The 72089-nt window shown below is 37.7% G+C and overlaps 5 protein-coding genes, 1 long non-coding RNA gene and 1 other non-coding gene across 8 annotated transcripts in view; 1 reads left to right on the forward strand and 6 right to left on the reverse strand.

Annotated features, from left to right (window-relative positions):
* Positions 1-3177, forward strand: part of LOC115928820 — a 3911-nt gene extending 734 nt beyond the window's left edge. The window contains exons 2-5 of one of the 2 annotated variants that reach the window (XR_004066235.1): positions 435-587; positions 1294-1592; positions 2454-2612; positions 3040-3177. This is a non-coding gene — a long non-coding RNA (uncharacterized LOC115928820). The remainder of the gene's footprint in view (positions 1-434; positions 588-1293; positions 1593-2453; positions 2613-3039) is intronic. The other variant, XR_004066236.1, reaches the window with a different exon arrangement.
* Positions 3178-6435: 3258 nt separating this feature from the next.
* Positions 6436-9477, reverse strand: LOC115928520 (serpin B3-like). The gene is made up of 2 exons (XM_030995799.1): positions 8958-9477; positions 6436-6455 (listed from the first exon to the last, which is right to left on the reverse strand). Exons 1-2 carry the CDS (start codon positions 9475-9477, stop codon positions 6436-6438), a joined length of 540 nt encoding a protein of 179 aa, XP_030851659.1.
* Positions 9478-19874: 10397 nt separating this feature from the next.
* On the reverse strand, positions 19875-25471 carry LOC115928906. Its single transcript, XM_030996974.1, has 3 exons — positions 25298-25471; positions 22447-22611; positions 19875-20079 (listed from the first exon to the last, which is right to left on the reverse strand). Exons 1-3 carry the CDS (start codon positions 25469-25471, stop codon positions 19969-19971), a joined length of 450 nt encoding a protein of 149 aa, XP_030852834.1. The 3' UTR covers positions 19875-19968.
* Positions 25472-30383: 4912 nt separating this feature from the next.
* Positions 30384-31650, reverse strand: LOC115928521. The gene is made up of 2 exons (XM_030995800.1): positions 31249-31650; positions 30384-30566 (listed from the first exon to the last, which is right to left on the reverse strand). The coding sequence occupies exons 1-2, from the start codon at positions 31420-31422 to the stop codon at positions 30384-30386; spliced, it is 357 nt and encodes a 118-aa protein (XP_030851660.1). The 5' UTR covers positions 31423-31650.
* Positions 31651-35242: 3592 nt separating this feature from the next.
* LOC105442412 (NACHT, LRR and PYD domains-containing protein 6-like) lies at positions 35243-52126 on the reverse strand. The gene is made up of 5 exons (XM_030995802.1): positions 51963-52126; positions 45762-45927; positions 44312-44601; positions 41193-42862; positions 35243-35440 (listed from the first exon to the last, which is right to left on the reverse strand). The coding sequence occupies exons 1-5, from the start codon at positions 51970-51972 to the stop codon at positions 35243-35245; spliced, it is 2334 nt and encodes a 777-aa protein (XP_030851662.1). The 5' UTR covers positions 51973-52126.
* Positions 52127-54566: 2440 nt separating this feature from the next.
* Positions 54567-55761, reverse strand: LOC593986. The gene is made up of 2 exons (XR_004066078.1): positions 55374-55761; positions 54567-54628 (listed from the first exon to the last, which is right to left on the reverse strand). It is a non-coding gene; the product is annotated as a serpin B3 (transcript).
* An 11494-nt stretch (positions 55762-67255) lies between these two features.
* The window catches only part of LOC105442411, a 6098-nt gene continuing 1264 nt past the window's right edge, over positions 67256-72089 (reverse strand). Inside the window, exons 2-4 of the mRNA XM_030995803.1 lie at positions 70328-70492; positions 67862-67959; positions 67256-67400 (exon numbers count right to left, since the gene is read on the reverse strand). Of these exons, the coding sequence (XP_030851663.1) occupies positions 67256-67400; positions 67862-67959; positions 70328-70492 (408 nt within the window). The remainder of the gene's footprint in view (positions 67401-67861; positions 67960-70327; positions 70493-72089) is intronic.

The following is a 72089-nucleotide window of genomic DNA, read 5'->3' on the forward strand; positions in this document are numbered from 1 at the left end:
TCACTGACACTGGTACCTAAATAAATAGAAATTAAAATGGCATCAGCAATGCCAATGTTCCCCAAAATGAATCACACTGACAGGCATGGACCAAAAGCTTCAGTCTCTCTATATCGCCGGTTGTTCACTGAGACTACGCCTGGCTCCACTAGACCTCCGATTATAGAATGTCAACAAATGTCAGTTTTAATTATTTTTATTAAAGAAATGACCCATATCACTCAGACGGTTATTTCTGTCTATGACTAGATCTAGTATGAGTCGTGACAAGCAAAGCTTAGTTTTATTAAATTTAGATCTGGTTCTGATTGTCTTAATTAACTGGCTTAGTCTCCAGAGCAAGGATCACCCACAAAGTCACAAGCACAAGTAATAACATTTCTTTAATTTAAAAACATTGTTTAAACATTTGTTTAATTTTATCTTCACTCTAGTAAAGATGGTAGAAATGCAGCTGATTCAGCATAATGAGCTGGTGTACCTGGAGGAGGAGCTGGAGCAATATATAGCAGCACAACCGGGCAGAGGCCTCTGAGTCTGAGATTGGGAAAACCCGCTGGATGATGAGCCTTTTGTTTTAGATTGAGGTAGGCTACTTTGAATTCAAATTCTGTATTGGGAAAGTTGCTGAAAACATGGCCAAACTACTTGATGAATATTGTTAACATAGCTATACAAAAAAGGGCTTCTGTTGTAAAATCCAACCCTAGACTAGTGTCGTTATTAAAATGCAGAAATATTTCAATTCATGTTGACCGCCTAAATTCACTGTTCGTTTGCCCCGCTTCGCTGGTCTGCCTACGACCGTGCAAGCCCCCAATGCAATACACATGTGCATTTACATAAATTTATTCAATTTCTAAGCATTTTCTGTCATATTCGATACATTGATAGATTAGTTATGATATTTATTCTTTTACATGGTACTGTAGGTGATGGGAGCATTAATGTTCATAATTTGTGTGTGGGGCATTTCCCAATACTGTTATTTGGCTTTAATACATGAGGAAATTATTCAGATTATGTGTTGGAAACAGGTTTGTGATTTCTTGTTTTGTGTAAAACTACTTAACTACTTAAACTTATTTTTCAAAAGGTGAAGCCGTGAAGGAGATTAGAAAAGGCATAGACAATTTTGTCTTTTACGTTAAATTGATTCACACCACATCTAGAAATCAGGATTTTTTTTTTGTTTTAAAGTGACAGTGACAGTTGGGGATGTAAAAATATAATAGCATAAACCAGCAAAAAATGATTTATTTGAATGCTTGTTTTTTTAATTTTTTTAAAAAGGTAATTCGATCTAAAGGATGCACCGTAAGGAGGTGGCATGCCGTGTCATATTCATCTGTTTGCCGAATGGAGAGTAGTGAGGGATGTTTCTGAAGCTGTTGTCAGAAGAAAGGGACAAGTCATGAAGTTTCCTACAAGTTACAAGGCAAATAGTGACTACTATTCAGAAGCAGTTTTTCCAGTACTGCAGATTTCCAGGAGTTGCTGTTGATGGGACACATGTTTACATCAGGAGCCCTGGTGGGGCAAGAGCCAGGTACTACTTCAATAGGAAGAACAGGTACTCCATCGATGTTCAGGTGAGAATATCCAGCACGGCTTTCCCTTTAGACCTTTTTTTTGTACCTTGCAAAATTTTCACATTAGATATATACACTCTCCAGTCTTGTGTGTTGTACATCCATGCTAATTCATTGGTGACCAATGCAAGATTTCTAGTGGCCAAATGGATATTAAAGTAATATTCGCGTACAGGTACTCATTTCACTGCCTTTGTACACAGTTAAGAATATCCAATGGATAGTTAAACTTAAAAATCCTAACACTCGTTAATATCTTTTTAACGAAAGGGAAATTTGAAAAATCAAAACTTGTTCCATCCTTCTATTGGCAATACGGATATGACCTCTAGATTTCTGATATTTTGTTGATGGCCATGGCAATTGGGCCACTGTTTTTGCCATAGATCAATGAAAGAAAAAACAACAAAGAGAAGCATGTAAATTGATCAATGGCAATTACCACTATATATTTTAAACTATAGAAAAACAAACAGGTTCATTTCCAATAAAAAGATGCGAGAGTGGGTACCCCCTCCCCCCCCCCCCCACACACACACAAAGCATTTGTTGTTTTAGGCTCGAAATGTTTTGTTAAAAGTGAGATTATTTTTGTTTACATTGTTACAAGATAAACAATGAAAACATGAGTTAAAAATGAAGAAATACTTCATCAGTCAATAAATATAGGGTAATTAGAATTTTCTTCCAATTTTTGTTGTATGAATAGATATTGAAAAGCAATTATCACATATTCAACTGCATTTGCATTAATTACCATAAATAACAAGTGAAATTTATACATTTCGCGGCCTATCTGAAGTGTGAAATGAGTGAGTTTTCATAACTAATGAATGCCAACATGTTATTTCATATTGACAGGTTGTCTGTGATTATGCTGGGAAAATAACTAGTATCGTTGCAAGGTGGCCTGGACTGGTAGCAGCCACGATGCCAGGATCTTTTCTGAGTGTACACTGAATTGACAGCTTGATGCTAGGGCATATGAATAACAGTTGATTCTTGGAGATAGACTATAGGGTAGGTACTGTAGATTATTTCTTTATATGAAAACATTTGTTTATTCTTTTTCTTAATCAATCTTGTTTCCTTTTTTGTATTTGGCCAACATGTGACATGTTAGGAATGTTCATTTGTTAATATAGTAACAACTCGCATTAAGTAATTAATTCAAACGAGCTCATGTGCTTTTAAATTTCAGTTCACAAATCACAATTAATGTTTTTGATATCTGGATGCAACTTGATTAGTTTGTTGTCAAGTGGAACCTCATAGTTTTTGTATTAGTGACACAGGATTGAATAATTCCTGATTATGTGTACAATACATTGTATCCTTTCTATAGTATTACCCCCCCCCCCCACCCCCCTCCAAGAAAAAAAATGAACAAGTCGAAATTAAAAATATTGTTTATGATATTGTTTATTTTGTTCATTCAATTTTGCAGGTATCCATGCCTTCTCTGCCTCATCAGAAGCCATTTCTTCATTCAGAGGGTCGACCACAGATGTGCTTTAAAGGCCATCTGTACTAGTTCAGCCAAAGAGGATTAGACAACCCAGCAAGGTCACTGACGGGAGGCTATCTCATAAATTCAGTTCTCAATTAACATAAGAAAAAGAGGATCATGGGGGATTAACAGGCACAGATTGGGGAAGTTTTCTATATAGAGGGAGCAAGTAGCTAGAAGTAGTACAGTGGGGCTTTAACACTTCACACACAAAAAGGGAGATGTGTGATTGAGCGCATATTTATTAAATGCAAGGATGAGGACGTTCCATGCCTCATCAATACTAAGAGTATTTCAAAATACGGCCCCTCCCTGGTGTTCCCACAATACTTCGTAGTTATGCAGCATTACATCAAGTACCTGGGTGTTGAATATTTTTGATGTTATGTTTAGTTGATAAGTATTTGTTGTCACTCTGACGGTATTTGTAATTAAGTGTTCTCTATAGATTAAATGCACCCGATTTAACTATAATTAGCATTTTACTGCTGAGTTGAGGGGTGGGTCAATATAAATTATTTGGTTGGCAGCTAGGGGAGAGTATTCGAACAAATATTATTTACTGTACTAAGCGAAGTCAGAATTAAAGAACTTTTATGTGCAAATTTGAATTTTCGTCACCCATTTTGTTGTATTTCTGATTTTCTTTCTGCTAATAGCGCTACAGTGAGACTTTTAATTGGCCTTCCAGAGCCTCTCTTAACCTCTAGTGGGCTATATTTCATATAAGCATGCTACAAAATTTACAAATGTGAACTGCATTGTTTGAACAAACGGTAGATTACTATTGTGTTGTATCCTCAATTATTTATGTAAAACATGAAAATACAAATACAATATTCTTGCTTTCATATATTTACAAAGATAACTGAAATAGATATGTGTCAGATTATCTCTCTCTCTCTTTCTCCCTTTTTTTTTGGGGGGGGGGTGCAGATGTGTGTGTTTGCAGTTTGCATGGTTTTGCATTATGTGTTTCATTGCAAAAAAGAAGAAGAAGAGAGAGAGAAAGTTGAATAGAGAGAGAGAGGGGACAAAGAAAAAAATTAATAGAGAGAGAAAGGGAGGGAGAGAGAGAGAGAGAGAGAGAGAGGGCGAAAGAAAAAGAATTAATAGAGAGAGAAAAGGAGAGAGAGAGAACAAAAATGGGTATAGAAAGAGAGGAGGGACGGGGACAGAGAAAGAGACAGGGAGGGAGAGAGAGAAAGATGAATAGAGAAAGAGGGGAGAAAGAAAAAGAATTAATAGAGAAAGGGAGGGAGAGAGAACAAAAATGGGTAGAAAGAGAGAGGGACGGGGACAGAGAAAGAGACAGGGAGGGAGAGAGAGAAAGAAAAGATGGCCATAGAGGAATTTTTAAAAATTAATATTATATGGAAACAAATCATTTACCAGTTACAATTTTGATGTGAAAAAAATAGCCAGTTGGGGAAACAAACGGGGAACTAGTTAAAATAATAATTGATTGACCATTCTAACAAAATAACTATATAGATGTATAGTAATTAACAATTGCAATCAAATGAATTAATATATTAATCACAATAAAAACTTAATTCATATTAAATCATTATTATTATTATTATTATTAGGTGATTTTATTGATAAGAATTTGTAACCCCCAAAACAATAAGACTCTTACAGTTAATTTAAAAGAGCCCTTGACAACCTTAGATGTATTTATCTAACGAAGGTTTTCAGGTGCCGATGTCAATTTGTTCTGGGTCAGATTGAGTGCTTCACCAGCACCACACAAATGTGAGTACGTGGGGCACTTTCTGCATCGGCGCGCCAGTTTGGTTCGATTAATTCATGAAAATGCAATTCAAAAGTTTATTTCAGAGATGTTCTAACCATCATCTTTTCAAGATTGCTCATTAAGATGTCCGGATCGTACTAAGAATGCTTAGTTTAACAGTTTTTTCAATTCTTAACATTTAAACCCTAGCCCATAAAAATTATGTTAGAAACCCTATGGCTGAGACTAGTTTTACAAACCTTGGTCGGAGGTTTGGGAATTACAGACCAAGGTTTATACAAACCTTCCTTTGTGGAATGGGTTTGAAAATAAACCAGGTTTGAGCTCAGACCGAGGTTTGTACAAACCTTGGTCTGATCAAACCGGGTTTGTCCTCAGACCTCCGTTGTGAATTCGGGCCATTATGTTTATTACCTGTTTCGTGTCAATTTTCTTGTTTAATATTTTTTGAGTATTTTTCGGAAAACATTGATATTAGCATACACTTTTTCACAGGTTTCACGACAAGCACTACACCATACATACCCATGGTGGGTTGTGGACCGGGCGGGCGCGGGCCGGGCGGGCACGCGCCTGTGTGAAGTTATCTACCATAATGAGGATCTGAGACATATCACGGTAGATAACTTCACACAGGCTAGGCACACGCGCGCCTGCCCGCAACCCACCATCGGTATGCACTTGTAAGTATTGTGAAACCTGTGAAAAAGTGTAAAGGTCTAGTCTAGATCTACTATTTTTTTTTTATTGCATGCATTTTTTTATATCCAAAGGCAAAAGTGGTGGCTTCTTCATGTTTGTAAGTGTCCGACACCCAATTAACCCATACCCCATCCATATCCATAAGCAATTTAGCATTAACCACTAGACTATAGTATAGATCTAGTAGCTATCTGACTATGTGTTGCTGGTGTGCATCATTCACACAAGTTTCAACTATCACCCAATACGCATTAGCATTAACTCTCTATGCTTGCCTTTGCTGGAGTGCTATCACAGTGACTCAGTAATAACAACAAGGTCAAGGAACAAGGTTGTTTGAAAATTGAAATAGACTAACCTTGTTTCATTTCAGTCTGATCAAGTTTACAAAGACAGCATGTCGTCGACAGATTTAAATCTAAACCTACTGCAACTGAAGAAAGGTAAATTTAGTAAGATCAATCACTGAATCGAACTCGGAAGCAAGGTGGCGTGGCAGTACGTGCACATTTTTTGAAGAAAAATGGCGAATGTACAAAGGGGAATCCCCGGCGCGGCTGTGCGCGTGCGCGTTTTTTGTCTTCTAGTCATTTCAGTATCTCTAGTGTGGTTTGTGGTTGTTGTTTGTATTTTGGGCGTTCAGTCAAATTTGACTATATGCTTAAGTTTAATCAGTCGGGTACAGGGGCGTCTCCAAAGGGGGGGGGGGGGGTGGGGGTGCGCAGGCGCGCCGGAAGCAGTTTAGGATTGGGGGGGGGGCAAACATTCCAGGGCCGGGGCTCACCTTCCTGGGGCAGTACGTGAAGTACGTAATGAGAAAAAACGTTCGGGAGGGGAAGGGGGCAGACGAAAAATCTGCATCACCACCAGTCTTACACGTTACATGTAGGTCCTGCGGAACGTTTTTCAAAGTGGAGTATTATAACGATCAGGAAAGGCGTAAATTGGCGTGGGGTCCAGGGCGTGAGCCTCAGCAGGGGGTCAAGGGGCTGAGCCCTCGGAAGCTCAGGGGTTTTAGGTATTTAATAACGGTTAGATGAGCATCCATGTGCCCTCTTTAAGCCATTGACGTGTTCCAGGGGGGGGGGGGAGAGCCCTCCGAAGCTCGAGGTTTTAATATTTAACTACGCGGTCAGATGAGCATCCAGGGGCCGCCTACGGATGACATATCGTGTGATCGAATCTCTTTGTAAGTTGGGTACAGGGGCGCCTCCAAAGGGGGAGGGGGTGGGGGTGCCGGGTGCGACACCCCCCCCCCCACCTATCAGGTATTAATTGTCGGTAAAATTGCGCTGCCGTCGGAAAAAAAGAGAAAATGGGGAGGGGAAAAGCTAGAGAGCGAAAGAGAAAGAAAAGAAAAAAGGAAAAGGAAAAGAAAGAGAAAAAAAAAAAGAGGGAGGAGAGAAAAGAAAGAAAAAGAAAGAAAAGAAAGAAAGGAAGAAAAAAAGTTAAAGGGAAACAAAAGAAACGGGGGATGAAAGAGAGGAGAGAGAGAGGGAAGGTAATATAGCCTGAGAGAGGAGGAGTGGGAATAAAAGAGAGAAGGGGTTGTTGGGTGGAGTCGTCTCGTCGAGGGAGCAAGAAAGACACGGGTAAATATGTTGCTGTGTCGGCCAGGGGCGTACGCAGAATTTTTTCAAGGGGGGGTTTTAAAATCTGGCCCAAAATATTTTGCTCCCGAAAATTTGAAAATCGCGGGGGGAAGCGGACACTTTTTTTTTTTTTTTTGGTCTCGAAATTTGAAAATTTGACATTTTTTTTCGTAGGGGGGGGGGTAAGGTCACTTTACGTTAGCCGTGGGCATAATTTTTTTTTTTTTTTTAATTTAAAAAAAAAAAAAAAAAAAAAAAAATAACAAAGGGGGGGGTTTTTTAAAGTTTTTTTTAGGGGGGTTTACACACATAAAAATACCAAGGGGGGGGGTTTGAACCCCCAAACCCCCCCCCCCCCCCTGCGTACGCCCCTGGTGTCGGCTGTGTCGGTATTCTTGCTCGATCCTCGTGTACTTTACTGATGCAGAAGTTTGAAGTCGAAAGACCTGATGCATGGCTGATCTTCAACGAAACGGAGTTAAGTCTTTTTTCAACTCTGTTTGTTGCTACGGCAGGTAGCCAGTGAAAACGAACTCGTTTGATCAAATTATGGAAATGCAAGCATTACTTTAACAAAACAGAACTTTGTTATGTAAAATGTGATTTTCTTTTTGAAATTCAGATACCGCCCGCCAAAAGACTTTTTGGTTTCCTCTCTTCAAATAGCTTTTAATCACTCATGCGTAAAATATGAATCATATGAGTTGCATCAAATGAAAGTGGAGGATCTAAGCTTTTCAAATACGTGTCATTTATTAATTATAATTGTGATTAAGTTATGATAAAACATCGATAGTTCTCGGTTTCGTTTTTTCTGGGACGCACTGTATAAATGCAGAAGTTTGAAGTCGGTGAGATGTATATTGTCGGTCGGCCGACAAGCTTTTTTCCCTACGAACTGTGACTTTTTATCAGCTGTGACGACTTCGGGAGTGACTACAACCAGTGGCGGATCCAGGGGGGGGGGGGGGCCCGGGGGGCCCGGGCCCCCCCCCCCCCCTTGAGAAAAAAATCATGTAAAATCACGTGATTTTTACCTTTTTTGGGGGTTGGGCCCCCCCCCTGGCGCTCAAGGGGGGGGGGGGTGCAAATCGAAATTTTTTTGAGGATCAAAAAAAAAAAATGTGCTCACTACCCCCCCCCCCCCCCCCCCCCCCCCCCCCCACTGAACGAATTTTTGGCCGGCGCGTTTTTCAAATTTTCGGGAGCAAAAAAAAAAAAAAAAAAATTGTGCTCTTTCCCCCCCCCCCCCCCCCCACTGAGCGACTTTTCGGCCGGCGCGATTTTCAAATTTACGGGAGCAAAAAAAAAAAAAGTTGGGCCCCCTCCCCTAAGAAATCCTGGATCCGCGCCTGACTACAACTACAATACTACAGTATTTTCTCAAAGTTTCACTTTCCTATAATATCAGCTGAAGAAATCAGAGGTTTAAAATTGCCGGGGAAACTAAATTCAAACAAGGTTTAAGAGTCAACAACGGTACGACGAATCGTCTTCCTTTTTCTATATTGTGTTGAAACGCCAAAAATTCCGCGCTTTGCGCGAAAGGGGAAAATTTCATTTAGACGAGTCGAAATCGGTACAACGATTCGTCTTCTTTCTCTAATAATTTAAGGAAACGTCGAAGCTTCCGCGCTTCGCGCGAGAGGGGGAAACTGAATTCAGATGAATAGGAATTAATAAGAGTCAAAAATGGTACGACGAATCGTCTTCCTTTCTATATAATGTGATGAAGCACCAAAAATTCCGCGCTTCGCGCGGAAAAGGAAAACTGAATTTAGACGAGTCGAGAACGGTACAACGAATCGTCTTCTTTCTCTTGTCTGCTCGAAACAGAATCGGCTTTTCACGTTCGCTTGGTGGAGCGCATCCCCATCTTCTCCTCATCTCAACAGCCGTTGCAGCAGCTGCCTCACTCCCTTCCTCATTGACATCAACAAAGGCCTTGTGGATGACGGCAGAGATGTGCAACTCTCTATCACCTGAGATGCCTTCGAAGTTAGCCCTATCCTCATCAAAAGCGTCGGGCATTCCCATTCGTTTCAGAACCTCCTTCAGTTGGAATGTTGTTTCTAGTTTGAACTTTGGTAATAGTACGATCACTTCTCTTGATTTGAGCCCTGTGTCCCAGGATTGCAGGATGTCTGCAGAGAGCTTCGTCTCAAGTTGACCAAGGCCATCATCTTTGGTGGGAAGAGCAATCAATAGACTCAGATAATTGCGGCCTTGATAAGGCATCTCTAGCACAAGACAGTCATTGGTTTTGTCAACAGCCAAAGAAAATTTACCCTTTTGATTTGTCACCCCCAAGCCCACCCCCATCAGTATGTCAATGCCCCCCCCCCTCCGATCTATACATCTTGTTGGCGGGAAATATCGTAACTGATCTTCCCTACCTTTCTACTTTCTCTTTTTTTCTTTCCCTTGCTTTCCTCTTTTCCTTTCCTTTCCCATAATTCCTTCTCTTTGTTTTTAGGTTTGCTGGGGGTGGCAAGGCCCCCCGATCCACACGTTGTTGGTGGGATTAATTAGCAACTGTTATCCCCTTCTTTTCACCCTTTTCTTTTCTTCTTCCTCCCTTTTGTTCCCTTTTAGCTCTCTTCTTTCCCTTTCCCTTCCTTCCTCCCCCTTTTTTTTGGGGGGGGGGGCGGAGGCAAGGGCCTTTTGGCCCCCCAACTACAACTTGTTGGCGGGAAAATTGCAACTGATATCCCCCTTCTTTTCTTTTCTTCTCCCTCTATTTTCCTTCCCTCTCCTCTTTTTCTTTTTTCTTTCCCTTTCCATCCTTCTCTCTAATTTGTTATTGGGGGGGGGGGGGACAGCTGGGAGGCATGGCCCTTTCGCCCCCCGATCTCTTTCTTTTCCCCTCTTTTCTCTTCTTCTCCCTCTTCTTTCTTTTCCTTTCTCTCCTCTTTCCCTTCTTTTCCTTCTCTCTCTCTCTTTTTTTTTGCGGGGGGGGGGGGGGGGGGGGGCGAAGGCTCGCTCGGCCCCTGGATCCGCGCCTGTCTTATTAAAGCTGTTGTCAGTCTTTTATGATTAGGTTGTGCTTAAAAGTGAGGAAAACAAACATCACTCATCAGGATTGTTTTCTCCTCTTCATAAGATTTAATATTTTGCACTGCGTCGACCTCACAGTTAAAAAGAATTGTATTCATCCCCAAGAGTGGACGGAGTGGACTAGTCCAGAATCTGCACGGTCCTTCTGGATTTCCCTACACTTGATTCAAGCCGTCGAAGGTGGCGTTATCAACAAACTCATAATTATGCTCACCACCAGAGCATATAACACTGAGTTCCCATGGGCAATCTTTTTATTCAGATGGTCATATGTCAGCCAATACTTAACATATATATTCAATTGGTTTTCCACATTCGGACATTATTTTTGATGCTCTTTCGGAAAATGAAGAAAAAATTGAGAAATTCTAAAAAAATAGATTTTTTGATGATGTCACCCTTCACCACTCAGGTCATGACGTCATAATATAAATGTTCTTGCGTTTTGATACCCATTGTCTCTTTTTCTTCAGACGAGAATCATGTAATCGTTGATGGGTAAAGGTCACTGCTATTGTAAGCTGATCACCACAGACTGGTTATACTGGTTTTAATTATTGCTATACAACACACTAAACATAGAACCCACAAATTGAAATTATTCAACAGTATTAACAAGGGCAAATGCATAGGATTAACAAATATTGAAAACAAATATATACAACAATGTATTGAAATTTAACAACTACGGGGTTACATAACAAGCGCATAGCGAACTTCATTCCTGACATATGTTATCGTTGGTAAAAAGATTACTAATATACGATACTCACTTTCTTCCACATTAGCCAGCCCATGTGGAATTTTTAAGTAATATTATTGCCTGAATATCCCACGTACATATTAAGTAGCTTAGTTGAATTTGATACTTGATTGCTCATTATACAGAGTATATTATATGTGTAAATATATGAACGGTGTGATTGGAACTCATTTTTCCCTCGGACAGTAACTGCGTGGAATGCACTTTCAAAGATCACCCTTGACGCTACTTCACTGGAGGGCTTCAAGGGAGCGCTTCCACCAAGCATCTAGACCAAGAACTAGATAGTTTATTCCTCAGCACTACATCCTGACTTATGGATCCTGCTGAGTATCGTCGTAGAAGTAGAAGTAGAAGTATAGTGGTAAGCTGTAAAAATTGGGAATATATGGGGCAAATAGAACTGCATATAGATAATACAGTTATTATGCTGCAGTGTTCAACGTAATATGAGCTGATATTAATTGACAATTTCTCCAAGTGTAATTTACCGATGCCGCAGCCTCATTGTTTGTGTGTTTCACACGGCAGACAAGACAGAAGTGACAAATATCGCCACAGTATTTGTATTTTCAATAATATGAGAGGATACATTGCAGTTTTTGGTATACCTGGTCATGATCATTTTTCATTCTACGTGTATAGTTAAATACAACTATATAGCGAAATGCATTAGCATGCACGAGCATAAGGCCTACAAAAAAGATGGTGTACTGCCCTTTAGGTGCCAAAAACATGGGTCGGTCGGTCGGTCGGAAATGTTTTTTTTAAATACTTTTATTTCTTTTCCCCTCTTGGGGCAGATATTTTTCAGTTTTGAATGCTTTAAAACATATTTTTGGTATTCATTAAACATTTTTTCCTAAAAAACGGTAAAAAAAAAAGTTCCTTAATGTACATATAATTATGCTTTGTTGTTCTTTCGGCTGTTGGCCTCGTAAACATAAACGTAAACGTACTCCACTCGTTATCTAATGCCCATATAATCTACACTAACCCACATTAAAAATATCGCTCTCGAAAATGGGAAATATTACAGACATTATGTAGGCGTATACCGCAAAATACATATATATGTTTATCATACAAAACGGAAATTTCGTATACATATTGTAAATCAGCACTTAGAAGAAAAACAGAAATAACAAATACTTAAAAATGATTATATATCATGCGAAAAATTACTGCTTAATCTCTTGCTTTAGCCTATCGAAAAGATTTGTTTAGTTTGGTTGGGGGGGGGGGCGGAGGGGGGAGGGGGAGTGAGAACAATCTTACAAATTCAAATTCAAATTCAAATTCAAACTTTATTGATTTCGATCCAAACAGATTATACAATAATGTTGTGTCATTAAACTTTTGATAGAAAGGAACATAATGTGGATGAAAACGTGTCGTTATGGTGCAATTTCAGTAGGAACCTAGCTGACGTGATGATGGTACGCTGAGAGGGGAAAAGAAAATATAATACGACTGATGTGACACAAAGAGGATGGCATAAGAGAGAAAGGAATGACGAATATGTCATGAAAAGATATGGTGGTGACAGAAAGCAGTAATGAAGAGGATGCTCGAGACAAGAAGAAGAAAAAGTAGAGGGAGGAAGTGTCATCATGGCGCGAAAGTCATTAACTCCTCATACGAGGGAAAACGCTGACTTGAATAAATGATGATGATGATAATGAAGACGATAGGAGTAAACAAACTACACAAAGAAGGCACAGTTCACGAAAACGAAACAAATGGGGATGTAACTATTATTATAAATGTACATTACAATAAATGATCGAAACGTGAGACATTAAAAGCGAATCGTGCTAGAAAATAAGTCTCAGTGAGGCTAAGACATACATATGAACAATTTAAATGTATATGTATTATACATTGTTATTGGCGTGGGTGTCAATCCCATGGGGATGGGGGGATATATTCCCCCCCCCCCCCCCAATATTTCAGGTGTGGGGATGGCCTGTACAATCACCCCCCCCCCCCCCAAAAAAAAAAAGAAAAAAGAGAAAATTAATGATGAGATCCCGATGAGAGTAGTTAATGGTTATTACTTGCAAGATGACCATCAATATACACATTTTGCTATCTCATTTTCATAATACATACATATATAAATAGAAAACGAAGTAAATGAGACAACCGTATATGAGACAAGAATAAATTGAATTCTCGCTCATACGGCTTCATCAGGAATTGATGAATTTATTTAATTTATTCAATCAACAGCATCATGCAAAGGCACCGCTAAAAAGCAACGAGCTAAATGTTAAGCGCGAAGCGCAAAAGTGCAAAAGAGAAGTAGAGAGTGGGGGAGAGATATAATGAGAGACAGAGAGGATAATAACACAGGTAGTAAGCCCATGTGGGACCCACATGGGTCTCATATTCTCTGAAACATAGGCCCCATATGGAAAACCATCTAGGGCCCTAAGCAGGGGCGGCGATCCCCGGAAAATTTGAAAAAGTGCAAAAAATAATGTACAGCAAATACTGACCAAAGACTGCAACACACTATTAGACTGTGGAGGGCCCAAGAGTGCAGCGTTTAGACAAATAAAAATGCAAAAATCTTTTGGCTCGGGAGCTATGCTCCCTCGCATAATATCCTTCAAAATGTACAAGTAAATATTGTAGAAAAGTGAAGTGTGAAAAAAGTATATTGTTTGTTTTCATACTATAGTTTTGTAAAGGAACATAATTTTGTAATACAATAAAACTTCAAAACCTGTGAGGGGGTATAGTCACTTTCGTCACTTTTACCCCTCTCGTTCACTATGCTCACTCATTCGGGCTTGGGGCAGTCCCCCCCCCCCCCCGATAAAATTCAAACGTGGTTTATTTCTAATTCGATACCAGTGACTAATTCACAAATCTTGCTGAAATGGCATGATTTCCCCTGAGCTTCCGGGGGCTCTGCCCCCTGTACCCCAACAAGGGCCCTAAGGCGGGCCCCCTGGTTGCTTAGCTGACCATAATTAAATGCCTAAAACACGTGAGTTTCCGGGGGCTCCGCCCCCTAGACCCCACCAGGGCCCTAAGCAGACCACTGGATGCTCATCTGACCATATTCAAAAGCCTAAAACCCTGAGGTTCCGGGGGCTCCGTCCCCTAGACCCCACCAAGGGCCCTAAGGCGGCCCCTGGATGCTCATCTGATCGTAATTTAATGCCGCTGAGCTTCTAGGGGCTTCGTCCCCTGGACCCCACTCTGATTAGTGACCTGCATGCAGGTGTCACAAATAAGGTATCAAAATATTCTCATCTGATCCTTATTAAATGCCTAAAAACTCCGAGCTTCTTGGGGCTGCGCCCCTTGAGCCCCGCCGGGGCTTGCCCCTGGACCCCGCGCCAATTTACGCGCCACTTGCCTTGCTCTATCTGAACGCAAATACTTTAGCCCCCCTCCCACTTTGAAAAAACGTTCCGTGGGGCCTGCATGTAACATGTAAGAGCGGTGATGATGCAGATTTTTTTTCTTCCCCATCCCCCCCCCCCCAAAAAAATGTTTTGCTCATTACGTCACTCCTCCCTCGTTCCTCGCATTCCCTCCCCCCCCCCCCCCCCCCCCACCCGGTCATGAAAAGAAGTCGCCGCCCCTTGCCCTTAGGCATCTGCACCCAAAAAGCATATGGGACCCAATCCGACCCATAAGACAGATGGGACCCATACCAAACTTGGCCCAAATGGGTATGCCCAACTTAATCCCATCTGGTACCCATATAGGTTAACCCAGATATATTCCATGTTGGTTAACCCAGATTTTCCCCATGTGTAACTATGTTTTTTTGAGATCTCCTTAATATTGGAATGGATTTTTCATGATGAATGTTGTTTGGAGACATCAAAAAGCCTATTCATAAAATGTATGTTTCTATCACCAGGAAATAAAGAGTTTCTGTCTACATGAACCTTTCCTGGTTGCTTATTAATGTATTTGCCCACTGGTAACATAATACTTTCACAAGTTGATATCCCTCACCATTGGATTTTTTTTTGGTAATGTCTAAATTTCGTTTAAAAATAGATGATATCAGTCTGGTAGGCCTACATGACTGCAGGCAAGAATCAGGACTAACATTTAGCATGTGATTAATTTTATTACCACTATTATATTCTCTGAAATGTTATCTTTATTGAGGGCGACTTGAGAAAAGGAAGGGAGGGGGTGCAACCTGCCACACGCTTCTACCTCTTGGTTGTTTTGATCTATTGCCAATATGGCAATCCAATATGTTGGCACCTATAATCCCCCCAACCGCGGATACAAATCGACACCCATGCCAGCGAGCGTAGATCAGAGGGCGAGCTTTTAATTTTGAATTATAGAAAATATTGCTCTTGGTTAAAGATGAAAGAAGAGGTATAACGCTCATTCATTAGATAATGCTATTGACTGCATCTGTCTCCTTTTTTGTTTTCTCTCTCTCTCTCTCTTTCTCTTTCACTCTAACCCCCCCCCCCCCCCCCCCCTTTCTGTCGTTCTCTTCCTATCCATCTTCTCCGTCTCTATAATCGTCTCTCTTATATATCCTCCTCTTGCTTTCTCTCTCTTCCTTTCTCTTTCACTATCTTTCACTCTCCCTCGTTCTCTTCCTATCTATCTTCTCGGTCTCTATAATATTCTCTCTTTCCCTCCCCCCTCTCTCTCTCTCTCTCTCTCTTCGTCTTCCCATGTCTCTCCTAGATTTTAAATCAGACAAAGAGATTAGAGATTCAGAAGTTTTATTTAAATCTTTCTTTTCAGTTCAATTTAGAATCATGACTGCTTATGACATGCACATCAATAAGCCATTTCTGTCATGTAACCAAATTTATGCATATACCTTACCTGTTTATACAAATAAATGTATTTCAATAGTCAGGATTCAAATTGCTTACATTAGTTGTTGCTAAATGGGACACACATTATGGCTCGCACAGTTTTGCAAATATAACAAAATATTGAGTGTCACATGACACCATTTCAGCTAAAAGGATAGCAAATACACTATCATCAAACTACAATCAGCACATTCTTGTGTCTCCTTTATAAATCATAGTGTTGAAATATCTAAGGCACTGCAAACTTCATTTCAGTATTTCATGATCATCCGAGGTACATAGAAAGACCTAGCTGTTTAGTACATCATTTTGCATGACACAATTCAGAATAAAGTCACAGATCTGAGCGATTTGCATTGCATATCATGAAAATCAGAGTGGATTATAAAAAATGATGTAAGAGTTAAAATTAGACCGATTCCCTACTTTTATTTGTCACAATTACTATTTGTTTCTCTAGTCTCTTCTACCCTATACATATTCATTTCACATCATTTGCATATTCATTTCATCCATTCATCTCCACCATGACATCACTTAATCAGGAGAGGATGCATGGTGATCAAAAGGCAAGGTAACGGAATGCTCATAAGAGTACTACCTACATTTGTATCTTATAAGTCACTCAAGGATGCAAACTTACTAAAATATACAATTTATTTACAAGGCAAGTATGGAAACACACACATGTATCATACCATTGCATAATCATAATCATAATGATGCGAAGAAAAGCATAGAATATGTATCGTAAAAATTATTGAAATCCAATACTGAATACAATTAGAATAAACATGTATCGTGCAATTATAGTAGCATATTTACATGTACACTGGAATGATGTAACGAAAATCCTGGAAAAAATTTCCTCAAACAGATTTTTGTTATAGTACTGGTGAATGTAGTTAAACATGTACAAACAATAATCCATGTCAAATTAAATATACCACTGATATCTCAGGCATGTTAGATTGACAAAAGAGACATGTATCTGAAAATTATAGCAGCACATTTACATATATATACACTGGAATGATGTAAAGAAAATCCTGGAAAATATTTTTTTCAAGCAGATTTTTAAATCTAGAACTGGATGTAGCTCTAAATATATAAACAATAATCCACATCAGACAAAATGTTACACCGATAACTCAGGCCTATACCCCAACCAGACAAAGTTAGTTTTCAACTAACCTATTGAATTATATGAAGTTTGTTGACATGATAACTAGAGCCGGCAAACTTTCAGTGTAAATTATAAACTTTATATGGGGATTGTATTGGGAATAGTGCATCAAACAATTTTTTCAAATTTAGTACTCCGCCCTTCCTATAATTTGTGTGCCAGCGTTGGTAAAAGAAAAATTAGATCCTGACAAAAATTCAATATTTCAGGATAATCTGATTATTTTCGCATGTTTTAATACCCCGTCACATAATACATAATTTACAATCTTTGATAACTTTAAGTTTGCTAATGCGTGCTTTTGCATGATTTTTGTATTGTTGCAGTTGGAAAAAAAGTATGAAATTACAAAAGTTTGTGTTCGCTTGTTCAACTCATTACACATTCAACAATTGATGAGAAATCATTGAAAGGGACAGCAAATATTTGCTGAGATACCATTTTCTGATGTAGGAATTCTAAATTCTGATATTGCATGCGCTCTTTGAAATCACCACCTGGTCAACAGTTGCAGATTAGGGCATAGCTATGTTGGCGGCTTTGAGCATGGGGTCAAAGGAGAGCGGCTTGATTCCACTCCTTCTATATCACCTCCCTGCTTTAACTCATAACTTCTATACACAGGCATTATGCATGATCATAGCCGAGTAAAAAATGAAGCCCTGTTCAGATTTTTTTCAAAAACGTTTTCCACACAACATGACCCTCTCTGCATAAAACAAGTACACAATGGGATCTCGATGCAACTCTGGGTTTAAAGGTAATACAAAGTTTTGGTATGGGGTCATGAATTTTGTTCAAATGAACATATTGGAAGCATATACGATCCTACAATATTCAGTGATCGTTGTCGAGGTCGAAATCGACTCAAAAGTTATGAAATTGTAAATAATAAACATGTTATGTTGAATAGCTCCCTCTCAAGGTCAAGATATTAATTAAGCTATAAAACAATGTTTATTGACTAAAATAGATCGATTAGCTATTCTCGTTCAATATATATACCACAGCTACACACTCTGAGATTTTCATGGTCGCAGCTACCATTGTACGGCCGTAGGAGCTATTTTAAATTTATCAAAATTTACCGGGAGCACCGGTAAATCACTATATATAATAATAATAATAATAATAATAATAATAATATTCAAATAGTCCACTCCAAATTTTATTAAACCGAAACAGAAATTCTTTTTGCCCAATTTGATCGTGAGCCCGGCAGCCACTGAGCAGTGCTAGATCGACGTTGCTCTATCCCTTATTGTTGAACGCCAAACAAGGTAGCAACAACTCCCATCTTTTCAATTTTTCTTGAAAGCAGAAGTGTTTTAGGGGCTAACACTTCTGGTGTTTTTAATACATCCACAGGGGCATCTAAATATATCAAAATTGTAAAGAATCAGTATCCACCCATTTTTCAAAATTTCCCAAAACTTTGTAATACCTTTAATAAGTACACATTCACAAAACATATCCTGTTTTCGCATCACTTTCTACATACGGTAGGCCTACTCCTTTCACAAGTTTTCAAACATTGTGACAATATTATGATCTCTTTCTTGTAAAATGTATACACTAACACCTTGGACTGTACTCATCCAAGGTGAAAAAGAAGAAAACAGCCTTATTATAAATATTCAAACATTTACAAACATCCGCCGAAAATTATCCCTTTAACCCCAAATTTGTTGATATCAGTCCAGGGCTTGAAACCAGCAAGTGGACGCGTAAATCTAGGTCCGGACCCCCAGAATTTGGAAGCTTTTACTTAGGCTCATGCATACAGACTAAAAAGTTAAATCTGAACCTCTTTCCCCCAAAATAGTTAGTGTAGCCCTGAATCATACATACAAAAAGTCAAGATGAAGTGTTACCAGTGGGTAGGACACTGTCTTACACTCTTACTCTACCGATACCATATCAACCAGATTTCATACTTTGATTGCTTCTCTTGAATTTCAGGAGGTTGCCTCTTGCAGGGCCTGCTCCGACTGCTGCTACCTTCTCTGTATATCTGAGAGAATTGATATACAGTAGTATCTGACATATTGCCAACATAAAGTTTTGATATCAACCGGTATTGCTTGTATTTTGGATTGGAGATGGAAGAAAAGCTGGCTGAATGTGATACATGACTGAAAGAACCTAGCCTACTTGAAGAATTTGTTCTTTTCTATATAACTGGTCGATAATTGGAAGCTGAATGGAGTCTGTAGTGGAGTGGTCCTGACTAAGCTGAGGCCAGCTAGATCTGCCCGCTCTACAATCATCAGTTGAATGGTGCATCTGAAACGTGCCATCTCGACATGGCAGGTTGATGATATCCAGAGACTGGAGTTACGCAACAGAGCAGAGCTGGATGTCATGGGAGTTGCCTGAGTCAGCCTAACCATCTGAGTCATTTGAGTTGCCTGAGTTGGCCGAGAAATACGAGTCATTTGAGCTGCCAAAGTCGGCTGAGTTGTCTGAGTCATTTGAGTTGCCTGAGTTGGTAGAGCCATCCCAGTCACTTGAGCAGTCTAAGTCCGAGCTGTAGAGGAAACAGATTTCTCTTTGTTATTATCTGAATGAAAGATGAGAAATAAAATATCAACTACTATCAGTATTACTGAAAGTACCTGTCTCAAGAAACATTTTGATCAGTGAATGAAGAAGAAACAAAATAGAAGAGACTACAGTGTAACAAAAATATCAAGAACACCAACAAAAAATTATCAAGTACACACATTACAATTTTTTTTTTTAAATCTACAAATTTAAGGTTTAAAGTACTATACAGTGGGGAATTTTGTTCAAAATAGCTGTTACTGAATATTTAGTTTTGTCAGACAAACTTTTTAGGAACCACAATATCCCTTTACCGCATGCTCCCTGCCGGGGTTTATATCATTTCTTAGTATTACATCAGAGGTTCGTTATATTGTTTCTGTATTGCACTACCCATAAACAGGCTACATGCTGTTATCTGACATATAGGCCTACTGTACTAACCTTTGCAAACATGTGAGGGTGTTGAGAAATGAGTTTAAGTCATCTTGGGCAACTCCATTGACCCTGAACTTTCCCTTCTTGATCTGAGGAAAACAACCCTGTAACATATAAAAGCAACATTGCTTGTAAAACTTGTATCAGTTTCAAGTAGGTAAGTGGATCTATTTCATTATGGCATATAATCTATTTTCTTGGGAATATACACCCAAGAGCTACAGTAACATCCCATAAGCTAAAGATGTATGGAGAATTAAAAAAAGCTAGAATAAGAAAAATTATGCACAATAGAATTACAAATATTTATTAAATAAATGGATCCAATACATATTGCGACTTCATGACAACATGTAATAATATCAATAATAGTGGTAGTTTTACTGTAGTAGTACTGGTAGTAGTATCCACTATAAGCAGTAGCAATTGGAATATGGTAGCAACATCAAGTAAAAAGAAAACAATAACAAATTACCTGTTAGACAAATCGTTATACTTTCTCATACTATAAGGGGATCAGAGAACAACAGAGAAGAGGAGGGCATTACTTTTACCCAACCCTAAATGGGTAGGGTAGGTGGAAGCTGCCTCCTTTTCTGTTAGCAATGTGTTTGAGAATAATTTATTTCCAAGATCTTTCTCGACTTAGTAGCCTATAGTCTAGAGCATCTTTGATATTAAATTTATAGAATTTAAACATTCATTACTGTGTAAAAGGGCAACCTACAGAAGGTGAAAACATGGTTGAAAATACCATCCTAAGACCTTAGTATGTCCCTACTATAATGTTCTTAAATAGCAGCCCGCAATTTAATGCATGCTCCCATGAATATCATGTTAAAAACAAGAGGTCGGCGGACCTTACGCTCACCTGAGCGGATGAAAGTAGGGGTCTCGCAAGAACGGAACTAGCTTCCATCCCCTTTAGAAACAGTACAAATTGTCTAATTATTACCATAGGGGCACTTTGAGGGATGCTGCCCTCAAGCCCCCTTGGTGGCATATATCCCATTTGAACAACTTTAGATCTCCCTTTTCTGCAGGTGATTCCTACAAACTTTGGTTAGAATCCAGCCATGGGTTTTCGACAAGAAGAAGAGCATGTGCAATTACCAGTACTTCCACTGAGGAACTTTGGGGGCGCTGCATATATTTATTTACTAGTACTAATTTCTCATTGCATTCATATATTTATCCCCAACTGTATGCATAACAGAGCTGTATTCATATGGACATTCTTAAAACTAAATAGACTTTTTTAAAATTTAATTCTTATCTAACACTATAGTTTCCATCAGAAGGGTGATTACATTATTTTCTGTTGTTGAATGTCCTACATGTATTCTCAAAAAGGCTTAAAACCAGTTTAAATTAATAATTCCTACTCCTAACACCACTGAAATAAATAATACCTCAGAAATGTGCATCTGCCATCTGCTATTAATATACTGGAGGTATTCATGAATCTGATTTCATGTGCACAAGAACCTTAAGTCAGCAAGTTTGTGGATATGGAACAGCTTTGGACAATTCAAGCCTTTATTAAAATTGGTTAAAATTGGTTTTAAAAAATACATGACACATTTTTCATATCAATCAAACTAGGAAAAGGTTGGATATTGATTGATCAAAACAATGTAAATCTTATAGTATTATACACACTTAAATTTCAACTGAATCAGCTTAGGTGTAGTTTGCTTTCTTTTCATGTTTCATGACTATTCCAATTTACCAAGTGAATGGCCTTTTAAAAATTGTGTTTGGGGGAAAAAAACATATATATATAATATATTTATATCCCTTCTATAAATATTCATGAGTTCTTTAAGTACATGATTGGTCAATTGGTGGTCACGTGATAAAATATAATTTCACTATTAGAAACAAATCTCTGCCAGAGCTCCGAATATTTTCCACTATTTTTTCATGGGCAGAACTGCGCATGCTCTATGAGATTTTCAGGTAGAAAAGCATTGTGACATCACATCATGTTCAGTCAAAAATAATGCGCAATTAGCGCGTCTCATTAAATGCGCGTTAATATAATTGTGCGCAGGTTAAATTGGCAAATTCAAACTGATTGTAAACTTCTCCAATGCCCAGCCCAATGTGGGTAACATAAGAATAAAGTTAAAAACCATATGCCATTCATTCATTAAGTCAGACGTTCGGATCGTAACAAAGTGATATAAAACAAATATACCAAGCTTTTAGTTCGTAAGAATAGTGGAAGTTATATATCTTCGGAGGGACTGGCAATAGTTAATTTTTTTTCCTCGGGGCTTCGACCCTCGGAAAAAATAGTACTAAGCCAGTCCCTCCTCAGATAAATAATTTCCACTATTCTTTCTCACAGCTTCGAATATTTGTATAATATATATATATATATATACACGTGTGCACCATTTAACTATTACTGCTGTCTTGTTGATCAATGACCCTCCATGACATTTACATTAGGACACACATACCTGTATGGATGATGCCTTTGCTTTCAATGTAGAGTAGAACTCCTCATCGAAATTCCATCCATGCATTGTCAGGTCAGTCAGGTTTGGAATACAGCATATTGCTTCTACAAGGTGATGTGAGGTTGGTGTTGGACACTGCATATCCTGAAGCTTGAGAGTCTGGACCTGTATTGTTTGTCAATTTAGTTAAGCATTTTACCTATACACGCATATATTGGATTAAATATTTTCTCATTGTCTTCTTACTTTTAACAGAACTTATATTATGAAGCTTTAGAGTCTGGACCTGCATTGTTTGTCAATATAGTTAAGAATTCTACCTATACATCCATATATTGAATTAAATATTTAGGTGGTCTGTTGTCAACAGACCACCTATTGATTTCGTCAGAATTTTCTTTCTTTATTTATTATCATTATTTATTTATTATTTATTTTTATTTATTTCTCCACTTTTTTGTGCAACCGATTTCTCAATATCCATCCACCCAATTTCTCTCAATTTTGATACAGTCATAGGTAATCATCATAAGACGTGACAGGAACATTTTCAAGGTCATCAAATTATCGTGACGTCATCCAGGCGCCATTTTGTGAAATCACATTATCCATCATATCTTCATGATGCGTACTCAAAGTTCATTCATATTCATATCACATATACTTCAGGTTAAGGGTCAACAGGTCGTGTCATCAAAGGTCAAATAAAGGTCATGACGCACGCAAACGCGGCGTCAAAATTTAAAATTGCTCAAAATCACTTAACGAGAGTACGAATCAGGTCATTTCAAGCATTTCAAAATTTTCCATCCGTACGTGTCCCCGCGCGCGTTGTGTGCGCTCACAGCGCGCAGAACAAGTCAAATTCAAAATGTTTACATGATTTGGATTTCTCTTAACGTAATTGACAATTTACATTAATTTCAGTCCCTCTTCTTATTTCATAAGGCCGTGAGCGTGCGTCAAAGTTCAAAATCTGCGCGTGCTGCTATGGGCAATATAATGCAAATTTGATCAAAAACATGCCATTTTAAAAATCGAAATAGCTCTTCAGATAGTCCATCGACCCCCAATTTTTATATCATGGTTAGAGAAAGCATGAGTTGGAGATATGATTTCATACCACCCTGACTCGTACAAAGTGAAACAAAGTCATCATATTGGCATCTAAACTCAAACAAATGTATTTTGTTGATGACGTCATTTTTGTCTTTGTTTAATTGAGATTATCTCACTTATCGGTGATCAATTTTCTCCCAGATTTTGATATATTGTAGCTGAGATAATTCTCTATCAGAAATCTGTCATTTATTTTTCATTTGGATGAGGTCATCATAGTTAAATATTCGACAATGCATAATTTGTCATATTTGCGTGTTATGTCTATGGAAGGTCACTTTTCAAAACATGAATCTGCATGACAATGTGTTTTGACCATTATCTCGGTTGTTATTCAATAGTTTTCTCCCAAATTTTAGTATGTTGTAGCTGAGACTATATGCTATCTAAATATTTCCTCATTTTTTCAATCAGATGTCAGGATCATGCTCATGCTTATCATTATCATTAACATTATCGTTTTTATCATCATATAACATTATCATTATCATCATCACCACCTTTACTATCATGATCATCATCATGGTCATCATGAGCATCATTGTTTACATGTCTATATAACTTCTCCCATTCTCAAATCTATCATAAGTGAAGACAGACCACCTAATTCGTCCCCATGACGAATTCAATTTTCTAGTTACTTATTGTCTTCTTACTTTTGACAGAAATTCTATTTTTGATATAGTTATATTCATAATAAAATACACACCAGAACTAATTGAATAGATTTTATTTTCAAATTCAAATTTGTCTATTACTGAAAATTACACACAAAAGTTTCTATGGAGAGGATGACTAGTAAGAGAAATTGTTAAAATAGTACTATCCTAGTATGTATAATTTATAGGGCTTCCAACCTGTTTGCATTGATAATTCCTACTACCATAATAACACTGAAATCAATAATACCCATAAATATACATTTGCTATTAATGTATTAAAAGATTCAGAACCCTGGGTTTCATGTGCACAAGTCCCCTAAGTCAGAGGGTTTGTTGCTATGGTCCAGTTTGGTAAATTCAAGAGAGTCTGGATCTGCATTGTTTGTGAAGATAGCTAAGCAGAACGTATATACATGCATACATTATATTTACTAATTTCTGACTGTATTCTTACACTTCACACAAATTACATTACCGGTAGTTAAATAGTTGTATTCACAATAACCTTCTCAAGAAAACTGATTGAATAGATTTTGTTTTCAAATTCAATTCTTGTCTATTCAGAAAAAGAACAAAATAAAGTTTCCATGGAGAGAATTATTTAGTAAAAATTGATTTTTCTTAAATTCTATATGTATTCTTTATAGGGCTTCCAACCTGTTTGCATTGATAAGTCCTCATCCTACTAACACTGAAATTAATAATACCAGGAATACATTTAATATTAATGTATTAAAGTTATTCATAACTCTTGATTTCATGTGCACAAGAATCTTAAGTCAGGATGTTTGGTGCTATGGTGCAGTTTGGAAAATTCAAGCCTTTATTAAAAATTGGCTCTTTACAATCTTTATTACATATTTTTCATATCAATCAAACTTGGAAAAAAGTTGAATAATAATTATTGATCAAAACAATGTTAATCTTCTACACAAATAAAATTCAACTGAATCTTCACATGCTTAGTTTTAAATTCGATTCAACTCAATTTATTTGGCATGAAAAGAAAATTCTGCTCTTTCTTTCTATCGATGACCCTATCTGTGAAATTTACATCAGGACATACATACCTGCATGGATGATGCCTTTGCTTTCAATGTAGAGCAGAACTCCTCATTTAGATCCATTGTGATCAGTGACAGGTCAGTCAGGTTTGGCATAGAACAAAGTGCTTCTGCTAGGTGATGTGATGAGGCTGATGTGGGACACCGGAGAAATTGAAGCTTGAGAGTCTGGACCTGCATTGTTTGTCAATATAGTTAAGAATTTTACTTGAAGATGTTTTTTTAATTGGATGAGAGATTTGTCATTTGAAATATCTTAACAGATGTTGTCTAATGAGTGGGGATATAAGATTTACTTTTGTCATGGAAAGTCTAACAGCGCGAAGTATGTGGTATCACAGTTCATTCTGTACATAGAGATTAAGACGGTCGCATTTTGGTATTAATTGTTTCCTATGAAAATATGAAGTTTACTATTGCGAATATATATGGTCCGAATAAAGATGGAAGTGAACTTTTTGAAGGTTTGCATGCAAATCAGTTTGGTGAAGAACCATATATTCTTGGAGGTGATATGACCACTGTCCAAGATCCTCACGTGGACCGCTGTCCCAACAACAATCAGTATCATCCTAATTGTTTCACACGTATATAGAAACCTTGAAAGAGGATTTTGATTTAGTAGATATCTGGCCTTTTATGAATCAATGTAAACTTCAATACACTTGGCGTTCAAATACTTTCCAAAGTAGAATAGATTATTTTCTGATTTCAAATACTTTCAAAAGAATTCTATTGTTCATACAGATATACATTATGGTTACAGAAGTGACCATTCTGCAATTAGTTTATCAATTGAACAATCAGTCCCTAGAAGGTGTCCAGGATTCTGGAAGCTAAATACTTCTTTATTATTGTCACTGCCTAATAGGAGTGAGATACACAAAAGTATACGCTCTGTTATTGAGGAAATATAAATATGGAAGTGAATATATTATGGGAATATCTGAAGTTAAAAGAGAAAAATGTGTTTCATTATCCTCTTCACAAAAAAGAAAAGAAACTTGAAGTAAATGTTTTGTTGAAAGATATTGAGAAGCTCCAAGGAGTTTTGGTAGAAAATCAAGATGACGACATGTTGAAAGAAACTTTGATTTGTAAAGAGGCAGAGTTACAAAAGATACATGAAGAATATCTTCGCAGAATAATGGGCCGTTCAAGAGCAACTTGGATATCATAGGGAGAAAAGAATTCACGTTATTTTCTAAACTTAGAAAAGAAGAATTTCGATGAGAAACATATACAACAGTTGGAAAAAGGTGATGTCATTATAACGGAGCCATCTGATATATTGAGTGAAGAAAAACAATTTTATGAAAACTTGTATAACGGTACTTCAAATAATATTGATTATGTTATCTCGAGAGCACATTAACAAATCTGAATATACCTTGTATTAATAATGATTTAGCTTTGCTTTGTGAAGGATCTGTATTAGTAAAAGAATGTTACGATGCAATTATGCCAATGTCTTGTGATAAAACAACAGACTCTGATGGCTTACCTGTTAATGTTTATAAGATATTTTGGGAAGATATAAAAACATTCCTTTGTGAAGTTTTTAATATTCGCTATAAAAATGGAGAACTGTGTCCTTCAATGAAACGGGGGATAACTTTGTTACCCCCAAAAATAAAGATATCTGCCATCTGAAGAACTGGCGTCAAATATCACTTTTAAATACAGATTATAAGATTTTAGCGAAGATTTTAGCAACCAGACTTCAAAAGGTTCTTCCTCTTATTATTCATGAGGACTGGATTTCTTAAAGGTAGATATATAGGTGAAAATATTTGGTTGTTTATAGACTCAATTGATTTTGGCAAAAAATATCGAATAGGGGGTATAGTTTTCTCGATTGATTTTGAGAAAGCTTTTTACTTTACAAAGGGGGGTTAGACAAGGATGTTCTCTTTCTCCCTACTTGTTTTTAATCGGAGCTGAAATTCTAGGTATCATGTTTAGACAGAGTACTCAGATAGAAGGTATTAAATTTAAAGGCAATGAAGTGAGGATAAGTCAATACGCAGATGATACCCTTATTTATCTTGCAGCCACGGAACTTAATCTCTCGAATTGCTTCGATATTTTATCGGTGTACTCAAATATTTCTGGTTTGAAAATCAATGTTAATATGAGTAAAATTGTGAGATTGGGAAAGTTTACAGGTATGTTATGTAATCATTTGACTGTCGAATGGGTTGATAATGTTATCAATTACTTAGGTATAAACATTCCAGTTGATTTTTTATCAGATATCTATTCAATCAATTTTGAGGCTAAGATAAAAGAAGCTAAAACACTTTTAAAGGTATGAAACTGTCAAAACTTGACCCTACTTGGGAAAATTACAGTAATTAAATCACTAGGTATACCTAAATTTGTTTATTTATTTAGTAATTTGCCAGATCCACCAGATAGTTTTTTTGTCACAATGCAAAGGATGTGCTTTAATTTTTTATGGAGTGGAAAAACAGATAGGATCAAAAGACATATTATGTTTAATACATATGAAGATGTGGGGTTGCAAATGACCCATCTTAAGAGCTTTTGTAGTGCACTCGAAGTTGCATGGGTAAAGAGAGTTTTGGATAAACAAAACAAGGGTATTTGGAAAACATTTTTTTTCAATGCCAAATGAAACATTATGTGGAAGAAATTGTTTTTAGTTTTACTTTCAGGTGGGAGATATACATTCCTTTTCAATAAATCAATTCTGGTCGAATGTCTTAACGGCATGGTCTTCTTATAAGTACTACAATCCGGTTAAATTCAAGGATATTGTGTCACAACTTTTATGGAATAACTCTGCCATCAAAGTAGACGGTAGAATTTTATTTTTATAGAAAATGGTATGATTCAGGAGTTAAATATGTTCACGATATTTTGAAAGAAGATGGTAGCTTCAAAACATTTTCTGAAATTCAACATGATTTTCCACTGAATTTAACTCAATTTATGAATTATAGTGCTATTGTTTATGCAATCAGGTCAACTTGGAAGAAAGTTTTTACCCAAAGAATTTGTAATCCTAGCCTTGAAGATAACAAACTTAGTACATTTTTGTCAAAAAAGAAATCTTCTAAATTTTGTTATTTGTTATATATGGAAAAAAATATCATTGAGTTTGGAAAAGACAAACCAATTGAGAAAATGAGAAGATGATTTTAATTTAAGTCTAGAGAATTTAATGCAATGGCAAGACCGTTTTGTTAAAGTATTCAAGACAACTTTAGATACAAAAATTTGAACATTCAAATTTAAATTCATTCACCAGAAAATTGCGACCAACGAATTTCTCTTTCGTATTGGTATAAAGACCTCACCAAATGTAATTTTTGCCAAAAGGATAACCAGAATTTGATGCATATGTTTTTCTCCTGCCTAATTGTAGCTAAATTTTGGACCTATGTTTACAAGTGGTTATGTGAGTTAAAAGTAATTACTTTACCACTTTCTCAACTAGATATCTGTTTTGGCGTACACCCAGGAGACATTTTTGTAAACACAGTTATATTTTACAGTAAATACTTTAAATAAATACAAAGAAACAAATATTTTGACAAAACGTTGATTTTCAGTCAGTTTCAGGCAGATATGCTTTACCTTGGGAAAATTGAACAAATCATTGCTTTACGTAAAGGGAAACTACATGTTCATCTTAAAAAATGGAAACCCTTAGTGTAATTTAAAAGGTCTTACTCATTTTCATTTGCCTTCATCCATTTATGTTCACACTTATGATTCTGACTAATGTACTATTATACGATGGAAGTTATTAATTTGTAAAACGCCTATGAATGTATGTTTTATTATTCCTTGTTAACATGAAGAAGCAATAAAAAGTTTAAATATTAAAAAAAAAATTGTTTACCTATACATCCATATATTGAATTAAATATTTTCTCATTGTCTTCTTACTTTCCCAGAGATGCCAACCTTCATCAACAACAACAAATATTCTTAAGAGCAAAAAACAGTATGTTTGAAAAAATCCCTCACCTTAACATAACGGCAGTACCACGTAACATCGTTTTTTTTGTTTTTTGTTACCGACTCTGTCGGCAGCAAGCCAGGTCCGTGCTAAAAAACCCACGCGGGAAGGACTGCAAGGTGCAGTTGAAGGCGCTGATTTGTGCTTGTGAACTTGTAACAAATAATATTAACAATGTCGTTTTAGAAGAATGTGTATTAGATCATTAATGCAAATTAAAAACCGTAGAGGACATAGGATAGAATCTTGTGGTACACCGGTACAACGTGTGTAATAGAAGAAAAATTGGAGGAATTATTATTATAAACTACATGTTGAGATGACAGACAAATTTAAGTGTTGTTCTAGTTTCCGAGTGGTGAGTCAACACACCGATTACTGAGCTGGGAGACATTGCAAGGCATAAATCGAAACTTTACAAAAATGTTTATAAAAAATTCCTTTAATTTTTTTTTTTAAACATTAAAAAAACGTAACAAAACATACATAAAACGTACTGCTGTATTCATAGCAAAAATTAAAATTCAACTGAATCTCCACATGCTTAGTTTTAAATTCAATTCAACTCAATTTATTTGGCATGAAAAGAAAATTCTGCTCTTTCTTTCTATCAATGACCCTATCCGTGAAATTTACATCAGGACACACATACCTGCATGGATGATGCCTTTGCTTTCAATGTTGAGCAGAACTCCTCATTGAGATCCATTAGATCATTGATTTCATGTGCACAAGAACCTTAAGTCAGCAAAATTGTGGATATGGAACAGCTTTGGACAATTCAAGCCTTTATTAAAATTGGTTGTAAAAAAAAAATACACGACACATTTTTCATATCAATCAAACTAGGAAAAGGTTGGATATTGATTGATCAAAACAATGTAAATCTTATAGTCTTATACACACTTAAATTTCAACTGAATCAGCTTAGGTGTAGTTTGCTTTCTTTTCATGTTTCATGACTATTCTAATTTACCAAGTGAATGGCCTTTTAAAAAATGTGTTTGGGGGAAAAAAACATATATATATATATATACGTGTGCACCATTTAACTATTACTGCTGTCTTGTTGATCAATGACCCTCCATGACATTTACATTAGGACACACATACCTGTATGGATGATGCCTTTGCTTTCAATGTAGAGTAGAACTCCTCATCAAAGTTCCATCCATTCATGGTCAGGTCAGTCAGGTTTGGCATACAGCACAGTGCTTCTCCTAGGTGATGTGATGAGGCTGATGTGGGACACTGGAGACGATGAAGATTGAGAGTCTGGACCTGTATTGTTTGTGAATAGAGTCAAGCAGTTTACCTATACATGCATATATTAAATTTAATATTTTATCATCGTCTTCTTACTTTTAACAGAAATTCTATGTTTTACATAGTTATATTCACAATAAAATACACTACAAAACTGATTGAATACACTTTGTTTTCAAATTCAAATTTGCCTATTACAAATAAAGAACACACACACGTTTCTCTGGAGAGGATGATTAGTAAGGGCGATTTTTAAAATAATTCTATATGTATTCTTTATAGGGCTTCCAAACGGTTCGCATTGATAAGTTCTCATCCTAATAACACTGAAAATTAATAATACCCAGAAATATGCATTTGCTATTAATGTATTAAAGGTATTCTTTACTCTTGATATCATGTGCACAAGAATCCTAAGTCAGGAGGTTTGCTGATATGGTTCAGTTTTGTAAATTCAAGCCTTTATCAAAATTTGCTCTTAAAATACTTAATGAAACATTTTTTCCTATCAGCCAAACTTTTAAAAGGTTGGATATTAATTATTGATTAAGACAATATTAATCTCCTACACACTTAAAATTTAACTAAATCTCTACATGCATAGTTTTGAATTCAATTGAATTCAATTTATTTGGCGTGAAATGAAAATTCTGCTCTTTCTTTCTATCAATGAACTTCTCCATTAGGACACACATACCTGTATGGATGATGCTTTTGCTTTCAATGTGGAGTAGAACTCCTCCTTTGGCTCTATTCCATGCAGTGTCAGGTCAGTCAGGTTTGGCATAGAACTAAGTGTTTCTGCAAGGTGATGTGATGAGGCTGGTGTGGTACATTGGATATTATGAAGCTTGAGAGTCTGGACCTGCATTGTTTGTCAATATAGTTAATAATTTTACCTGAAGATGTTTTTTTAATTGGATGAGAGATTTGTCATTTGAAATATCTTTTCTTCAGGAAACCCATAGTACAAGAAAATCTCAACAGATGTGGTCTAATAAGTGGGGTTATAAGATTTACTTTTGTCATGGAAAGTCTAACAGCGCGAGAGTATGTATTTTGTTTAAACCTAGCTGTGGTATCACAGTTCATTCCGTGCATAGAGATAAAGACGGTCGCATTTTGGTATCAATTGTTTCCTATGAAAATATGAAGTGAAAAAAAAATCAAGATGATGACATGTTGAAAGAAAATTTGATTGGTAAAGAGGCAGAGTTACAAAAGATACATGAAGAATATGTTCGCGGAATAATGGTCCGTACAAGAGCTACTTGGATACCAGAGGGAGAAAAGAATTCATGTTATTTTCTGAACTTAGAAAAGAGGAATTTTGATAAGAAACATATACAACAGTTAGTAAAAGGTGATGTCATTATAACGGAGCCATCTGATATATTGACTGAAGAAAAACAATTTGATGAAAACTTGTATAACGGTACTTCAAATAATATTGATTATGTTATCTCGAGAGCACATTGACAAATCTGAATATACCTTGTATCAATAATGATTTAGCTTTGCTTTGTGAAGGATCTGTATTAGTAAAAGAATGTTACAATGCAATTATGCCAATGTCTTGTGATAAAACAACAGACTCCGATGGCTTACCTGTTAGTTTATAAGATATTTTGGGAAGATATAAAAACATTGCTTTGTGAAGTTTTTAATATTCGCTATAAAAATGAAGAACTGAGTCCTTCAATGAACCGTGGATAATAACTTTGTTACCCCAAAAAATAAAGATATCCGCCATCTGAAGAACTGGCATCCAATATCACTTTTAAGTACACTGAGATTATAAGATATTAGCAAAGATTTTAGCAACCAGACTTCAAAAGGTTCTCCCTTTAATATTATTCATGAGGACCAGACTGGATTTTTTAAAGGTAGATATATAGGTAAAAATATTTGGTTGTTTATAGACTTAATTGATTTTGATAAAAAATATTCAATAGGGGGTATAGTTTTCTCGATTGATTTTGAGAAAGCTTTTGATTCGATAGAATTTTTTTAGATATATGTTTAACCAAATTTGGATTTGGATGTATTTTCAAATCTATGATTAAAATGATGTATAACGATATTGAAAGTTGTGTCATAAACAATGGATACTCGTCATCAGTTTTTACTTTACAAAGGGGATTAGACAAGGATGTCCTCTTTCTCCCTACTTGTTTTTAATCGGAGCTGAAATTCTAGGTATCATGTTTAGACAGAGTACTTAGAGGGTATTAAATTTAAAGGCAATGAAGTGAGGAAAGTAAATACGCAGATGATACCCTTATTTATCTTGCAGCCACTGAACTTAATCTCTTGAATTGCTTCGATAATTTATCAGTGTACCGGTACTAAAATATTTCTGGTTTGAAAATCAATGTTGATATGAGTAAAATTGTGAGATTGGGAAATTTTGCAGGTATGTTATGTAATCATTTGACTGTCGAATGAGTTGATAATGTTATCAATTACTTAGGTATAAACATTCCAGTTGATTTTTTATCAGATATCTATTCAATCAATTTTAAGGCTAAGATAAAAGAAGCTAAAACACTTTTAAAGGTATGAAACTGTCAAAACTTGACCCTACTTGGGAAAATTACAGTAACTAAATCACTAGGTATACCTAAATTTGTTTATTTATTTAGTAATTTGCCAGATCCACCAGATAGTTTTTTTGTTACATTGCAAAGGATGTGCTTTAATTTTTTATGAAGTGGAAAAACAGATAGGATCAAAAGATATATTATGTTTAATACATATGATGATGGGGGTTGCCAGTCAGTTTTACTCACTTTGCCTGAAAAGAAGTCAGAACATATTAAAGCCCCATATGTGCTGTACAATATAAAGCCTGAAAAAGCCTGAAATGGGAAGTTGTCAGGGCCTGAAAGTTGCATGGGTAAAGAGAGTTTTGGATAAACAAAACAAGGGTATTTGGAAAACATTTTTTTTCAATGCCAAATGAAATATTATGGGGAAGAAAATGTTTTTAGTTGCAACTTTCAGGCGGAAGATATACATTCCTTTACAATAAATCAATTCTGGTCGGATGTTTTAATGGCATGGTCTTCTTATAAGTACTACAATCTTGATATATTCAAGGATATTGTGTCACAACTTTTATGCAAAGAACACAGTAATTCTGTTAGGTGATGTGATGAGGCTGGTGGGCGACACTGGAGAAGTTCAAGCTTGATAGTCCGGACCTGCATTATTTGTGAATATAGTTAAGCAGTTTATCTATACATGCATATATTTAATTAAATATTTTCTCATCTCCTTCCTTTTAACAGGATTTATATTTATTACATTGTTATACTCATAATAACATTCACAACAAAATTGAATAGGTTTTATTTTCAAATTCAAATTTGTCTATTTAAAAAAAAAAAAAAAAAAAGTTTCTATTGATTTAAAAAATGATACTATAATAATGTAACTTATATCGCGCCAAATCCACTCTGTGGAGTGCTCAAGGCGCGTGTAAACAGGAAAAACGATCAAGACTTGAAAAGGAATGTTTTGAGATGAGTTTTGAAAGAATCAGAAGATAAACATTTTTTGATGTCTTCAGGAAGGCCATTCCATAATTTAGGACTAGAGTATGCAAATGATCTTTCCCCCCACGTTTTGGTAATTTTGGGGGTCACAAGAAAATTGGAAGTGGATGAGCGTAGAGGTCTTGCAGGAGTGTAGTTTTGGATTAGAAAGATGAGGTATTGAGGAGCAGAGCCGTGAACGCAATGAAAGGTAAGCAACAAAATTTTGAAAACAATGCGATCTTTTACTGGGAGCCAATGTAGCGACTGCAAAACTGGGGAAATGTGGGTACGCTTGGTGGTCAGAGAAACAATACGAGCTGCAGCGTTTTGAAGCTTCTGGAGTTTGGACAGTAGATTCTGGGGTAGATTGATTAGGAGGGCATTGCCAAAATCAAGACGGGAGGAAATCAGAGCATGTACTAATTTTTCGGTGGCAGACTTGGACAAATTTTTACAAATAAAACCGATATTACGCAATTGGTACCTTACTGATCTGCAAATATTAGAAACTTGGTCAGACATTGTCATATGTGAGTCAAACATAACACCGAGATTGCGACACGTTTGTGACAAGTGAATTATGTGGCCAGAAAATGAAATGCAATTGATATTAACTTTACTAAGCTGTACTTTGGAACCAAATGTAAGGAATTTGCATTTGTCTAAATTTAATTTCAAGGAACGTGCGAGCATCCAATCATGAGCATCAGCCATGCAAGATTCAAGGCGATGAACGGCTCGTTCTGCAGCGGCTTGATCTGAATTGAAGGAAATCATAAGTTGAATATCGTCCGCATAAATATGATAATCTATGCCATGTTGTAACAAAACTTGTCGCAATCCAATTAAATAAATTGAGAAGAGAGTATGCTTCATAGGGCTTCCAACCGGTTCGCATTGATAGTCTGAAATTGATAATACCCAGAAATATGCATTTGCTATTAATGTATTAAAGGTATTCAGAACTCTGGATTTCTGATATGGTTTAGTTTCGTTAATTCGAGCCTTTATCAAAATTAGCTCTTAAAATACTTAGTGAAATATTTTTATAAAAATCATCATATAGGAGACATTTAAAGGAATTAAAGAAAAGTAAAATGTAGGTTAGAAAGGGAAGATATGGTAATGGAATTAAATTTAATTAAACACTCACACATACATGTACATCACAATTGTGGATGAACTGCTCACCTTTGATTCTTTTCCTTTCAATGCAAGTGTTGCAAAAAAACAATGATGGAATGCCTTTTCAAGATAAACAATCTTCAAGGATGGCAAAGAGCATATCATCTCTGCCACATCAAGTGACGTAGTAGGTCCACAATCTCTCTCAATATTGAGTTTAACCTGGATAGAAAGACAAAGCGATTACTGATGGGATAAAGAATATAGAGAGGAGGTGCATTTATACTGTTAAATACCTCATTTTAAAAAACCATGATGTTTCGCGCACCCGTTTACACTTGTGCTGAAACATTACGTGCTGAAACATTACTGACTGAAATGCTCTGTGATATTTTGGCTTGTTTCAGTTGGCAATGCGCATGCGCTGCACTCCGATGCATAAACCTCCTTCGATCAGCTGCTTTATGCTGTGGCTGCTGTAGTCCAGTGAATTTTTGTTTTTTTCGTTCTATCATCTTTTCCCTACCATTGTTATTCCTTGTTTTTCCATTTTTCACCTTCTCTTCTATCTTTCCATTATCTATTCTTTATCATTTTCCAGGTGAGCTGTATATAATATAAACCAACTAATATTTTTGTTAGAATTGCCTTTATTATCAGGTGGGCTGTATATCGTACAGACCACCTTATAATTTCATTAGAATTGCCTTTATTTATTTATTTTACTTATTTCTAACCACTTTTTTGTGGACAAGATAACTTGAAAATGGCTCGATCAAATGCCTTGAAATTTGGCACACATATGTATAGGCATATGTACAAAGCACAATAACGTTTTCAACATTGACCTTCACTGATGACGTCATCTAGGCGCCATTTTGTAAATTTTTCGGAAAATCAACTCATGATCATATCTTCATAACCAAAAGTTATTTCTCATTCATATTTATCATGTTTAAGGTCAATATCCGTCCGGTCATTTTCAGGTCAAAAACATAGAATTGCCTTTTTTTTTTCTTCATAATATTCCACATATTTTTACAAACAAATTGATACCATGTTTGTCTCTTTATGACTATTAATAATGGAATGATCAACCGTTTCCGTGCGCGCGAGCTCTTGTAATACAAAGCATATATGGGCAAAAACATGCCTATGCAAAATCAATTGAAGCTCTTTAGGATGCAAGGTGACCCCAATTTTTGTTCATATTTTGATAGAGTATGAATCGGAGATATGATTCCATGTCTCATTTGACTCTTAATTAACTAATGACGTCATCATAATGGCCTCCGAACTCATAATTTCAATTTGCATATTATGACGTCAGCATATTTTTGGAAAATTAATTTTATCTCTATAAAAAATGATTGATTTTCTTTCAAATTTTGATATGTTCTAGCTGAGACAATTCCCTACAAATGCAGATACTATGATCCTATATTTTGACAAAGGCATCATGGCGTATTTTTGCGATTAAAGGAGGTATGTAAATTTTTCACATTTTGCGTGTATTTTCTATGGGACATGACTTTTTCTCAAAACTTGATTCTACATTTCCGTCTTTCGCGAGCAATATGTACGTCGTTTTAGCTTCGTTTACGCTGAACTTCGAGTATGATGTAGCTGAGACAATAAGCTATCTCAAATGTGCCCTTTATTTTGTCTCAAATTCTAGTTGGACCAGCCCACCTATACTTGATCCAAACAAGTATTACAAATCTAGTTTATTTTTCTTATTTCGACCCACTTTTTTGTGACCAAGAAAACTTAAAAATGGCTTAATCAAATGCAATGAAATTTAGCACACATATGTATAGGCATATGGAGAAAGTGAAGCATGGTTTTCAACCTTGACCTTGACTGATGACGTCATCTAGGCGCCATTTTGTGAAATTTTCTGAAAATTAACTCATGATCATATTTCCATAACGGAAAATCATTTCTCACTCAAATTTATCGTGATCAAGGTCATTAACATGGTGGGCAATTTAAGGTCAATAAAAGGGCGCGTACCCGTACGTCGGCACATCAATGCATGCGCAGAATTAAGCAATTAAAAAAAAAAAAAATGCACATGCGCGCGCGTTTTGGCGCGTACACCATTACACAACATAAAATCCCATCCTTTTTCTTTCATGATATTTCCCATATTTTTTCAAACAATTTGATACCATATTTTTCTCTTTATGACCATTAATAACAAGATGAACGGCCATTCAAGATAAGTGTCTGTGCCTGCGAGCTCTTGTAATACATAGCATATGTGGGCAAAAACATGCCAATACAAAATCCATTAAAGCTCTTTGGGATGCACCCGGGACCCCATTTTTTCTTCCATATTTGGATAGAATATGAGTTGGAGATATGATTCCATGTCTCATTTGACTCTTAATTAACTAATGACGTCATCATAATGGCCTCCGAACTCATAATTTCAATTTGCATATTATGACGTCAGCATATTTTTGGAAAATTAATTTTATCTCTATAAAAAATGATTGATTTTCTTTCAAATTTTGATATGTTCTAGCTGAGACAATTCCCTACAAATGCAGATACTATGATCCTATATTTTGACAAAGGCATCATGGCGTATTTTTGCGATTAAAGGAGGTATGTAAATTTTTCACATTTTGCGTGTATTTTCTATGGGACATGACTTTTTCTCAAAACTTGATTCTACATTTCCGTCTTTCGCGAGCAATATGTACGTCGTTTTAGCTTCGTTTACGCTGAACTTCGAGTATGATGTAGCTGAGACAATAAGCTATCTCAAATGTGCCCTTTATTTTGTCTCAAATTCTAGTTGGACCAGCCCACCTATACTTGATCCAAACAAGTATTACAAATCTAGTTTATTTTTCTTATTTCGACCCACTTTTTTGTGACCAAGAAAACTTAAAAATGGCTTAATCAAATGCAATGAAATTTAGCACACATATGTATAGGCATATGGAGAAAGTGAAGCATGGTTTTCAACCTTGACCTTGACTGATGACGTCATCTAGGCGCCATTTTGTGAAATTTTCTGAAAATTAACTCATGATCATATTTCCATAACGGAAAATCATTTCTCACTCAAATTTATCGTGATCAAGGTCATTAACATGGTGGGCAATTTAAGGTCAATAAAAGGGCGCGTACCCGTACGTCGGCACATCAATGCATGCGCAGAATTAAGCAATTAAAAAAAAAAAAAATGCACATGCGCGCGCGTTTTGGCGCGTACACCATTACACAACATAAAATCCCATCCTTTTTCTTTCATGATATTTCCCATATTTTTTCAAACAATTTGATACCATATTTTTCTCTTTATGACCATTAATAACAAGATGAACGGCCATTCAAGATAAGTGTCTGTGCCTGCGAGCTCTTGTAATACATAGCATATGTGGGCAAAAACATGCCAATACAAAATCCATTAAAGCTCTTTGGGATGCACCCGGGACCCCATTTTTTCTTCCATATTTGGATAGAATATGAGTTGGAGATATGATTTTATGTCTCATTTGGCCATTAAGTGTATCGTGACTTCATTTTATTGGCCTTGGAACTCAAAGTAGGAATTTGCATATTATGACGTCAGCATATTTATGGAAAATTGATTGTATCTCTAAAATATTGATGGGTTTTCTTCCAAATTTCGATATGTTGTAGCTAAGGCGATTCTCTACAAGCTCAATCACCATTTTTCATTTTGATGACGTCATGATAGTAAAAAATATTGATTAAAGGCCACATGTCAGAAACTTCTTAATTTGCGTGTTATGCCTATGAAAGGTGAATTTCGCTCACATCATGAATCTACATGACATTGTTTTTTTTAGCAGTATCTCGCTTATTTTTGCTATATTTTGTCTCAAATTTTAGTTGGAACAGTCCAACTATACTTGTTCCAAACAAGTATTACATGTCTAGTTCTTTTTGTCTTTCCATATGTTATTCTTTGTTTCTTCCTTCTGTTACCTTCTTTTATGTTATTCTTTGTTTTTTTCTTTCTATCACCTTCTCTTATGTTATTCTTTGTTTTTATCATTGTATAACTTTCTCTTTCCTTATGTTATTCTTTATTTCTTTGTTCTATCACTGTCTCTTTCTGTGTTTCCTTATGTTATTCTTTGTTTCTTCCTTCTATCACTTTCTCTTTCTGTCTTTTCTTATGTTATTCTTTGTTTCTTCCTTTTATCACTTTCTCTTTCTGTCATTCCTTATGTTATGTTATTCTTTGTTTCTTTCTTTTATCATTTTCTCTTTCTGTCTTTCCTTATGTTATTCTTTGTTTCTTCCTTCTATCACCTTCTCTTATGTTATACTTTGTATTTATCGCGATGTTACAACTGCGAGCGTTTATACTTGCCAAACACGCCAAAACACGCCAAAATATCACACTTTGATTTGGAATGCTTGGCATTTTTGCCAGTAAAGCGTAGTTGCCTTGGTACCATCAATGAAACATCGCAGTCAGGCTCCGGTTTGGCTTTTTTTTGGCGTGTTTGGATGACAGCGTAAATGCCCCTATTCACTTGGATGTTAGGTGTATGAGCTACATGTAAATGAGAGGTTTCCCTAGATGTACTGCTAGAACTAAAGAGAATAAGAGGGAAAAGGAGATTATGACATTACAGGCTGAAGAACTATTGCTACAACATTTCATACCAAACAGTAGAAATAACCATCATAGTTTACAAACTACTCAACAGAGAATCCTTGAAAAAATATAAAAAGGAGTATAGGTCTAGGAACAGGCTGCAAAAGAGATTACTTCCATTTGTTTTTCTTGCATTTTCACACCATCTGGTGACTCATACCTTAAAGGGGGTGTAGCATGGAAAATACTGGTTAACACCATCTATGACTTCTTTTGGACTACCGCACTTATGTTCATATGAACATAAATGATTAAACATGGTCACTGAATATGGTCACTAAATTACACGGGTGGATAAGGAGCAAAAAGTTAGGCTTGCAAGAAGAAAAGAAGTAAAATATTGATACCCCCTGAACAAATATAATCATATACTCAGTCTCACCAAGGGAGAGTTAAGATGAACTGATCTACAGTAAGGCCTAACAGAAAAAAGATGTTTGCGACTGACTCAAAAATCTTGAAATCTACGGTCTGCTTTTTTGTAAAGTTTTTTTTTTACCGTTTATTAGGAAAAAAATGTATTAAAGCATTCAAAACTGAGAAATATCAGCCCAAAAAGGAAGTAAAACTTAAGTAAAAAAAGTATTTAAAAAAAAAAAGATTTCCGACCAACCGACCCATGTTTTGGCACCTAAAGGGCAATACAATTAACATATTTTGTTTAGGCCTAATCATAGTCCTCCAATCAATTTTAAGTTATAGAGCTACTTTTCCTATCACAACTGTATGTTAAGATATGCCATTGCCCTAGTTGCAACTGCTATCAAATTCAAACTGTGCTGCAATGATTCATATAAACAGCACCAATTTTAGACAAGGCCAAGGATATCATATACATTCTTGTACTTGATAAACATTTATAAACCATGAACTTTGATTTCAATTAGGTAATACATATTTTGGGGAAGGGAAGAAAATGTGCAAACTATTGGTGAAAATCTCCTTTCCCCAAATTCTCATCTACAAGGTACATGTACATGTAGATGCAATGTGCATATTATAATGCACATGCCAGTACATAGGTTGTATTGAAGTCCTCGTCAATGCCTTGTACATTTGCTCATTCTGATTTTTTTCTTCTTATTCTTCTTGCTCCCTAATCACATTTGTTTTGCACGCAGTGCTTGTTATTCCTAATTAGATCCCTTTCTCTATCCCGATTCCTTTCACATTTTGTATCCACATTCTTTACACTCACATCATTCCTCAATTGTACTGTAAGAACATTGCAAACAAAGGATTGATGCCCTAAAAGGAAGAAATTGTACAAAAATGGATGAACTAATTTTGTTTACCTTATTGCACTATGATCAGACTTACCACATGTGGTCCAATGAATGCATAACCAGCTACAGTGTGTGCTGTCATGAATATATCGATGGTCAGCATACTCTCCTCTGATGATGAAACCCTGTCCTTCATCAAGGCTGCTACACCTGGGTCCTGACTCTCAAAGGCTACATCAACAATGAAATGTAAATCTCTAGTGATGTTCAAACAATTCAGCATAGAGTTCAGTACATAGGTTGCAATGTGTGTGTTCTGTGACACAGTGAAGTACAGGAGATACCTAAACTCCTCCTTCCCTGGCAGCACTACTTGCTCAATCAGCCTGTTGAATTCATTACGATCTGATTCATACAGGGAAGCAAGATGGAATCCAGCCATGTACTCCTGAAACAGTTTGTGAGGGAAGAAGACCGACAATTGCACATGAGAATTCCTCTCATGTGTATCCATGTCAGCATTAATTCTGTCCTCCTGAGACAAAATCCCGACAAGGCAGGCAGTGTTCTTGGATTCTATTTCTTCGCACGTTTGGAAATCATCTTCACCGAAAGACAAGGTATTTTCTAGCAGACCATTGAAGGCTTTTTTGGCAATCGGTCCAAGGAGCTCATCAATTTTTTTCAAATAGTCACGAAGTGAGCGGCTGCCTACTTTCTTCACCTCTTTCTGAGCATAATGTTCTTTTAGAAAGGCAATCATTTCTTTGAATATCTGAGAAAAAGTTTTCAGTGATTTCATTTCCTTTAGTTTTTGTTCGTCACGTTCTTTCCACATAAGACACAACATCGCTACATATATAGGATAGTGGGCCATGTTTTCAGATATGACATCATTATCACTGAAGAATTGGATAAGCTGATTTGCTTTATCATCATTCTGTGGAAAGTATTTGTGAATGTAAACTGACAAATTCTCTCTGTTGAAACCCTCAACATGAATAAATGTGTAGAGCTTCATTAGATCACCATCTGATCTAATCTCTACTGCTCTCCATGGGCGAGTGGTCACCAAGACTGGGCAAGAGGCAAGTTCATCTGAACAAAGTATATCTGCAAGTCCAATATCACCAGTCTCAGATGAGCTTCCGCATGCCTCTGAGGAGGTGACACTTGGCTGTGATTCGCCAGATTTTGTCTTCATGATTAGGCCACTGGCTTCGTCTAGCCCATCGAATGCAATGAATACCTTGTCAGGATTTGACTGAATATACTCAGTCATCTGAGAAACCGTTGCTGGATTGTTTTTGGCCAGATAAGACTTTGCAATCTCGCCAATAGTGTGTTTCTTAAACTCACGTAGAGGAACAATCAAGACCCACACAAAATGACTAAAATACCTCCCTTCAATCCAGTCCCAGGCAATCTTAGCACAAAATGTAGTTTTTCCAGACCCTGCCTCTCCCTGGACCATGATCCGCTTGGGGAACTCTCCATTGACTTTGAGATCAAGGATATCATTGTAATCTAGCATTCGCTTATTTGTCCCATGCTCTTCTTGTAAGAAGAGATTAGTATACATGTCTTTAAACTGCACAGTGGAAGCTGGATTGAGAGGATCAGCTCTGATCTTACAGACAGTGGACCTGTACTTGAACTTGAAATCCTTTGCACACCGCTCAACCAGTTCAGGAGAAAGTGGTTTGGTCTGAGATTCAGCTGAAGGAGGTTTGGTCGGTGATTCTGTCAGTCTCGATGGCCCTCCTAAAAATACATAGAAAATCCATATTCACATGATAACACATACAAATATTTTGATACATCTGAAAGGATTGTAAAGGCCGGAGGCTAGTAGTATGACTATGACTAGGTGCATGAATGTACTCAAAGACACTAAGTCATACATATTTGTCTGAATTTATATGACTTCATTCAATTTTCAGGGCATTTAAAATCTGAGTAATTTGTGTATACAGGTGTATATGTACTTGTAGATGCATATCAATGGAATAATTTTTCCTAGGACATTTCAGCAATGCAGAGTTTCCCTCACATTTACACATCTTATTTTGAAGAAAAAAACAAGACAAATATGACTGCATCTCTAGTATGCCTCTGCCTAAATTCAGTTAAGAACTGGGCTTTTATCAATCTTTAAATATCATAATGAGAATTAAATAAATATATATATATGTATGCATATAAATACATGTTGAGTGATCTTTACAACCTTTGACCTTTCATCTTTGACCTGACAATCCAACATCTAATGAATTGTCTCCCAATGGTGAAGCTATGTTATATATTACATTATGTGTTATTAATTTTGTTTGTAAACTTTTGTAATTCGGCTTAACGCCGCGATGAAAGTTTATTTAAAATAAACCATTTTGAATTGAATTGAATACCATATGTATTTTTAAAATAAAAATTTCAGCTAAAATAGCTCAAAGTAGTTATTGCTATGGTGATAAGCGTTTCATTTTGACCTTCTTAACTTGAGATATAATCAGTTTGTCTCAACATGGGGATTTATAAGCAACATCAAATTTGAATTCATGGCTCAAACCGTTCTTGAGACACTGCAATAATGGGGCTAAACCCCCCCCCCCCCCCCAAAAAAAAAAAAAAAAAAAAATTATAATAATAATAATAATAATAATAGGACCCTCATACTCATAGCCTTTGGCCTTTGACCCATTTATCCCAAAATCTAATCACTTCATCTCCAACCTTTTGTGATGCATGATAACACCAAGTTTGAAGTTCATAGCTCAAGTGGTTCTTGACATATCATGAGGCTAAAATCTGTCATTTCAACAATTTACCTATATAAACCACTTAAACCCATATCTAATCAAGATTATCTTCCTATGGTGATACTTACATACTACATTTTGTACCAACAAGTTTGAATTTCATACCTCAAGTGGTTCTTGAGATATCGCAATAGCAAAAAAGCCGGACGGATGGTCATACAACCCCAAAATATATTTTCTCCCGCACCATCTTCCTTGGACGGATGCATAATTACAGTTATCTTAATGGAATGATACAAAAGAATATAATTTGTTTGTAGAACATGTGCACATTGTAAATTGTGGCAAATATATAGAACACAGAGCACTCGCTTTCTATATGGTAAAAACTGACTTCACTTTTATGCATGGTTTTCTATATCTTCTGTTGTAGCAAGAAATAGTATCTGTTTACCTGTGATGTTTGGATTTAGAGATTCATTGAGCAATCTGTCTGATAGGTCACCCAAGTCAATCTCTCGAAGTTTGTCTGCCAAAAGCTGCCGTTTGTTTGAGTGTGGAGGTTGCTGCATGACATTCCATCTCATGAATACTTCCAGAAATGCATTGGGATAGTTATTCAACTTCTGTATCAGGATGCCCTGTAGCTCAGGATAGGAGAAACCTAGAGATATTCCTACAGCATCGTAGTAAGATGGAAGGATATCCTTGGCCAGCCTCAGGAACTCCATGTCACTGACAGTACTGTAAAATGAATAATAAATCAATTGGGTACAATAGAATATTAGCTATAGAACATCCTATTGGCTGAGAAGTTATCATGTGACACTCAACAATTTGTATTACATACGTGCTCGAGCATGCAATATAATAGCATTGGGATATCAGAATTTATACAATGCCTACTAAGATTCTTGCAACCTCATTGGTCAATTCTTGATCACATGACATGCGCTAAAAGTACCATTGAACGGCATCATTCTCCAGCCGTGCAATTCCGTTTGATCCTTTTGCACCAAAGTATGGTGAGGTAAGTGACGTCAAAGTGCAATGGTGCGAAAGGATCAAACGAAATTGCACTCCGCGTAACAATAAACATAAAGCTTGGTACGCTCGGCGCATGATGTGCGCATGGTTTGCTGCCTGCTTAATAGCGCGCGCTCACGATCGGCAATAAATTAAAAACAAACAAAAAATCGTTGAGATTTAGGCACAGAAAAACTGTTTTAAGCCCATTAACGTCCGAGGTGTTGTATAAAACAAATAGTGAATGGCCTTTATTTGTGCAATGGAACGAGATTTTGCATTCGGTGAAAGATGAGACGCTCTATTCAACTTGGCTGAGCCTCGTTGAATAAAGTGTCTCTTATCTTTCACTTCGTGCAAAATCTTGTATCATTGCACTCATGGCTATTCAATATTTGTATAATAATGCCTGTGAAATTAACATTTGAAACATATTGCCCCAAGCTGCAGGTCAGGGCGGATTGTTCTTACAAGGGTAATTATTCCCCCCAAAACAGAGTTTGGCATTAAATACATCTGTGTCCAGTACATGTGACTTTTAGCAAGACTGGGCAAAATATCTTTTTGACAACTCCAAAACCTCACTTATGTGCTACAAGATCAACCTGAACCTTTCAAATCGCTTTCACATTGTTTTTTTCGCGATGCAATCGTGTAACTAGTCAGATCCCCATTTCATAAAACTTGTTATCAATCACAAATCCTAAATTTCTATGACAAATCTGCTCTCAGCCGATCAAATGCCACAATTTCAGTAGCTTATAACACTTATTGTAGCTTGTGTAATATCGATAGCAAGGTTTATAAAACGGGGCCCAGATATCAACTTGATTCTTAACCCCCAAAGGTGCTACTGGTATATATATATATATGCATACCTTACTGCAGTGTTAGGACCTGGATTGGTTTCAACATCACCAGATCTCATCAAGAGGATCAGGAGCATATAGAGAAGGCAGAATCCATCCATGGTGTGAGATGTCCTTCTCACTTGACAGAAATGTAGTCCTCTGGGAAATGGTGATATGACATGGGCGACAATTCCTGAAAACAATATTTAGAAATATTTACATTATGTACATAAAACAGATGGAATAAAGATCCTTGAAGAGTTTCAATTTCACTATATCTATAACATCATAATGTTTGGGGGACTTTCGACGCTATGAAGTTCTTTGCCCCCGCCTCCTGAACCAGGCCCTTGCGGGGAATGGCTAGGACCAGCCAAGAAGCTGTGCCTCGCAGGGTTCTTCATTTTGAGCAGAAATGTTGTGATTCTGTGTAGTCGTCAATCTTTCTCGACGCGAAATGAGAGTAACGTGGACTGCACTGTATCAGAGATCCCAGGAGAGCGTGCATAAGATAAATCCAGCAGTGTGGATGAAGGATAGTGACCCCATTGACATACAGGACATGGAGATGGATTGCCACGCACATCATACTCTGTAGCAATTAAGGTGTGATAAAGCACAGGAATCTGAATGGATGCACCATTTTTTTTGTAAGGTAGATATAGCCTTTACTAGAAAGTTTACTACAAGAAACTTCCTATTGCAATACCTTTGTCACTGCTTTCCTCATTTCAATCAGGCGCGGATCCAGGATTTCTTAGGGGGGGGGCCCAAATTTGAAATTATGCGAGCCAAATATTGGTACGTTATGGTGACCAACAGTGACGTAATGCGGGGGGGGGGGTCGGTGCAGGGGGGGGGCGAGTTTCCCCCTCCCAGGCTTTGACGTTTCATTATATTATTAGAGAAAGAAGACGATTTGTTGTACCGTTCTCGAAAATAATTCTCGTCTGAATTTAGTTTTTCTCCTCCCGCGCAAAGCGCGGAAAATTTTTCGATTTATTAAAATATTAGAGAAAGAAGACGATTCGTTGTACAATTCTCGACTCTTAATCCTTGTCTAAATTCAGTCCCACCCCCCTCCCCCTCCTGCGCGAAGCGCGGAAGCATTGACGTTTTATTAAACTATTAAAGAAAGAAGACGATTCGTTGTACCGTTCTCGAAAATAATTCTCGTCTGAATTTAGTTTTTCCCCTCCCGCGCAAACGCGGAAAATTTTACGATTTATTAAATTATTAGAGAAAGAAGACGATTCGTTGTACAGTTCTCGACTCTTAATCCTTGTCTAAATTTAGTCCCCCTCCCCCTCCCCCTCCTGCGCGAAGCGCGGAAGCTTTGACGTTTTATTAAATTATTAAAGAAAGAAGACGATTCGTTGTACCTTTCTCGACCCTTTATTCACGTCTGACTTCAGTTCCCCCCCCCCCCTACCGCGCAAAGCGCGGAAGCTTCTACGTTTCATTAAATCATTAGAGAAAGAAGACGATTCGTTGTACAGTTCTCGACTCTTAATCCTCGTCTGAATTCAGGTTCCCCCCTCCCACGCGAGGCGCGGAAGCTTTTAATCTTCATTTAATCATTAAAGAAGAAAACGATTCGTTGTACAGTTCTCGACTCTTAATCCTTGTCTAAATTCAGTTCCTCCCCCTCCGCCTCCTGCGCGAAGCGCGGAAGCTTCTATGTTTCAGTAAATCATTAGAGGAAGAAGACGATTCGTTGTACAGTTCTCGACTCTTAATCCTCGTCTGATTTCAGTTCCCCCCCCTCCCGCGCGAGGCGCGGAAGCTTTTAATCTTCATTTAATCATTAAAGAAGAAAACGATTCGTTGTACAGTTCTCGACTCTTAATCCTTGTCTAAATTCAGTTCCTCCCCCTCCGCCTCCTGCGCGAAGCGCGGAAGCTTCTACGTTTCAGTAAATCATTAGAGGAAGAAGACGATTCGTTGTACAGTTCTCGACTCTTAATCCTCGTCTGGGGGGGGGTCGGTGCAGGGGGGGGGGCGAGTTTCCCCCTCCCAGGCTTTGACGTTTCATTATATTATTAGAGAAAGAAGACGATTCGTTGTACCGTTCTCGAAAATAATTCTCGTCTGAATTTAGTTTTTCTCCTCCCGCGCAAAGCGCGGAAAATTTTTCGATTTATTAAAATATTAGAGAAAGAAGACGATTCGTTGTACAATTCTCGACTCTTAATCCTTGTCTAAATTCAGTCCCACCCCCCTCCCCCTCCTGCGCGAAGCGCGGAAGCATTGACGTTTTATTAAACTATTAAAGAAAGAAGACGATTCGTTGTACCGTTCTCGAAAATAATTCTCGTCTGAATTTAGTTTTTCCCCTCCCGCGCAAACGCGGAAAATTTTACGATTTATTAAATTATTAGAGAAAGAAGACGATTCGTTGTACAGTTCTCGACTCTTAATCCTTGTCTAAATTTAGTCCCCCTCCCCCTCCCCCTCCTGCGCGAAGCGCGGAAGCTTTGACGTTTTATTAAACTATTAAAGAAAGAAGACGATTCGTTGTACCGTTCTCGACCCTTTATTCACGTCTGACTTCAGTTCCCCCCCCCCTACCGCGCAAAGCGCGGAAGCTTCTACGTTTCATTAAATCATTAGAGAAAGAAGACGATTCGTTGTACAGTTCTCGACTCTTAATCCTCGTCTGAATTCAGGTTCCCCCCTCCCACGCGAGGCGCGGAAGCTTTTAATCTTCATTTAATCATTAAAGAAGAAAACGATTCGTTGTACAGTTCTCGACTCTTAATCCTTGTCTAAATTCAGTTCCTCCCCCTCCGCCTCCTGCGCGAAGCGCGGAAGCTTCTATGTTTCAGTAAATCATTAGAGGAAGAAGACGATTCGTTGTACAGTTCTCGACTCTTAATCCTCGTCTGAGTTCAGTTCCCCCCCCCTGCCGCGCGAGGCGCGAAAGCTTTTAATCTTCATTTAATCATTAAAGAAGAAAACGATTCGTTGTACAGTTCTCGACTCTTAATCCTTGTCTAAATTCAGTTCCTCCCCCTCCGCCTCCTGCGCGAAGCGCGGAAGCTTCTACGTTTCAGTAAATCATTAGAGGAAGAAGACGATTCGTTGTACAGTTCTCGACTCTTAATCCTCGTCTGTTTTCAGTTCCCCCCCCCTCCCGCGCAAAGCGCGGAAGCTTTTACGTTTCATTAAATCATTAGAGAAAGAAGACGATTCGTTGTACAGTTCTCGACTCTTAATCCTCGTCTGAATTCAGGTTCCCCCCTCCCGCGCGAGGCGCGGAAGCTTTTAATCTTCATTTAATCATTAAAGAAGAAAACGATTCGTTGTACAGTTCTCGACTCTTAATCCTTGTCTAAATTCAGTTCCTCCCCTTCCGCCTCCTGCGCGAAGCGCGGAAGCTTCTACGTTACAGTAAATCATTAGAGGAAGAAGACGATTCGTTGTACAGTTCTCGACTCTTAATCCTCGTCTGAATTCAGGTTCCCCCCCTCCCGCGCAAAGCGCGGAAGCTTTTAATCTTCATTTAATCATTAGAGAAGAAGACGATTCATTGTACCGTTCTCGAAAATAATCCTCATCGGAATTTAGTTCCTCCTCCATCCCGCGCGAAGCGCATAAGCTTTACGTTTCATTAAATAATTAAAGATTCGTATTACCGTTCTCGCCTCTGAATCCTCGTCTCAATTCATTCCCCCCCCCCTCCTCCCCTCCTGCGCGAGGCTTTGACATTTTATTATTAGAGAAAGAAAACGATGCGTTGTACCGTTCTCTATACTCTTAATCCTTGTCTGAATTTCAAAGATGTTCTTTGTCTGCTCCTTTTTCTTCCTACGTCCTCTTCCGAATGGGGGGACCGCCACCCTCCCCCCCCCCTGGCTACGCGCCTGCGGTCAGATTAACACATCTTGGTACCTTGTCCGACCCCGCAAGCTCAGGGGTTTAAGGCAATAATTACGGTCAGATAAGCATTCAGGGGCCCGCCTTAGGGCCCCTGGTGGGGTCGAGGCGGCAGAGCCGGCCCCGGAAGCTCAGGGGTTTTAGGCGTTTAATTAAGGTCAGATGAGCTTTTTTTTGTGTACCTATACCTTATTATTTTGTGACACTGGCAAGTCACTATTTGGCGTGGGGTCCAGGGGGCGGAGTTTTAGGCCTTTAATTACCGTCATATGATCATCTAAGGGCCCGCCGTAGGGCCCTAGATTGAATCCAGGGGGCAAAGCCCCCGGAAGCTTAGGGGTTTTAGGCATTTAATCACGGTCAGATGAGCATATTTTGATGCCTCGAGGCTCTCGATCCCCGCCGTACCTCGGCCCTGACATGTAGGAATCTCAAGAATCATATTTTTTGCCTGGTTGTAAATTTAGGAATTTTGTTATTTTCCAACAAACACATACAAACGTATAATTTACTAAAAAGTGAGGAAAAATTTCGGAAATTATGTCATTTCAGCACTATTTGTAATACACCGTTGTGGAATCAGAAATAAACCACGTTTGAATTTGATTTCCCCCAAGCCCCCCCCCCCCTCTATCAGTATGCCAGTATCTCCTCTTTTTTTCTTTCCCTTTCCTTCCTTCTCTCTTATTTTTTTTTGATGGGGGGGGGGGGGGGGTTAACAGCCCTTTCGCCCCCCCCCCCCCTCCCCCGATCTCCTTCTTCTCCCTTTACTTTTCTTCTTCCTCTTCTTTCTTTCCCTTTTTCTCCTTTTTTCCCTTTCTCCCTTCTTTCCCTTCTTCTCTCTGTTTTTTTTTTTTTTTTGGCGGGGGGGGGGGGGGGCCAAGGCCCGCTCGGCCCCCCCCTGGATCCGCGCCTGATTTCAATAGCTGTTATTTTATTTTCAGTAGTATATTTCTAATAGCCTGATGATAAAGATTAAGGTCATCGAGCAGAGCAAAGTTAATTATTTTTTGAGAAGTGCAGCAAAAGACCCACAGGAGATGAGTATCTTTGACAAGCCATAACTTAATAAAGCAATATCCATTTTCAATCATCTTTCATGCACCACTGGATTCCTCTTATAAAAGCTTTATATTGATGAATAGTTTGACCATATTCGAAGACTTGTTGTTATACAGTGCGTATAAAATGAAGTGTACCCAACTTTGGTATCTCCTAATTAGAAATTCATAACCAATATGAATTTGACATTTTTTTCATGATGAGTAATTGTTACTATGAACAAATATTTGGGCACAAACATTGAAAATGAACAGGTCTGGAATGGGCATACAAAAGCCCTTGCAACCATGGGTGTCGATCCTTACGTAATACCTATTCATCAGGGGGGGATGAATGAATAGATCATCCCCCCCTGATGAATAGGTATCAGTTACGGATCAACACCCATGCTTGCAACAAAAGAAAGTCAGCGAATGCACTTTCTGTGAAAGCTGCATTCATACCATGTTGATAGGACCATACCGTCAATTGTTTATTGGTCCGTATAGTTGAAAGTATAATAACATATAATTCTGTAGTGTGATACAATAGTGGCAGAAAGAAAGAGCAAGGAAACCTCAAAACCATTGTCAAACAAGCAGCCAAAATAATAGATAGCCCAATGGATTTTGATGAGCTTTGTGGAAACAGAGCAGCATGTACCCCTCCGAAGGGGGGGGGGGGTAATTGTCTAAGGGTGTAATGCTCAGGAGGTTAACTGTCCTCAGGGGGGAATTCACGACAAGCACTACACCATACATACCCACGGTGGGTTGTGGACCGGGCGGGCGCGGCCGGGCGGGCACGTGCCCGTGTGAAGTTATCTACCGTAATGAGGATCTGAGACTTTTCGGTAGATAACTTCACACAGGCTAGGCACGCGCGCGCCTGCCCGCAACCCACCATCGGTATGCACTTGTATTGTGAAACCTGTGAAAAAGTGTATAGAACTAGACTATCTAGATCTAGTCTAGTCTAGATCTACTATTTTTTTTTTATTGCATGCATTTTGTTATATCCAAAGGCAACAGTGGTGGCTTCATGTTTGTAACTGTAAGTGTCCGACACCCAATTAACCCTTGCCCCATCCATACCCATAAGCAATTTAGCATTAACCACTAGACTATAGTATAGATCTAGTAGCTATCTGACTATGTGTTGCTGGTGTGCATCATTCACACAAGTTTCAACTATCACCCAATACGCATTAGCATTGACTCTCTGCTTGCCTTTGCTGGAGTGCTATCACCGTGACTCAGTAATAACAACAAGGTCAAGGAACAACAAGGTTGTTTGAAATAGACTAACCTTGTTTCATTTCAGTCTGATCAAGTTTACAAAGACAGCATGTCGTCGACAGATTTAAATCTAAACCTACTGCAACTGAAGAAAGGTAAATTTAGTAAGATCAATCACTGAATCGAACTCGGAAGCAAGGTGGCGTGGCAGTACGTGCACATTTTTTGAAGAAAAATGGCGAATGTACAAAGGGGAATCCCCGGCGCGGCTGTGCGCGTGCGCGTTTTTTGTCTTCTAGTCATTTCAGTATCTCTAGTGTGGTTGCAGTTGTTGTTTGTATTTTGGGCGTTCAGTCAAATTTGACTATATGCTTAAGTTTAATCAGTCGGGTACAGGGGCGTCTCCAAGGGGGGGGGGGGGGGGGGGGGGGGGTGCGCAGGCGCGCCGGAAGCAGTTTAGGATTGGGGGGGGGGGGCAAACATTCCAGGGGGCTCACCTTCCAGGGGCAGTGACGTACGTAATGAGAAAAAACGTTCGGGAGGGGGAGGGGGCAGACGAAAAATCTGCATCACCACCAGTCTAGTCTTACACGTTACATGCAGGTCCTGCGGAACGTTTTTCAAAGTGGAGTATTATAACGATCAGGAAGGGCGTAAATTGGCGTGGGGTCCAGGGCGTGAGCCTCAGCAGGGGGTCAAGGGGCTGAGCCCCCGGAAGCTCAGGGGTTTTAGGTATTTAATTACGGTTAGATGAGCATCCATGTGCCCTCTTTAAGCCATTGACGTGTTCCAGGGGGGGGGGGGGGGGGGGGGGGGGTAAGCGGACACTTTTTTTTTTTTTTTTTGGTCTCGAAATTTGAAAATTTGACATTTTTTTTCGTTGGGGGCGGTAAGGTCACTTTACGTTAGCCGTGGGCATAATTTTTTTTTTTTTTTTTTTTTTTTTAATTAAAAAAAAAAAAAAAAAAATAATAACAAAGGGGGAGGGGTTTTTTTTAGTTTTTTTTAGGGGGTTTACACACATAAAAATACCAAGGGGGGGGGTTTGAACCCCCAAACCCCCCCCCCCCCCCCCCCCCCTGCGTACGCCCCTGGTGTCGGCTGTGTCGGTATTCTTGCTCGATCCTCGTGTACTTTACTGATGCAGAAGTTTGAAGTCGAAAGACCTGATGCATGGCTGATCTTCAACGAAACGGAGTTACGTCTTTTTTCAACTCTGTTTGTTGCTACGGCAGGTAGCCAGTGAAAACGAACTCGTTTGATCAAATTATGGAAATGCAAGCATTTCTTTAACAAAACAGAACTTTGTTATGTAAAATGTGATTTTCTTTTTGAAATTCAGATACCGCCCGCCAAAAGACTTTTTGGTTTCCTCTCTTCAAATTGCTTTTAATCACTCATGCGTAAAATATGAATCATATGAGTTACATCAAATGAAAGTGGAGGATCTAAGCTTTTCAAATACGTGTCATTTATTAATTATAATTGTGATTAAGTTATGATAAAACATCGATAGTTCTCGGTTTCGTTTTTTCTGGGACGCACTGTATAAATGCAGAAGTTTGAAGTCGGTGAGATGTATATTGTCGGTCGGCCGACAAGCTTTTTTCCCTACGAACTGTGACTTTTTATCCCGGGGGGGGGGGGGTACTCAGATTATAGTCGGACGGGGGTGTGCGGCTGAGACCTCCGAACCCATACCCACATCCAAGGGTCCTTTTGCTGAAATAGGTACCCATGTCTAAGGATTTTTTGTCAAAAATGGACCCATGTCTAAGGATTTCAAACTTCAAATATTACATTTTTTAAGCTGTAATAATACACTCTGGACAGCAAAGCATATGGAGAGCAGGGAGAGTCAACGCTAATGCATATTGACCTTTAGCACTGCACTACGCGTTAATAGGCAGCATTTAAATACATGAATAGTCAATATACTCATAACACAGAGATGCACACAACTATGCCGATGCGGCTGATCGGCAAGTTCGACAGTGGACTCACAATTTGATTTTTTAAATTATTCTTTCTAACATCGGAAAGTTAAAAAATGTATATTATTGCTATTTAGATCTTATTAATTGTCACTAAAGTATCGATTTTTAGTGAAATTGAGTTTTACACAGTGGTGTTTGAAATGTTGAGAATCAATACTAATAGCACAGCTTTTAAAACACAGCCAGGATAGTAATGCACCTATGTGTGTAATAATACAATGGCCAATAATTTTGCAGTTTCTCGATAAAGTTCTTTATTAGTAAACTGTACCATACTACATGTAGTTTACAAGTAGTTTACACACATAAAGATGAAAACACCATGCAACATAATAATACTGTGCTAGCACCTCTAGCATCTGTTTTAATTGAAGGACTTTTCCTGTTAACGTACCCGTACACGAGCTCTCAAGCATTGGCTATATAGCTCCCTGCTTGAGCCCCGCTGCTGCCCGGCTGCTGGGCAGAGGGTACGCAGGGTATAGCTGCCGATCTTTCAGCGTGCGAAGCGCTACAAGTTTCCGGGGGTACGACCCCTATACGGGCGGATACCATACCTAGCGCGCATTATGCCATATGAGTACCCGGTATAGAGCCCATGGGGTCCTGATATATGTGGTACCCCGGGATCTAGTTGAGTTTACGAGCTACGTACGTACGTACGTACACCCACTGACTTAGAGGTCAGTGCGTACACCTAGCTCGTACACTGGAAATGCAATCACCGAAGGGTCCATTTCTTTAGAGATGGGAGAGGAGAGATTTAGGCATTTTCAATGTAGGAGCAAATCCCAAAATCCAGGAGAAAATGAGGGAGAAAAGAGGGGAAAGGAATAAATGAAAAAAGGGACCCATGTCTAAGGATTTTTTTAATGAAAAGGGGACCCATGTCTAAGGATCTTTCCTGAAAAAGTCACCCTTCCGAGCGGCACATCCCCGTATACCCAATATAGTACCCCCCCCCCCCCCCGGGCTTTTTATCAGCTGTGACGACTTCGGGAGTGACTACAACTACAATACTACAGTATTTTCTCAAAGTTTCACTTTCCTATAATATCAGCTGAAGAAATCAGGGTTTAAAATTGCCGGGGAAACTTTAAGAGTCAACAACGGTACGACGAATCGTCTTCCTTTTTCTATATTGTGTTGAAACGCCAAAAATTCCGCGCTTTGCGCGAAAGGGGAAAATTTCATTTAGACGAGTCGAAATCGGTACAACGATTCGTCTTCTTTCTCTAATAATTTAAGGAAACGTCGAAGCTTCCGCGCTTCGCGCGAGAGGGGGAAACTGAATTCAGATGAATAGGAATTAAGAGTAAAAAATGGTACGACGAATCGTCTTCCTTTCTATATAATGTGATGAAGCACCAAAAATTCCGCGCTTCGCGCGGAAAGGGAAAACTGAATTTAGACGAGTCGAGAACGGTACGTACAACGAATCGTCTTCTTTTTCTTGTCTGCTCGAAACAGAATCGGCTTTTCACGTTCGCTTGGTGGAGCGCATCCCCATCTTCTCCTCATCTCAACAGCCGTTGCAGCAGCTGCCTCACTCCCTTCCTCATTGACATCAACAAAGGCCTTGTGGATGACGGCAGAGATGTGCAACTCTCTATCACCTGAGATGCCTTCGAAGTTAGCCCTATCCTCATCAAAAGCGTCGGGCATTCCCATTCGTTTCAGAACCTCCTTCAGTTGGAATGTTGTTTCTAGTTTGAACTTTGGTAATAGTACGATCACTTCTCTTGATTTGAGCCCTGTGTCCCAGGATTGCAGGATGTCTGCAGAGAGCTTCGTCTCAAGTTGACCAAGGCCATCATCTTTGGTGGGAAGAGCAATCAATAGACTCAGATAATTGCGGCCTTGATAAGGCATCTCTAGCACAAGACAGTCATTGGTTTTGTCAACAGCCAAAGAAAATTTACCCTTTTGATTTGTCACCCCCAAGCCCACCCCCATCAGTATGTCAATGCCCCCCCCCCCCGATCTATACATCTTGTTGGCGGGAAATATCGTAACTGATCTTCCCTACCTTTCTACATTCTCTTTTTTTCTTTCCCTTGCTTTCCTCTTTTCCTTTCCTTTCCCTTAATTCCTTCTCTTTGTTTTTAGGTTTGCTGGGGGTGGCAAGGCCCCCCGATCCACACGTTGTTGGCGGGATTAATCGCAACTGTTATCCCCTTCTTTTCACCCTTTTCTTTTCTTCTTCCTCCTTTTTGTTCCCTTTTAGCTCTCTTCTTTCCCTTTCCCTTCCTTCCTCCCTTTTTTTTTGGGGGGGGGGGGGGGCGGAGGCAAGGGCCTTTTGGCCCCCCAACTACAACTTGTTGGCGGGAAAATTGCAACTGATATCCCCCTTCTTTTCTTTTCTTCTCCCTCTATTTTCCTTCCCTCTCCTCTTTTTCTTTTTTCTTTCCCTTTCCATCCTTCTCTCTTATTTGTTATTGGGGGGGGGGGACAGCTGGGAGGCATGGCCCTTTCGCCCCCCGATCTCTTTCTTTTCCCCTCTTTTCTCTTCTTCTCCCTCTTCTTTCTTTTCCTTTCTCTCCTCTTTCCCTTCTTTTCCTTCTCTCTCTCTCTCTTTTTGCGGGGGGGGGGGGGGGGGGGCGAAGGCCCGCTCGGCCCCTGGATCCGCGCCTGACTTATTAAAGCTGTTGTCAGTCTTTTATGATTAGGTTGTGCTTAAAAGTGAGGAAAACAAACATCACTCATCAGGATTGTTTTCTCCTCTTCATAAGATTTAATATTTTGCACTGCGTCTACCTCACAGTTAAAAAAAATTGTATTCATCCCCAGGAGTGGACGGAGTGGACTAGTCCAGAATCTGCACGGTCCTTTATAATTTCCCTACACTTGATTCAAACCGTCGAAGATGGCGTTATCAACAAACTCATAATTATGCTCACCACCAGAGCATATAACACTGAGTTCCCATGGGCAATCTTTTTATTCAGATGGCCATAATTATGTCAGCCAATACTTAACATAATATATTCAATTGGTTTTCCACATTTGGACATTATTTTTGATGCTCTTTCCGAAAATGAAGAAAAAATTGAGAAATTCTAAAAAAATAGATTTTTTGATGACGTCACACTTCACCACTCTATTAATCAGGTCTTGACGTCATAATATAAATGTTCTTACGTTTTGATACCCATTGTCTCTTTTTCTTCAGACGAGAATCATGTAATCGTTGATGGGTAAAGGTCACTGCTATTGTACGCTGATCACCACAGACTGGTTATACTGGTTTTTAATTATTGTTATACAACACACTAAACATAGAACCCACCAAATTGAAATTATTCAACAGTATTAACAAGGGCAAATGCATAGGATTAACAAATATTGAAAACAAATATATACGACAATGTATTGAAATTTAACAGCTACGGGGTTACATAACAAGCGCATAGCGAACTTCATTCTTGACATATGTTATCGTGGATAAAAAGATTACTAATATACGGTACTCACTTTCTTCCACATTAGCCAGCCCACGGAATTTTTAAGTAATATTATTGCCTGAATATCCCACGTACATATTAAGTAGCTTAATTAGTTGAATTTGATACTTAATTGATTGCTCATTATACAGAGTATATGAACGGTGTGATCATAGTGGTAAGCTGTAAAAATTGGGAATTTATGGGGCAAATAAAACTGCATATAGATAATACAGTTATTATGCTGCAGTGTTCAACGTAATATGAGCTGATATTAATTGACAATTTCTCCAAGCGTAATTTACCGATGCCGCAGCCTCATTTTTTGTGTGTTTCACACGGCAGACAAGACAGAAGTGACAAATATCGCCACAGTATTTGTATTTTCAATAATATGAGAGGATACATTGCAGTTTTTGGTATACCTGGTCATGATCATTTTTCATTCTACGTGTATAGTTAAATACAACTATATAGCGAAATGCATTAGCATGCACGAGCATAAGGCCTACAAAAAAGATGTTGTACTGCCCTTTAGGTGCCAAAACATGGGTCGGTCGGAAATGTTTTTTTTTTTTTTTTAACACTTTAATTTCTTTTTCCCTCTTTGGGCAGATATTTTTCAGTTTTGAATGCTTTAAAACATATTTTTGTATTAATTAAACATTTTTTTCCTAAAAAACGGTAAAAAAAAAAGTTCCTTAATGTACATAATGCTTTGTCGTTCTTTCGGCTGTTGGCCTCGTAAACATAAACGTAAACGTACTCCACTCGTTATCTAATGCCCATATAATCTACACTAACCCACATTACAAAATATCGCTCTCGAAAATGGGAAATATTACAGACATTATGTAGGCGTATACCGCAAAATACATATATATGTTTATCATACAAAACGGAAATTTCGTATACATATTGTAAATCAGCACTTAGAAGAAAAACAGAAATAACAAATACTTAAAAATGATTATATATCATGCGAAAAATTACTGCTTAATCTCTTGCTTTAGCCTATCGAAAAGATTTGTTTAGTTTGGTTGGGGGGGCGGAGGGGGGAGGGGGAGTGAGAACAATCTTACAAATTCAAATTCAAATTCAAATTCAAACTTTATTGATTTCGATCCAAACAGATTATACAATAATGTTGTGTCATTAAACTTTTGATAGAAAGGAACATAATGTGGATGAAAACGTGTCGTTATGGTGCAATTTCAGTAGGAACCTAGCTGACGTGATGATGGTACGCTGAGAGGGGAAAAGAAAATATAATACGACTGATGTGACACAAAGAGGATGGCATAAGAGAGAAAGGAATGACGAATATGTCATTAAAAGATATGGTGGTGACAGAAAGCAGTAATGAAGAGGATGCTCGAGACAAGAAGAAGAAAAAGTAGAGGGAGGAAGTGTCATCATGGCGCGAAAGTCATTCACTCCTCATACGAGGGAAAACGCTGACTTGAATAAATGATGATGATGATAATGAAGACGATAGGAGTAAACAAACTACACAAAGAAGGCACAGTTCACGAAAACGAAACAAATGGGGATGTAACTATTATTATAAATGTACATTACAATAAATGATCGAAACGTGAGACATTAAAAGCGAATCGTGCTAGAAAATAAGTCTCAGTGAGGCTAAGACATACATATGAACAATTTAAATGTATATGTATTATACATTGTTATTGGCGTGGGTGTCAATCCCATGGGGATGGGGGGATATATTCCCCCCCCCCCCCCAATATTTCAGGTGTGGGGATGGCCTGTACAATCACCCCCCCCCCCCCAATAAAAAAAAGAAAAAAGAGAAAAATTAATGATGAGATCCCGATGAGAGTAGTTAATGGTTATTACTTGCAAGATGACCATCAATATACACATTTTGCTATCTCATTTTCATAATACATACATATATAAATAGAAAACGAAGTAAATGAGACAACCGTATATGAGACAAGAATAAATTGAATTCTCGCTCATACGGCTTCATCAGGAATTGATGAATTTATTTAATTTATTCAATCAACAGCATCATGCAAAGGCACCGCTAAAAAGCAACGAGCTAAATGTTAAGCGCGAAGCGCAAAAGTGCAAAAGAGAAGTAGAGAGTGGGGGAGAGATATAATGAGAGACAGAGAGGATAATAACACAGGTAGTAAGCCCATGTGGGACCCACATGGGTCTCATATTCTCTGAAACATAGGCCCCATATGGAAAACCATCTAGGGCCCTAAGCAGGGGCGGCGATCCCCGGAAAATTTGAAAAAGTGCAAAAAATAATGTACAGCAAATACTGACCAAAGACTGCAACACACTATTAGACTGTGGAGGGCCCAAGAGTGCAGCGTTTAGACAAATAAAAATGCAAAAATCTTTTGGCTCGGGAGCTATGCTCCCTCGCATAATATCCTTCAAAATGTACAAGTAAATATTGTAGAAAAGTGAAGTGTGAAAAAAGTATATTGTTTGTTTTCATACTATAGTTTTGTAAAGGAACATAATTTTGTAATACAATAAAACTTCAAAACCTGTGAGGGGGTATAGTCACTTTCGTCACTTTTACCCCTCTCGTTCACTATGCTCACTCATTCGGGCTTGGGGCAGTCCCCCCCCCCCCCCGATAAAATTCAAACGTGGTTTATTTCTAATTCGATACCAGTGACTAATTCACAAATCTTGCTGAAATGGCATGATTTCCCCTGAGCTTCCGGGGGCTCTGCCCCCTGTACCCCAACAAGGGCCCTAAGGCGGGCCCCCTGGTTGCTTAGCTGACCATAATTAAATGCCTAAAACACGTGAGTTTCCGGGGGCTCCGCCCCCTAGACCCCACCAGGGCCCTAAGCAGACCACTGGATGCTCATCTGACCATATTCAAAAGCCTAAAACCCTGAGGTTCCGGGGGCTCCGTCCCCTAGACCCCACCAAGGGCCCTAAGGCGGCCCCTGGATGCTCATCTGATCGTAATTTAATGCCGCTGAGCTTCTAGGGGCTTCGTCCCCTGGACCCCACTCTGATTAGTGACCTGCATGCAGGTGTCACAAATAAGGTATCAAAATATTCTCATCTGATCCTTATTAAATGCCTAAAAACTCCGAGCTTCTTGGGGCTGCGCCCCTTGAGCCCCGCCGGGGCTTGCCCCTGGACCCCGCGCCAATTTACGCGCCACTTGCCTTGCTCTATCTGAACGCAAATACTTTAGCCCCCCTCCCACTTTGAAAAAACGTTCCGTGGGGCCTGCATGTAACATGTAAGAGCGGTGATGATGCAGATTTTTTTTCTTCCCCATCCCCCCCCCAAAAAAATGTTTTGCTCATTACGTCACTCCTCCCTCGTTCCTCGCATTCCCTCCCCCCCCCCCCCACCCGGTCATGAAAAGAAGTCGCCGCCCCTTGCCCTTAGGCATCTGCACCCAAAAAGCATATGGGACCCATAAGACAGATGGGACCCATACCAAACTTGGCCCAAATGGGTATGCCCAACTTAATCCCATCTGGTACCCATATAGGTTAACCCAGATATATTCCATGTTGGTTAACCCAGATTTTCCCCATGTGTAACTATGTTTTTTTGAGATCTCCTTAATATTGGAATGGATTTTTCATGATGAATGTTGTTTGGAGACATCAAAAAGCCTATTCATAAAATGTATGTTTCTATCACCAGGAAATAAAGAGTTTCTGTCTACATGAACCTTTCCTGGTTGCTTAATTAATGTATTTGCCCACTGGTAACATAATACTTTCACAAGTTGATATCCCTCACCATTGGATTTTTTTTTGGTAATGTCTAAATTTCGTTTAAAAATAGATGATATCAGTCTGGTAGGCCTACATGACTGCAGGCAAGAATCAGGACTAACATTTAGCATGTGATTAATTTTATTACCACTATTATATTCTCTGAAATGTTATCTTTATTGAGGGCGACTTGAGAAAAGGAAGGGAGGAGGTGCAACCTGCCACACGCTTCTACCTCTTGGTTGTTTTGATCTATTGCCAATATGGCAATCCAATATGTTGGCACCTATAATCCCCCCAACCGCGGATACAAATCGACACCCATGCCAGCGAGCGTAGATCAGAGGGCGAGCTTTTAATTTTGAATTATAGAAAATATTGCTCTTGGTTAAAGATGAAAGAAGAGGTATAACGCTCATTCATTAGATAATGCTATTGACTGCATCTGTCTCCTTTTTTGTTTTCTCTCTCTCTCTCTTTCTCTTTCACTCTAACCCCCCCCCCCCTTTCTGTCGTTCTCTTCCTATCCATCTTCTCCGTCTCTATAATCGTCTCTCTTATATATCCTCCTCTCGCTTTCTCTCTCTTCCTTTCTCTTTCACTATCTTTCACTCTCCCTCGTTCTCTTCCTATCTATCTTCTCGGTCTCTATAATATTCTCTCTTTCCCTCCCCCCCTCTCTCTCTCTCTCTCTCTCTTCGTCTTCCCATGTCTCTCCTAGATTTTAAATCAGACAAAGAGATTAGAGATTCAGAAGTTTTATTTAAATCTTTCTTTTCAGTTCAATTTAGAATCATGACTGCTTATGACATGCACATCAATAAGCCATTTCTGTCATGTAACCAAATTTATGCATATACCTTACCTGTTTATACAAATAAATGTATTTCAATAGTCAGGATTCAAATTGCTTACATTAGTTGTTGCTAAATGGGACACACATTATGGCTCGCACAGTTTTGCAAATATAACAAAATATTGAGTGTCACATGACACCATTTCAGCTAAAAGGATAGCAAATACACTATCATCAAACTACAATCAGCACATTCTTGTGTCTCCTTTATAAATCATAGTGTTGAAATATCTAAGGCACTGCAAACTTCATTTCAGTATTTCATGATCATCCGAGGTACATAGAAAGACCTAGCTGTTTAGTACATCATTTTGCATGACACAATTCAGAATAAAGTCACAGATCTGAGCGATTTGCATTGCATATCATGAAAATCAGAGTGGATTATAAAAAATGATGTAAGAGTTAAAATTAGACCGATTCCCTACTTTTATTTGTCACAATTACTATTTGTTTCTCTAGTCTCTTCTACCCTATACATATTCATTTCACATCATTTGCATATTCATTTCATCCATTCATCTCCACCATGACATCACTTAATCAGGAGAGGATGCATGGTGATCAAAAGGCAAGGTAACGGAATGCTCATAAGAGTACTACCTACATTTGTATCTTATAAGTCACTCAAGGATGCAAACTTACTAAAATATACAATTTATTTACAAGGCAAGTATGGAAACACACACATGTATCATACCATTGCATAATCATAATCATAATGATGCGAAGAAAAGCATAGAATATGTATCGTAAAAATTATTGAAATCCAATACTGAATACAATTAGAATAAACATGTATCGTGCAATTATAGTAGCATATTTACATGTACACTGGAATGATGTAACGAAAATCCTGGAAAAAATTTCCTCAAACAGATTTTTGTTATAGTACTGGTGAATGTAGTTAAACATGTACAAACAATAATCCATGTCAAATTAAATATACCACTGATATCTCAGGCATGTTAGATTGACAAAAGAGACATGTATCTGAAAATTATAGCAGCACATTTACATATATATACACTGGAATGATGTAAAGAAAATCCTGGAAAATATTTTTTCAAGCAGATTTTTAAATCTAGAACTGGATGTAGCTCTAAATATATAAACAATAATCCACATCAGACAAAATGTTACACCGATAACTCAGGCCTATACCCCAACCAGACAAAGTTAGTTTTCAACTAACCTATTGAATTATATGAAGTTTGTTGACATGATAACTAGAGCCGGCAAACTTTCAGTGTAAATTATAAACTTTATATGGGGATTGTATTGGGAATAGTGCATCAAACAATTTTTTCAAATTTAGTACTCCGCCCTTCCTATAATTTGTGTGCCAGCGTTGGTAAAAGAAAAATTAGATCCTGACAAAAATTCAATATTTCAGGATAATCTGATTATTTTCGCATGTTTTAATACCCCGTCACATAATACATAATTTACAATCTTTGATAACTTTAAGTTTGCTAATGCGTGCTTTTGCATGATTTTTGTATTGTTGCAGTTGGAAAAAAAGTATGAAATTACAAAAGTTTGTGTTCGCTTGTTCAACTCATTACACATTCAACAATTGATGAGAAATCATTGAAAGGGACAGCAAATATTTGCTGAGATACCATTTTCTGATGTAGGAATTCTAAATTCTGATATTGCATGCGCTCTTTGAAATCACCACCTGGTCAACAGTTGCAGATTAGGGCATAGCTATGTTGGCGGCTTTGAGCATGGGGTCAAAGGAGAGCGGCTTGATTCCACTCCTTCTATATCACCTCCCTGCTTTAACTCATAACTTCTATACACAGGCATTATGCATGATCATAGCCGAGTAAAAAATGAAGCCCTGTTCAGATTTTTTTCAAAAACGTTTTCCACACAACATGACCCTCTCTGCATAAAACAAGTACACAATGGGATCTCGATGCAACTCTGGGTTTAAAGGTAATACAAAGTTTTGGTATGGGGTCATGAATTTTGTTCAAATGAACATATTGGAAGCATATACGATCCTACAATATTCAGTGATCGTTGTCGAGGTCGAAATCGACTCAAAAGTTATGAAATTGTAAATAATAAACATGTTATGTTGAATAGCTCCCTCTCAAGGTCAAGATATTAATTAAGCTATAAAACAATGTTTACTGACTAAAATAGATCGATTAGCTATTCTCGTTCAATATATATACCACAGCTACACACTCTGAGATTGTCATGGTCGCAGCTACCATTGTACGGCCATAGGAGCTATTTTAAATTTATCAAAATTTACCGGGAGCACCGGTAAATCACTATATATAATAATAATAATAATAATAATAATAATAATATTCTAATAGTCCACTCCAAATTTTATTAAACCGAAACAGAAATTCTTTTTGCCCAATTTGATCGTGAGCCCGGCAGCCACTGAGCAGTGCTAGATCGACGTTGCTCTATCCCTTATTGTTGAACGCCAAACAAGGTAGCAACAACTCCCATCTTTTCAATTTTTCTTGAAAGCAGAAGTGTTTTAGGGGCTAACACTTCTGGTGAGTGTTTCACAAAGATCCTAAGTAGAACTTAACTCTAAGTTGGACTTAAAAAATATGGAAAGCCATCAGCATCTTTGAAAATATTTTGTAAAAGTTATTTTGAAAGGCATTTATTGTTTATTGAAATCATTCATATTTTCTATCATCAAGGAGATTTCATGTTCTGGATGTGGAATTAATAAAAAGTCTAAAATACTTGAATTTCTGCTTTTGAATATATTTCATTTAAAGACTCCAATGGCTGTCCATAATTTTTAAGTCCAACTTAGAGTTAAGTTCTACTTAGGATCTTTGTGAAACACCCCCCTGGTGTTTTAAATACATCCACAGGGGCATCTAAATATATCAAAATTGTAAAGAATCAGTATCCACCCATTTTTCAAAATTTCCCAAAACTTTGTAATACCTTTAATAAGTACACATTCACAAAACATATCCTGTTTTCGCATCACTTTCTACATACGGTAGGCCTACTCCTTTCACAAGTTTTCAAACATTGTGACAATATTATGATCTCTTTCTTGTAAAATGTATACACTAACACCTTGGACTGTACTCATCCAAGGTGAAAAAGAAGAAAACAGCCTTATTATAAATATTCAAACATTTACAAACATCCGCCGAAAATTATCCCTTTAACCCCAAATTTGTTGATATCAGTCCAGGGCTTGAAACCAGCAAGTGGACGCGTAAATCTAGGTCCGGACCCCCAGAATTTGGAAGCTTTTACTTAGGCTCATGCATACAGACTAAAAAGTTAAATCTGAACCTCTTTCCCCCAAAATAGTTAGTGTAGCCCTGAATCATACATACAAAAAGTCAAGATGAAGTGTTACCAGTGGGTAGGACACTGTCTTACACTCTTACTCTACCGATACCATATCAACCAGATTTCATACTTTGATTGCTTCTCTTGAATTTCAGGAGGTTGCCTCTTGCAGGGCCTGCTCCGACTGCTGCTACCTTCTCTGTACAGTGCGTCCCAAAAAAAACTATACACTTTTGAAATGGCTGCCGAATAAAAAATATATGATTCTGGGGGAAAAGTTTTATATGTATGGAAAGCTCATAAACTCAACTTTCATATGACACCAAAAAGTCTGAAAATAATTCATGCTTGGGTGAGCATTGCTCACTTTTGTACATGGTATGAAAATTAGGTTGCGCAGGAATTAGCCTTCCAATTTGTGGAGGTTTATCTTTTGGTGCTTACAAAATCGAGGGTGATATGATACACTCATGATTTGCTGAGTGACTTACATGGTTTATAAAACCAAACTTTTATGCATGAATGAACAGGAATTTCATTTTTTATTGTAGCATTGTAACTTTCCCTGGTAGACTCAGTGGTGTGTTCATGGGAGTCAGGATGGGGTGATGGTACATGTTGTAATTTCCATCTTACAAACTGTTATTTTTTTACATCTGTGACTTTGAATAAAAACCTTCACCCCACATTTCAATTATTGTAAGATTAGTTGAACATCTCATTGATTTACTTAATAACCAGATGGGGATTATGTAAATTGATTATTCAAATATGGTTTGTTGAAAAGAGGAATATCACAGATGTTGGCTACTTATTCTTCCGGTTACCCATTTACCATTTACAAAAACTCAAGTGCTAAAATGACTGGTTGGTTGGTTGATAGATTGAGTGATTGACTGAGTTATTGATTAATTATGATTGAATGATTAAATTGATTGAAATACTGAATGGTGATTGAATGCTTGATTGATTAATTGATTGACTGATTGGCTGATACAGCACATTTTCGATTAAGTGATTGATAGCTGAATGTAATGGATTGTCCAGATATGCACAAGCACACCCAGGCAGAGAGAGAGAGAGAGAGAGAGAGAGCGAGAAAGAGAGAGAGAGAGAAAGAGAGGGGGAGGGGCATACATGTCCTCTTGACCCTTATCCCATCTACCAAACAAAGTCCTACCCTACATTTCACCTCCCCCTGCACCATGTACCATCACCCCGTCCTGACTCCCATGAACACTCCACTGAGTCTACCATGGAAAGTTACATTGCTATACGGTAATAACAAATGCAATTCCTGTTCACTCATGCATAAAATGTTAATCCCATAAACCACAAATTTCACCCAGCAAACCCAAACTCATCACAATTGATCATAAATTGGTCATATCATCCTCAATTCCGTAAGCTCCAAAGGATTTACCTCTCACAATTTGGAAGGCTAATTCCTGCGCAACCTAATTTTCATACCCTTTACAAAAGTGAGCAGTGCTCACCCAAGCATGATTTATTTTCGGACTTTTTGGTGTCATACGAAAGCTGAGCTTATGAGCTTTCCATACATATAAAGCTTTTCCCCTATAATCATATATTTTTCTATTCGGTAGCCATTTCAAAAGTGTATAGTTTTTTTCGGGACGCACTGTATATCTGAGAGAATTGATATACAGTAGTATCTGACATATCATAAAGTTTTGATATCAACCGGTATTGCTTGTATTTTGGATTGGAGATGGAAGAAAAGCTGGCTGAATGTGATACATGACTGAAAGAACCTAGCCTACTTGAAGAATTTGTTCTTTTCTATATAACTGGTCGATAATTGGAAGCTGAATGGAGTCTGTAGTGGAGTGGTCCTGACTAAGCTGAGGCCAGCTAGATCTGCCCGCTCTACAATCATCAGTTGAATGGTGCATCTGAAACGTGCCATCTCGACATGGCAGGTTGATGATATCCAGAGACTGGAGTTACGCAACAGAGCAGAGCTGGATGTCATGGGAGTTGCCTGAGTCAGCCTAACCATCTGAGTCATTTGAGTTGCCTGAGTTGGCCGAGAAATACGAGTCATTTGAGCTGCCAAAGTCGGCTGAGTTGTCTGAGTCATTTGAGTTGCCTGAGTTGGTAGAGCCATCCCAGTCACTTGAGCAGTCTAAGTCCGAGCTGTAGAGGAAACAGATTTCTCTTTGTTATTATCTGAATGAAAGATGAGAAATAAAATATCAACTACTATCAGTATTACTGAAAGTACCTGTCTCAAGAAACATTTTGATCAGTGAATGAAGAAGAAACAAAATAGAAGAGACTACAGTGTAACAAAAATATCAAGAACACCAACAAAAAATTATCAAGTACACACATTACAATTTTTTTTTAAAAATCTACAAATTTAAGGTTTAAAGTACTATACAGTGGGGAATTTTGTTCAAAATAGCTGTTACTGAATATTTAGTTTTGTCAGACAAACTTTTTAGGAACCACAATATCCCTTTACCGCATGCTCCCTGCCGGGGTTTATATCATTTCTTAGTATTACATCAGAGGTTCGTTATATTGTTTCTGTATTGCACTACCCATAAACAGGCTACATGCTGTTATCTGACATATAGGCCTACTGTACTAACCTTTGCAAACATGTGAGGGTGTTGAGAAATGAGTTTAAGTCATCTTGGGCAACTCCATTGACCCTAAACTTTCCCTTCTTGATCTGAGGAAAACAACCCTGTAACATATAAAAGCAACATTGCTTGTAAAACTTGTATCAGTTTCAAGTAGGTAAGTGGATCTATTTCATTATGGCATATAATCTATTTTCTTGGGAATATACACCCAAGAGCTACAGTAACATCCCATAAGCTAAAGATGTATGGAGAATTAAAAAAAGCTAGAATAAGAAAAATTATGCACAATAGAATTACAAATATTTATTAAATAAATGGATCCAATACATATTGCGACTTCATGACAACATGTAATAATATCAATAATAGTGGTAGTTTTACTGTAGTAGTACTGGTAGTAGTATCCACTATAAGCAGTAGCAATTGGAATATGGTAGCAACATCAAGTAAAAAGAAAACAATAACAAATTACCTGTTAGACAAATCGTTATACTTTCTCATACTATAAGGGGATCAGAGAACAACAGAGAAGAGGAGGGCATTACTTTTACCCAACCCTAAATGGGTAGGGTAGGTGGAAGCTGCCTCCTTTTCTGTTAGCAATGTGTTTGAGAATAATTTATTTCCAAGATCTTTCTCGACTTAGTAGCCTATAGTCTAGAGCATCTTTGATATTAAATTTATAGAATTTAAACATTCATTACTGTGTAAAAGGGCAACCTACAGAAGGTGAAAATATGGTTGAAAATACCATCCTAAGACCTTAGTATGTCCCTACTATAATGTTCTTAAATAGCAGCCCGCAATTTAATGCATGCTCCCATGAATATCATGTTAAAAACAAGAGGTCGGCGGACCTTACGCTCACCTGAGCGGATGAAAGTAGGGGTCTCGCAAGAACGGAACTAGCTTCCATCCCCTTTAGAAACAGTACAAATTGTCTAATTATTACCATAGGGGCACTTTGAGGGATGCTGCCCTCAAGCCCCCTTGGTGGCATATATCCCATTTGAACAACTTTAGATCTCCCTTTTCTGCAGGTGATTCCTACAAACTTTGGTTAGAATCCAGCCATGGGTTTTCGACAAGAAGAAGAGCATGTGCAATTACCAGTACTTCCACTGAGGAACTTTGGGGGCGCTGCATATATTTATTTACTAGTACTAATTTCTCATTGCATTCATATATTTATCCCCAACTGTATGCATAACAGAGCTGTATTCATATGGACATTCTTAAAACTAAATAGACTTTTTTAAAATTTAATTCTTATCTAACACTATAGTTTCCATCAGAAGGGTGATTACATTATTTTCTGTTGTTGAATGTCCTACATGTATTCTCAAAAAGGCTTAAAACCAGTTTAAATTAATAATTTCTACTCCTAACACCACTGAAATAAATAATACCTCAGAAATGTGCATCTGCCATCTGCTATTAATATACTGGAGGTATTCATGAATCTGATTTCATGTGCACAAGAACCTTAAGTCAGCAAGTTTGTGGATATGGAACAGCTTTGGACAATTCAAGCCTTTATTAAAATTGGTTAAAATTGGTTTTAAAAAATACATGACACATTTTTCATATCAATCAAACTAGGAAAAGGTTGGATATTGATTGATCAAAACAATGTAAATCTTATAGTATTATACACACTTAAATTTCAACTGAATCAGCTTAGGTGTAGTTTGCTTTCTTTTCATGTTTCATGACTATTCCAATTTACCAAGTGAATGGCCTTTTAAAAATTGTGTTTTGGGGAAAAAAACATATATATATATATATTTATATCCCTTCTATAAATATTCATGAGTTCTTTAAGTACATGATTGGTCAATTGGTGGTCACGTGATAAAATATAATTTCACTATTAGAAACAAATCTCTGCCAGAGCTCCGAATATTTTCCACTATTTTTTCATGGGCAGAACTGCGCATGCTTTATGAGATTTTCAGGTAGAAAAGCATTGTGACATCACATCATGTTCAGTCAAAAATAATGCGCAATTAGCGCGTCTCATTAAATGCGCGTTAATATAATTGTGCGCAGGTTAAATTGGCAAATTCAAACTGATTGTAAACTTCTCCAATGCCCAGCCCAATGTGGGTAACATAAGAATAAAGTTAAAAACCATATGCCATTCATTCATTAAGTCAGACGTTCGGATCGTAACAAAGTGATATAAAACAAATATACCAAGCTTTTAGTTCGTAAGAATAGTGGAAGTTATATATCTTCGGAGGGACTGGCAATAGTTAATTTTTTTTCCTTGGGGCTTCGACCCTCGGAAAAAATAGTACTAAGCCAGTCCCTCCTCAGATAAATAATTTCCACTATTCTTTCTCACAGCTTCGAATATTTGTATAATATATATATATATATATATACACGTGTGCACCATTTAACTATTACTGCTGTCTTGTTGATCAATGACCCTCCATGACATTTACATTAGGACACACATACCTGTATGGATGATGCCTTTGCTTTCAATGTAGAGTAGAACTCCTCATCGAAATTCCATCCATGCATTGTCAGGTCAGTCAGGTTTGGAATACAGCATATTGCTTCTACAAGGTGATGTGAGGTTGGTGTTGGACACTGCATATCCTGAAGCTTGAGAGTCTGGACCTGTATTGTTTGTCAATTTAGTTAAGCATTTTACCTATACACGCATATATTGGATTAAATATTTTCTCATTGTCTTCTTACTTTTAACAGAACTTATATTATGAAGCTTTAGAGTCTGGACCTGCATTGTTTGTCAATATAGTTAAGAATTCTACCTATACATCCATATATTGAATTAAATATTTAGGTGGTCTGTTGTCAACAGACCACCTATTGATTTCGTCAGAATTTTCTTTCTTTATTTATTATCATTATTTATTTATTATTTATTTTTATTTATTTCTCCACTTTTTTGTGCAACCGATTTCTCAATATCCATCCACCCAATTTCTCTCAATTTTGATACAGTCATAGGTAATCATCATAAGACGTGACAGGAACATTTTCAAGGTCATCAAATTATCGTGACGTCATCCAGGCGCCATTTTGTGAAATCACATTATCCATCATATCTTCATGATGCGTACTCAAAGTTCATTCATATTCATATCACATATACTTCAGGTTAAGGGTCAACAGGTCGTGTCATCAAAGGTCAAATAAAGGTCATGACGCGCGCAAACGCGGCGTCAAAATTTAAAATTGCTCAAAATCACTTAACGAGAGTACGAATCAGGTCATTTCAAGCATTTCAAAATTTTCCATCCGTACGTGTCCCCGCGCGCGTTGTGTGCGCTCACAGCGCGCAGAACAAGTCAAATTCAAAATGTTTACATGATTTGGATTCCTCTTAACGTAATTGACAATTTACATTAATTTCAGTCCCTCTTCTTATTTCATAAGGCCGTGAGCGTGCGTCAAAGTTCAAAATCTGCGCGTGCTGCTATGGGCAATATAATGCAAATTTGATAAAAAAACATGCCATTTTAAAAATCGAAATAGCTCTTCAGATAGTCCATCGACCCCCAATTTTTATATCATGGTTAGAGAAAGCATGAGTTGGAGATATGATTTCATACCACCCTGACTCGTACAAAGTGAAACAAAGTCATCATATTGGCATCTAAACTCAAACAAATGTATTTTGTTGATGACGTCATTTTTGTCTTTGTTTAATTGAGATTATCTCACTTATCGGTGATCAATTTTCTCCCAGATTTTGATATATTGTAGCTGAGATAATTCTCTATCAGAAATCTGTCATTTATTTTTCATTTGGATGAGGTCATCATAGTTAAATATTCGACAATGCATAATTTGTCATATTTGCGTGTTATGTCTATGGAAGGTCACTTTTCAAAACATGAATCTGCATGACAATGTGTTTTGACCATTATCTCGGTTGTTATTCAATAGTTTTCTCCCAAATTTTAGTATGTTGTAGCTGAGACTATATGCTATCTAAATATTTCCTCATTTTTTCAATCAGATGTCAGGATCATGCTCATGCTTATCATTATCATTAACATTATCGTTTTTATCATCATATAACATTATCATTATCATCATCACCACCTTTACTATCATGATCATCATCATGGTCATCATGAGCATCATTGTTTACATGTCTATATAACTTCTCCCATTCTCAAATCTATCATAAGTGAAGACAGACCACCTAATTCGTCCCCATGACGAATTCAATTTTCTAGTTACT

The sequence above is a fragment of the Strongylocentrotus purpuratus genome, unplaced genomic scaffold (assembly GCF_000002235.5).
Source record: "Strongylocentrotus purpuratus isolate Spur 01 unplaced genomic scaffold, Spur_5.0 spur5_scaffold_3, whole genome shotgun sequence".
Taxonomy (NCBI): domain Eukaryota; kingdom Metazoa; phylum Echinodermata; class Echinoidea; order Camarodonta; family Strongylocentrotidae; genus Strongylocentrotus; species Strongylocentrotus purpuratus.

Coding starts and splice junctions, on each gene's coding strand:
- LOC115928520 (XM_030995799.1), bottom strand. CDS start 9,477: ATGGGGGTGGGCTTGGGGGTGACAAATCAAAAGGGTAAATTTTCTTTG. Junction 6,456..8,957: donor CAAGAGAAAGAAGACGATTC/GTTGTACCGTTC, acceptor AACGTTCCGCAG/GACCTACATGTAACGTGTAA.
- LOC115928906 (XM_030996974.1), bottom strand. CDS start 25,471: ATGCAGGTCCAGACTCTCAAGCTTCAATTTCTCCGGTGTCCCACATCA. Junction 22,612..25,297: donor CAAAGGCATCATCCATGCAG/GTATGTATGTCC, acceptor CAAACAATACAG/GTCCAGACTCTCAAGCTTCA. Junction 20,080..22,446: donor CAAAGGCATCATCCATACAG/GTATGTGTGTCC, acceptor TATATGTTACAG/GGTTGTTTTCCTCAGATCAA.
- LOC115928521 (XM_030995800.1), bottom strand. CDS start 31,422: ATGCAGGTCCAGACTCTCAAGCTTCATAATATCCAATGTACCACACCA. Junction 30,567..31,248: donor CAAAAGCATCATCCATACAG/GTATGTGTGTCC, acceptor CAAACAATACAG/GTCCAGACTCTCAATCTTCA.
- LOC105442412 (XM_030995802.1), bottom strand. Junction 42,863..44,311: donor TCTAAATCCAAACATCACAG/GTAAACAGATAC, acceptor ATGTATTTTTAG/GAGGGCCATCGAGACTGACA. Junction 35,441..41,192: donor CATTCATTGGACCACATGTG/GTAAGTCTGATC, acceptor CTTTCTATCCAG/GTTAAACTCAATATTGAGAG.